General features: G+C 38.8%; 3 long non-coding RNA genes across 3 annotated transcripts; all 3 read right to left on the reverse strand.

Annotated features, from left to right (window-relative positions):
* Nucleotides 1-34,164: 34,164 nt before the first annotated feature.
* Nucleotides 34,165-36,368, reverse strand: LOC145553247 (uncharacterized). Its single transcript, XR_014089545.1, has 3 exons — nt 36,068-36,368; nt 35,285-35,380; nt 34,165-34,620 (listed from the first exon to the last, which is right to left on the reverse strand). It is a non-coding gene; the product is annotated as an uncharacterized LOC145553247 (long non-coding RNA).
* A 2,221-nt stretch (nt 36,369-38,589) lies between these two features.
* On the reverse strand, nt 38,590-40,752 carry LOC145553020 (uncharacterized). Its single transcript, XR_014089193.1, has 3 exons — nt 40,660-40,752; nt 39,880-39,975; nt 38,590-39,193 (listed from the first exon to the last, which is right to left on the reverse strand). It is a non-coding gene; the product is annotated as an uncharacterized LOC145553020 (long non-coding RNA).
* A 531-nt stretch (nt 40,753-41,283) lies between these two features.
* Nucleotides 41,284-43,282, reverse strand: LOC145553258 (uncharacterized). Its single transcript, XR_014089556.1, has 3 exons — nt 43,009-43,282; nt 42,226-42,321; nt 41,284-41,538 (listed from the first exon to the last, which is right to left on the reverse strand). It is a non-coding gene; the product is annotated as an uncharacterized LOC145553258 (long non-coding RNA).
* Nucleotides 43,283-72,089: the final 28,807 nt, after the last annotated feature.

Genomic DNA, 72,089 nt, shown 5'->3' on the forward strand with positions numbered 1-72,089 from the left:
AACCTGACAGTCATGTTTTTGGATTGTGGGAGGAAACCGGAGTACCCGGAAAAAACCCACGCATGCACAGGGAGAACATGCAAACATGCAAACTCCATGCAGAAAGACCGGGGCCAGGAATTGAACCCAGAACCTTCTTGCTGCAAGGCAACAGCTTTACCAACTGCGCCACTGTGCAGCCCTTGCAAAATTCCAAAAGCTTTTTTTTTGTTAGTTTAAAGTTTGAACATAAACTTTAATAAGAGTTAATAAACATAAGAGTTGACCCTTGTTACTTCTTTGCATAAAACAAAATGTTGCTTGGTGTCTTCTGCAAACATATTTTTTTAATTAAAGCAATTGCAAGTTAGCTCTGCAATTTTTGCAGTGTGCATAAAAATGCGGCACGTCTCCCTATTAAGACCACATCAACATCGTGTTTGCATCCTGCTGAGAACTGTATTACATGAGCTTATCTGTCTCTGTGTGTTCTGTTATTATGTCTAATTTATGAGCCAGCAGGTCACTGTGATGTTTCATAATTAGAAGATTCTTAGTAGAGTGATTCTCCTCGTCATCATCGTGTTTGATTTAATGTGTTTTTAATTTTTTTTTCTCGCCGAGTACGGGAACAAAATGTCGCCTCCCTCCAGGCTTGATGCTGTGAATGTGCTGACTTTCAGCAGGTGCACTGTGGGCTCGATTCAACAGAGAGGCAGGTTGTTATCGTTGTTGTGCAGTCTAAAAAACATCAAACCAGCAGAGTTACAACAGCCTAAGGGCGTCACACCCGATGGAAAAGTGTGGATAGAAAAGTTTTCTGTTTTGTTTTTAGCCTGGGAGGAGTGGCAATGCAGTGATTGATTTTCAGAAAAAAATCAGATTTTTTTTTTTCCTGCAAACACTGAAAGAAAACTGCACTCCAGTTACAAGTAAAATATGTATTTGGGTTCAGGATTTGTCAGAATGTCGACCGCAGGCAGGGCAGTTTTTTTTTTCTGACTGCATGCAGGTGGTAGTCATCAATTTCTAAAATCTGTAATTGATCATGCGACAGGAGGTTTACTTTCTTCACCCGAGGCTTGTGTGTTCAGAAATCACAGCTGAATCCATCACTACATAAAGCAAAAAGGGAAAAAAAACATATTTACTCTAGATCATACATATTCTTGACGTGCAAATCCATGTCACAGTCATTTTCTTACTTTTGCCTCGTTTTGTTTTTCAGCTAGAATTATCATTTTATCTTTTCTCCGTCTTGTTTTGTTGGTTTCTCTGGTTTAATTCTGATTTTTTTAAAATACGCTTTATGAATACATTTGATTTTAAGATAGTCCTTCCTCTCAAGACTAAATGGAAGTCTGTAAAAAAAGGCCCCCTGTATGTGGGACACCTGTTAAGGTTCTTGTTAATAGAAAAGTGAATGTGTCAATCACATGTGGTAACTCAATGCAGTAAGGAGACCAAGAAGAATTGCTTTGGTTCCAATCCAGTGTGAGAATGTGGGGAAGCAGGAGGTTGTTTTAACATGGGCAAAGATCCCAGAGGGGATTTTTAGACACCTTGTTGTGTGTTGGACATGAAGAGCTCAGGTTGTTCTGAAATCTAGCCCAATCCAGTACCATCAGGGTGCGCTAAAGTCCTTACAGTTTATCAATTACATCAGTAGTAAATTTTCTGTCAGCTTTTAAGACTTGAACTGATTGGCAGCACCTTTCCGGCATCTCAAGATGACATTATGGGTGTAGATGACTCTTCATCGTGTCATTGAGCATCTGAACAGTGCAAAAGCATTTGAAGACAGAGGAAATGGTCCAAATTTGTACACTAGAAAGTTAGAAAGTATGCTTCAACCACTGTGGTCCATGGAACAGTTGACCAGATATTTAAAGGGAGGATTTGAATTTACAGTCCAGTGTATTTTAGGAATCTATAAAAGGCTTCCAGTCATGTCTCCCCCACGTCATCGCATGAGTGTTTACTTTGCTTCACCTGCTAATTTTATGTCCCTGTCCCTGTACCTGAAGAACATTAACAGAAATATCATTTATTTATAAGCCTTTGAAATTGAAAATAGCTTTAGCACAGATTTATACACCACGCTTAATTTTCTTGTTAATGCTGGTAACATTTCCTTCCGAGCAACCTCTACTTTTACACACAATGATGAGCAGCATGGAGCCATCGCCTGAACAGACTTCAACTGATCTCCAGTTGCTGTTTGAAATAGAGATTTTCTGCTAATGCTACACCTAAAAATTACCCGAGCCGCTATCACCATTACCGCAGATGGAAGTGCTGCTCCCAGCAGCGTGACTCCTGTGATTGTTAGTTCTGCTCCCGAAGCGGCCGACGCGCTGGCTCAGTGAAACCTGAACTCCGCTCAGCCTGAGATTTGGACTCTTACTTGTCATTTCATCATTGAATGGTAAATTATAGCAGATGAGGGAAGTCGAGCGTCCTGGGAGAGCGGGCCAGCGTTTTGCCCATCTGTTGCTGTGGTGATGGCAGGGACAGCCTTTGATTCTCCTCCTTCCTCACCCTCTGCCTCCACACTTCTCTCCGGGTGGGCGCTAATACTTGTGGTGGTTACGCACATTACAGCTGACAGTGTAAATGAGGTTTCTTTGTTCTGTTGTCTCTGTGTTTCTTCCTCTTTTCTTGCTGTTGTTGGTGAAGGCCAGTCCCTCCTCCTTTTTCTTCTGCTGCTCCTCCACATCTGATTCTCTGCATTCCCTCCTCCACCTCGCTGATGGTTAGAGCTTAGAGTCTATTCACTGGAGAGATGAAGCAACAGCTTTCCACTGCCTCCCTGCATCCCTGCATCCCTCCCTCCTAAACCCCTCAGACACATTAATCCTTCGCTCAGGCTCGGTTTACAGACACAATAGGTCTCTAAGAATTGGACTTGAGATAATTGTGTTGCTATCCCATTTCATCTGGAATGGAATCAGGTGGCCCTCGCCGCAGAGCTCCAGGGATCCCACATACACACACACACACACACGCACACACGCAGTCTCACACACACACACATAGAGATGAAGTGGGTTTTGGCAAAAGCAGAACTGTAATTATTTTTCCCTTTATTCATAATCATCTCCATAAAAATTCAACACCACCATCTCAAAAATACACGTCTAGCCCCACCGAGTCCATCTGATGTGTAGTCATGACGATATGGCAGCAATATGGAGCTTGACAGGGGCCCCCACATTGTTGAGAGGGAGATCAGGTAATCAACCACTGCGCCAACATGGTCCAACACCTGCTCTGGTAGGCCCCACCGGTCATCTGGGCTGGCGACCCCTTTGACCTCTCGACAAACACCAGGAGGGCGGCGGCTCTTTAAATTACAGAGGATGGCTGAGTTGGAAAAGCGAACAGGTGGAGAATGTTAGGTGAAGCAGGTGTACTGCTGAATCTCTGGCTAAAACACAGGAGACTTTTGGTCTGCTAAAGCCAGACAGAAAAACATTTGCTTTGAAAATTAGGCGTGCAAAGGTTATTGAAGACTTTGTCCAACCAGAAGTGCAGAAAGAAAACTTTTCCACAGAGAGCTTTAGTCAAATTGGGAGATAATGGTTTCTACACTGCATTACATTGGATAGGCACATTGGCAAAACTGTGTGCAAAACTGTTTCATGACAGTAGTGTATAAGTAGCATGATTTACAACTTGAAAACAGAGTGTCTATTATCAGAGAATAGTCACACCAAGCCAGGTCCGGCACCAAAGCAATTTGATAGACAGGCAGCTGAGTCAGCATTGATTGATTGGCTCATGATTTACATCACTGAAAACTCCAAACCACATTACAGTTTAGCTGTGGATCGCGGACATGCCGTCTGCTATCAGAGAGCTGCTCAGTACGGACGATCAACTATAAGTTTAATCAAGTGGCTATTGGTTTACATCTTTTGACAGCACATTTTAAAAAATAAAGTGCTAAAATATAATTATATTTATATGTATAGCAAAAATAATCAGCTGAGCTGAGTCTTTATCATTATCTTTGGACCAGCAATGAACTTCTATATGACAAAATGAAATGTCTGGGTTTGAGTCCATCAGAAGCACAATCTACAGGTCCTCCATTTCTGAATGTCACCACAAACATTAGCAAACAGTTAACTACAGCAGCTGCGTACTCACATCCTGTCCACAAAAGTGAAGAACAGACCAGATGATGGAAAAGCTCACTGGGTTGAACGGAACTGCACATTAACCGGTTAGAGCGCAACTTGCCAGTAGAAAAGCACCTCATCATTCTTAGCTGGTCTGTCACCAGTTAGCAAAAATGGGTTACCTCCAACAAAACAGAAGTTTACTACACCTACAACTATCATTAGAGGAGGAACAGGACAAGCTTAACAATTAAAACACAAAGCAGAACAGCTTTGAATTGGTGATTTAATTGAATGAGAACAGAAAGGGAGATTGAGGCAGACACTGAAGTATAACACCATCGACAGGCTAGCCAAACCTTGATAGTGCTTGAGCTAACACTAAGCTAGTGATCCTGAAGCAAGCCAAGAAAAACAAAGAGTTTGTAAATGGGAAGTGCAGAAGCAGAGCATATTTTTCTAATGTGACTTTATAATGAAATTATGGAAAATAAAGTTGAGAGAACCAGCAAGAGAAAGTATTCTACCAACATTCAAACAGGAGATGATGCTACACACCCGCAACATCCCCCCTTTATCTGATAACATCATCAATACCTGGTACTAATAGCTCCTAAATGTTTTATTTTAATCAAAAAGGGGTTTTATTAATTATCAACTTTGTAAAACAATCGCCAGATTTACCTGTAATTTTAGATTTTGACTCCAAAATGTGATTGTTTTGTACAAAGGAAGGTAAAAAGGCTGCATATCACCCAACCCTGATCCTCTCTTTACATTTCAAACATGTTTTCTGTCAACTGACAAAACCTTTGGAAATCCACTGATTGCTAAATTGAAATATAAAGACTGAGATCGTAGTAGAAATAAGTGTATTCAGGACTTCATGTTTGTATCACCCTGATTAAAATTTAGCAACTAAACCTTTTCTGCACAGGTATGCCTCATCTCATTCAAGCTAAGCACCACTGAAGAAACCTTGAAAAACCACTTTTCACCAAATGTATTGCAAGCATTCCTTTAATTATTTTCCATTTCACTATCGGTCAAAATAATTTCTCTTCACAGCTCTTTATTGTGTATATATTGTATGCAATTATTTTGTTACTAGTTAATTTAAAATTAAATTTGAACATCTTTTGTGTCTTTTGTGGAGGTTGCTATGGGGTGTCTGACATTTTACCTTCAAACAAAACAAAAATATGATACCAATCAAAAAGCATGCTTTCTCTCATTCATAGATGTTACATTTCCTCTCTGTCCTTTTTGCCCACACTGTCTGCGAAGGCTTGGAACGAAGTAAGGTGAAGAACTTGGTGAGTAAGGGCAATAAGACATATTTTTATTCTTTATATCGTTTGATATCTTATAAACATCTGTCTATCTAGCTTTCCATCCATCTATAAACCATACCTACTTATCAGGGTCATGTGGAGGGCTGGTGCTTATCTCCAGCAAACAAATTATATATGTAACTTATTTCTTTCTGTTGAAAAGAAGAAAATCATTAGTGTAGGGTAAAATAAACACACAGCTGTAAATCTCTTTTCTGCCCACGTGCTTCACCCTTTGTCACATTATTCTTTGTTCTGCGTTTGAGCTGTTGATTACATAATTGTTGTTATATAATCAGCTTTTTTTGCAACACAGAAATGGACTGCTTAACTACAGTCTCTTCTCTCAGACCTACCGAAGCAACAGAAGGATTAGCACTATTTTTTCTGCATAATGTTTTTTATTGTTTCAAGAACGTTTTTTTTTCTGCGTCTAACCATTATAAAAACAACTATAGGTAGAAAATCATGCTCATTTGGACACAGTTTAAATTTAAGTATGTTGTATGTCAGATTAAATGGTGTAATACCCATTTCAACGATTAAAGAAACAAACATGCTGAGTTCATAAGTAGAATTACAGAGGTCTCTGTGAAGCCAGTATTGTGAGTAAAGTAGGAATTATGTCAGTTTAGGGCTCTGGAAAATAGACATAATCCTAAGGTGACAAAACATCAGCAATGACCTTAGAAAACCAACTGTTGCTGCAATTTGAAAAGGGTTAGAAGTCCATTTTTACAGAAAGAAATATTATTTTCAAGAGGAAAACATTTAGGAGAACTGACAATCTTCCCTGCAATGGTTGTCCCAGCAAAATAACCCCATGGTCAGACTGTGTAATGCTCAGAGAAATTAGAAAAGGCCCAAGAGCTCCATTTCAGACTCTACAGACCTCAGACGGCATGTTAAATGTTAAAAAATTATGATGGGGCAATTGGAAAAACTGTGGAAAAGGAAGGCTTGTTTGGAAAGGTTGAAGGGTAAAACCTGATTTCTTTGAAAAGAACATGTCAGCAAATTTTTACAAACTTTCCTCTGAATGAACCACAAAACTTCTGGAACAATGTCCTTTGAACAGATTAGTCCAAGGTAGAGGTGTTTATCCTAACATGTTTGGAGAAAATCAAACACAGCATATAAGCAAAGGAAAAAAAATAAAAAGTCATGTCATGCTGTTGTGGGCAGCTCATTATTTAGGCTTGTTTTATCACAGTCTGGGCAGCCTGAAGTCTCTGACAAGGTCATAAAGTTGTTTGTATAACCAAAGTATTCTCAACTCAAATCTCAGCTCACCTTTTAGATGCGCCCAAATCTTACCAGAGACTTTTGTGTGACTCTTGACATGTGCTTAGCAGACAAATCTCAAAGCTGTGGAATATTACAAACTTCCTGTCCACTTGAGTAGAGGGATTTGGTTTTGTCTGAACAGTGATTTTGAGATGTGTTGAAAACCAGACTATCAGCAAACATATCAAGATTGTTCCTAACTGGATGTTTTGTATGTTCACCGTCTCTGCCATGAGATGATATTCAGGCTTGTAACCAATATCTGAAAATATCTAGGAGGGGTTCAAAAACATTGTAAAAGCTATTATTGTTGGTGAAAAAAAAGCAATCTTCCTGATTGGTTTAGGCCACACCTTAATTTTTCTTTCAGTATAACACATTTTGTATCTGTAAGTGAATCCACTTGTGAAAGATGTTAATTTTGGTGGCAGTGTTGATCAGCTTCTTTACAAATATTTATTAAACCTCACTTTATCCTTTGAAAAACATCAAAGTCTAATAATTTGATATGTCATCTGCAACCCAAAACCGATGTTACTGGAAATGAGTATGAGCCTGAACACACATACAACAAATCATTATGTTTATGTTTGCTAAAGTGTATACATTATCTTTAAATCAGTCATAATTACACTTCACCTGCTAAGCACTCAGGATTATTTGCATGGGCTGCATTATTGTAATTTTCCACTGTTCAAACTGCCAATTAGACCTTGATGAACCAATTGAGCTTCAAGAGCCTTCCAATGAGCAACAGTAAACCTGTTCACACAAAGATGCGGTGCTATGAAGCTGCAATAACAAGTCCCGTGTGGCTGAAGACAATAAAATCCTATGTCATAAGTAATATATTGATAAATTACCCTACATTGTCAATTCCAAACCAATCACTTAATGGATATAATCAAAAGTTGTACTGAATGGCCACCAAGCCCAGCAATACAATAGGGAGGTTTTGATAGAAATGTGACCAAGCAATTGAAAACTTTTGAGTTTTTATTTATGTGGATAAAAAAAAAATTTGCAAACCCAAACAAGAGCTAAAGCATAGACTTGGAAGTTCAAAACACCTAAGGTGGTTTGGAAGAACAGATTTGTTTTATGAATTAAGGACTTTATTTTCATTTAGTCATTTTGTTCTGTGTACTAGGCTTTTCATTTGTTAGTTTGTATTCTGTTGTGAGATATAGTTCCCATTTTATTATAGCAATTTTGTATTGCTTTGTGTTTTATTTACTTCCTTTAATAGCAGCTACATATGGGGTTGTGAATCTTGTCACTTTTGTCTAGTGGTGTCAAATTATGGTCAAGTTAGTTATTGTTAACCTGATTTACCTGCTCTCTATTGGTTGTCTAAGGTTGTGCATTTCCCCTCAGTCAGTTCAGGCTCCCCCACAGCTGGTGCACATTCAGTTAAATCATTCTCATTGTCACCATACTTGTTTAAATTCCTTTTGCTTCTTTTCAATCCTTCTAAGATTTTCATACTCTCTCCTGGTTTTCTCCCTGAACAGACTCTTTGTGCTTGATGGGTTTCATGTCTTTTTATTTTGGATTCCCTTGTGGTTGTATAAGCTTTTGGACATTTTATTTTAATAAATTCTCTGATCTAAACTTTTCATGTTTACCACCAATTACTTGCTTTTTGCTGCCTTAGTACTCTCATAAACACACAACATGACACGGTCAGGTTGCACTGGAAAAGTTCCTAATAGATAACAGAAAAAGTTTTTGGAGGTAGGTAGGAGTTTGTCCTGTAATTGGCGGTTTGCCGGTTCGATCCTCACTCCGTCTGCCTCTGTTGTTGTGTCCTTGGGCACCTGTCTTGCCTGCTTGTGGTGGTCAGAGGACCTGGTGGCTCTGGTGCATAGGAGACTCTGTCAGACTGCCTCAGGGCAGCTGAGGCTACTATCTAGTAGCTTGCTACCATCAGCTCGCGAATATGTGTGTGAATGACTGAATGTAGTGTGTTGCTTTGGGGTTCTCTGGACTTGATAAAGTGCTATACAACTACAGATCATTTACCATTTGTTCACAGTTCCCATTCCGCAGGTTGAACTACTTTGACAGAGCTCTGTGCGATGTGTGCAGTATTGTTTTGCAACATGAATACTTTCGTATAATTCTTCACTGATTAACTACAAAGACTATGAAATGGCCAAAAACATATGGATGGAAATTGCAAAGTCGTTGTTTACAGAAGAGGCCATTTGCAGAAAAGTGTGGCACTCTCTCTGTAAAGGTTTCATAAAAGCAAAACAGAGGACGCAGGGAGGTAGTGGGAATTCTGACAGAGAGTCATGAACGTCCCAAAACCACATGACTGCGCATCGACTGTTCCGGTTTGGACGAAGTATGGGAAAGACTTTTGATAAACACAGGCATACTCGGTTTAGCATTTAGGTAGCTTTTTAAAGCCATTTCATTTTTAAAGCAGTAACAGAGCAATCTAAAGGCTTTTCCAGTCTGTTTAAAGTACATGTTTAATTTGTGTCCATGCTACAACATATCTCGTTATAAAAAGACAATCTATGAGTTGATAAACTCTGACTGAAAATAGTTCTCTGTACATCCCTTTTGGTCTTTTTGATTCTGCACACCCAATCTGATTCATCAGTTGGAACTGTGGAGACTCGGCACGAACACACAGGGTGAGATAGTTTAGTCTTCTCAGTATTGTTAATGTGGATTTCTGAAATGATTTACAAGTTCGGCTCCCACATTTTAGGAAGGTATTTCCATTTATCGTTTGTACATGTGTCTGATTGTCAGTTTCTGTTGAAACATTCTGACTTTCTGCTTTTTCAAACATCAGGAGATAACATATGAAAAGCATCCAACCTTGAACAGGAAAACAGTCATCACATTCAGTTAGAAGTTCTTACAAATAAAAACATAAAACCGGTGGCAATCATTAAATACCGAGAGCACCAGAACAATGACTCACTTTGAATCAATGTTGTCTGAACACTCGTTGCTATTTGTTAACTGAATGTATACATTTACATCAACATTAAATGATCCTTTTTTAAAATGTTTTCTAACTTATTGAGCAAAATGATAAAAACAACAAAAAGAATCCTGTAATATGACTCCAGATCTCTCCTTTTCTGCCTGACTTTTCTCTCCACCTTCCTTTCTCCCCCTCACTCCAACAGTTCTCACCTGTAGGGGTCACTGTTGCTCTTTTTCAGCTCCCAGGGCCCCTCAGTGTTATAGCAGCCCCTGTAGTGAAACGCCTTCCAGGCATCATTTTCTTGGTCTGAGTGTAAAATGTTTTTCTTTTCTTTTCTTTTTTTTTATTTTCTTGCATAATGGAGGCTGGAGAATATTAACGGAGCAAATATCTGATTTCATGCAAAAGAAAATATCTGATGTACGGCGAGGAATATTAAACATGTCTCCTGGTATTGTAGTTTTTAGGGTAACTCGATGCTGAACAAAATGAACCTCTCGCTCTGCAGCGAGAGAGGAGTGAAACTATGTTGGTCTCTGGTCTTAGAGGATCACATATGCTGAATAATAACAATAAAAAAAAAAAACAGGTCATCCTTCTTTGCACAAACTAATTTTACACATTGGCATGCATCTTCTCACTGTATTTAAGTCAAGTGCAGAATAATTGCTGTTGTACTTTTTTCTCGTCTTAATGCTGGCAAAACGAAAACACCATAGCCATTTTCAAAAGAACAAACATTGCTGTATTCTTATTTATCCTTGAGAATTTTCAGACTTGCCTGTACAATTATTCAGTGCAGACAACTGAAATCGATTGTAAAACATTTGCTCAGTATTTTTCAAAATCTTCAACTGTGATGGTGAGGACTGCAGTCAGCGAAATCCAGTAGTTGTACCCTCATCTTCCTCAGCCATACCTTTGGAGTCTGTGCTTGTTTTTGTGAAAAATGCAGACGCCTCTGGTAACTTGTTCTTGAAGGCAGTATAGGTGACTCTAAAATCTCTGCTGGACTTTTCTGTTCTAATTCTGCAATCACAGAAGTGGAAACAAGCTTTACCAAGGGCACTGAAAGAGCACTGTACCATCATAAAATATAGTTTTAGGTCTTGTTGCCACTTCTCCTTTACCTCTATATCTTCCAACAACAATCTGGCCACAAACTCTGAAACCACTTCCTGTTACTCTTAAAAGTATAAGAGCTCTGGAGTATGTCTCTGTGTCAAATTTACTTCGCTCACCTTCACATCTAAAGTTAATAAAAAAAAATCTCGGGACTGAAACAGCAACTTCATACGACTCCTCAAGAAAGAAAATATATTAGTGCTATCATAAGAACTTCTGCTACACAATTTTATTGCATCCCATAAAAAATCATTCAAAATTGTAGAGGGAGAAAAATCTAAATCTCTTTAAGTCCAACAATAATTATTTATTTTATTTGATAATATATGAAACACAACAGGCAACATCATTATACTCCACGCGAATTTGTAGTGATCGAACCCGGATTGGAGCATCAGAAGAAAACTTCTCAAACTGCAATAATATGATTTGAAGGCATAGTAGTCACAAACTAAAGGCAGCAGAAAGAAATAAATTAATTGAGACAGCTATACCAGAATAGGAGCAAGAAAGATTTTTTGGAATTTATGACTAAAAAGCTGGGAGTTTTTTTTCAAAGCAACTGCTTTGGTTTTAATCTTTGAGCCGCATGAGACTGGAATTCAATCAGGAAAAGTTGATGAATGTGTTAACGTTTATACCTAACCATAACTAGGAGTTTTATACAATTTATAACAATATTTTGTGATATTACTACAGCTGAACAAGTGACAATTGTTCAGCTGACTGTGTGTTCTGTTTTTGTATTTTTATGATGTAAATCACTTTGAAATGCCTTGTTGCTGGAAGGTGCTATACAAATAAAATTAAATTTTGATTCGAAGAACTGTTTATTACTTTTTTGGGGGTATGCATCTGTGACTGCTTGAAAGAGTGACCATTGCCCCACAAACACAAATACTTCTTTTGAAAAACTTATATTTCTTTAGGACAGTGGTTCTTAACCTGGGTTCGATCGAACCCCAGGGGTTCGGTGAGTCGGTCTCAGGGGTTCGGCGGAGCCTCTGCCGCGGAGCATGCTCTCATAGAATGGCAGCCAGTGCAGTTAGCGAGAGGTTGCGCAATCGCAGGTGAGGCTCAGCTCGCTGCTTGCTGCCTCACTGGCTTCGCTTCTGAGCATTTGAATGGGAAAATGCGAAAATTCAGCAATTTTTAAGAAAAAACTAATCAGAATTGGTTAAGCTAAGTAAAAAATAGATACTTTATAGTATAAACCACAGGGTGAAAATAGCAATATAAATGATTTTATTATGTATAATTTTTCCATGATGACAGGTGAGGCAGAGCCTCACCTGTCTGGTTAATACAGTACGTACTGGTTAAAGGGTATCAAATGAAAGGGGTTTTATGGGATTTTCCAGGGTGTCCATACATTCACCCTCACCAAATTACAAGAAGAGAGGAAAAAAGAAAAAAAAAAACTTCTTTAAAAATGTGGCAGAACTGAGCTGACAAGCACCGAGTGGGAGGACGAGTGAGCAAAGGTGGTACAAAGAAATCTGCTTCCACCAGAAGAAATTACCACTTCAGCATGAAAACATGCAGCTCTGAAACCCTGCACTGATAAAAATAAAGAGAAATAAACAAGAAGCAGTACTCCGCCACCTCCATTTCTGTTCATTTATTCTCACCAGGCACAGAGTTTATCATTATAAGTGCACAGCCACATCAGTCATGTTAAAGCCTGCGCGTATTTTACCACTATGGTGAAGAAAACACTTCATCTGATGTGCTTTCACCGCCTGAGGCTACCCCACTTGATGAGAAAACTGAAGAGTTTCTTCCCCCCTTCACACAAAGAACGCTGTGCTTTTGTGTAATTGAACAAGTGCCAGTTTTTTAGTTTTTTTCTTTTTTTTGCTCACACACATCGTTTTGTGTCGTCATCTTCCGACAACACAGTCAGGAAACATCCAATAAAGGTCTAAGCTTTCCCAACGCAGCCTGAACAATCCTCTCCTCATAAATCCATGGTCAGATCTCTGAGCCAATCAGGTGCTTTTATCAGCCTGTCGATCGAGTGCAGCCACACAGCGAGCTATCGACCGACAGTCCTTTTAACGTCCGAGCTCTTTGCTGAAAGACAGCCCACCGCGGGGATCAAACCCATGGCCTGCTGCGTTCAGAGCGCTCCTTCTTTCTGATCCTCGCCGTCAAAGAACATCACAGCAACAAAAAATAAATAAATAAAAAAATAAAAACGACCAGAAGTGAATGGTAGAGAAAGCTGTTTGAGCAGGAAACAAATCAGTCCGTAGACAAGCAGGCAGGAAACAAGTCGTGTCTGGTTTTTAATCAGTCACCGAGGCAGAGGATCAATGCAGCGGTCACTCAGTTACTGACTGGTTACTGACTGGACGTTGTGAAGCTCAGCAGGTCGATCTCTGCAATCGATGCTGAAAACAAGCAGAGATACAACCTGCTGTGTGTGGTTGCAGGTGTGTGTGTACGTGTGCGTTAACTCTTTTCTGTGTTCTGTTCAGCTGAAAAGCTTTTTTGTCTCTAAGCAGCAAACAAACCAAACTGTTCTCAAGAAAAAAAAAAAAAAAAACATTGAATGGAAAGTATTTAATTATGTCTCATCTCATAACGTTCTGCAGTTCTGTAAAATCTGAGGCCTAAACAAATGCCTCTTCAACCAAAACATATGATCACTTTTGAAAACAAACCCCTTTCATTGCTTGACAAGATGAATATGCAGATTTATCTTTAAAATTAACTCTGGAGGACAGAAACGTGCTGGCCATCTCCTCAACCAATGCATCCTGTATAAAGCTCTGGGATGTCAAGTCATGTCTTTTATTGATTTATTTTTTAATTATGCAGTTTTCGTTGGTGCCTTCAACTCAGGAGGTTGAGCATAAACTGCAGCAAATGTCAGCAGCATGAAGCAGCAGGGATAAGAGCCTGCTTCTTTAAGTCCAAGTCCATAATTCATATCCAGAAAAATTTTAATGTTCCCATCAGGTTGTGGTAAGTCTAAAACATAGAAGTTTGGGTATTAACACCGTCTCTGAGGATGATGGTTTTGCTTTAATCTGTTGTGATAAAAGAAGCTCAACCAATGGCAAAAATCTAGGTTTACCCCATCCGTCTGCAGTCTAACCTTCACCAAGGGTCTGTGGATAAGAATCATAAATATATGAATGAGATCCAAGACAAGTGGCTGACATTAACATCCTCTCATACTCTCTTATAATCCCTGTAGGGATCAAGGATACAGGACTAGACTGGTTTGAATCAGACTTGTTGAGTTTCATAATGAATATCCTCCCTGCTCCAGGTTTACTGGTTTAATGCCAGTAAAGTCTGGAGGACAGGAAAGTGCTATATATGTACAGTATATATATATATATATATATAAACTGTGGGTGTTTTATTTTGCATGGCGCATTGCTGGCGTCTGTTGGACTTTTAGGGAGCTGCTTTACTTTTATGTTATTTAATCAGTGCGGTTGTTTGCTAGCGGTAGAGCAGATGAACACACGTGTCTGTTATGAACGCCGCATTCCAGGTCGAGTTCTCCGAAGCAATGCCTGTAAGTAGCAGCTTATACTTCAAAACGAGTCTTTATGCTAACATAAGATAAAAGAAGTAACTTGTTTATTGAATTTACGTTTAATTAATTTTGGAAATACCTGCGGGCGATTTGATTATGTGCTACGTCATTGCTAACTAGCAGGCTGCTAAGAAATTGTTAAGATTTCGTAGCATTTCATAGCATTGCTATGAGCCGCAATGCTACATGCTACAGGGTTATGTAGCATGTAGCATTGCAGCTCATAGCATTCTGAGGTAGCTGTTGTGTCAGTTGTACTTCTAATGTATGTATCTGAATGTAAAACACTTCTGTGAGCTGCTCTGAGCTCATCCTGAGTTGTTTGTGTTTTGACAGTTTCACTCCATTCTACATGGAAATAAAGGAATAATGTGTGAGAGATACACGTGTACATCTGTCATGCATATGCATACAAATGCATGACAGATACACATGTATACATGAGAGATATTTTGAATGTCATGCTGATGATTCTCACACATTTATCCTAATATCTGGATGAATTCAAGAAGTAAAGACCATTGCTGACATCTTTGACCAAGATGTAATTTAAATACCACAATAAACAGATTTGTGGGATTCCAAACTAATCCATGCATTTGGTACCTCAAGCTTGGACTTTTATACAATCAGGAAGTCCAGAAATCTGCAATGATTCTTTGTCTTAAGCAGTGAGATTATATTCCTTCTGTTTTTGCTTCTCTTCATTGGTTCTCTGTTAAATACAGAATCAAATTTAAAATTCTTCTTCCCACATATTTAGCCCTTAGTCAAGTTCAATTATACATCCGAGATCTGATTGTTCCATATCTTCCTAACAGAGCTCTTTGTCCTAAGAGTTCAGGTTTACTGGTGATTACCAGAATTTCTAAATGTTGAAAGGGATGCAGACTAAACAAAACTGTTGGTGTTATTGTCCACTTCTTGCTGCCAAATACAGAAAACTGCAGTTGTCTTGGACAAAACCACCCACGTCTCATACATTTTTGATAATTCTATAACAAGAATGTGAACATAAAATTAGTGCACTCGCATTATAATTTTGGTTAACCGACCACGGTGTTGCAGTGACTCCTTCTATTTAAAATACATCAAAAGTAAGTTCTATGTGCAGAAAAAAAGTGTAAATCTTTAGTTCAGATGTCAAGCTCAAGTTTTTAAAAATGAAAGCTTAACTAATGCATGTACATTACTGCCGACAGGGGTGGTTTTCACTGTGGTTTCTACTGCTGTAGCACATCTGATTCAAGGCTTCTTGTGCTGTTTGTTCAGAGATAGCATTCTGCATACCTTGGTTGCAGTGGTTATTTTTTCATCTCAAGCTACTCATTCTTCTCTGACCTCTGGCATCAACAAGACATTTTTGTCTAAGTGATGGCTTTGTGTGCAAAAAAACCCAACTAGAGCAGCGGTTTCTGAAATACTCCGTTCTGCACCAACAATCATGCCAAGTTCAAAGTTTCTAACATCTTCATTTTTCCCTATCCTGATACTTTAACTTCAGCAAGCCATCTTCACCATATATTGCCGTCATGCGATAGTCTAATTGACCTAAATGACTCCGTATCACCTAGCATTCATCGTTTACCCATGATGCATTGCAACACAATTAACGTGGAAACATCTGTGTGACAATATTTTAGTTGAATTTTTAAAAGCAAAACAATCTACAGAGTATTTTTTTCTGTATTGTATTTATATCTGAAATAAATGTTTCTTAGATAAAGCCTTTTGCTACAAATAATCATGGATCCATTCAAAGTTGGCTGATAAGACAAAAATGCCTAAGCATGTCTCAGGTAACGCTCTGAACAGAGCGGTCTTACTGTGAGCATTATGTCAATTGAGCATGTGTGTCTTGAAAAGATACACATGGTACATGTACGTACATGTGTATCATGTGCCAGAAATTAATTGTCATCACAAGAAGTTGAATAGCGAGAGATGATTGGGTTTTCTTGTTGGACCAGCTCCAATCGTGGATAAGTGTATTGCTAAAAATGGATGGCTGGATGTATCTCTATTAATGCAGCAGGAATGGGTTTTTTTTATCCAACACTAAATAAATTAAAGACTGATGTAAACACATGAGCTCATCCTTCTTAGTTCTTTTAAACCACTTTTGTAACAGATATTCAATAAACCTAGCAAGTACAGGCAAAATGAGTCCAAGACTTTCTGTGAAGAGCTACAAAAATTATGTCAGACAAAAGGAACCCTTAGATGAAGTGAATGTTTGTGTGAGGTAGCACCAGTATGAAGCTGTGCTCTCAAGTCTGACAAACGGGAGCAGAAGGTTTCTGAAGCTTGTCAGCACTTCAGCTTGCCAAACAGCGAAGCGTCGTCTCTTTTCTGTCTCTCCAGCCGACATCATCCTCTCCCCACTCGACGTCACACCTTGCTGTGAGGAGACTCATTGCTTTCGTCCCCTGCTGCCTGCGAAAATTGGCCCAGAGGACTTAAGAAGGAGGTGGGCAAGAGAGGGGGGAGGAAGCAGCTTCTGAGAAAAAAAAAAAAAAAACACACGCAGAAAAAATAAAAAAACCTTCCAACTTGTTCAGCACCATCCTTCCCTGGGAGCAGCCGCTGTTTCACCGTCTGTTGGGATCATAATGAACTCAGTAAAAGACCTCCTGGAGGTTTCCCAACTGACTCCTCAAAACCAGCAGAAGTTCTGCAACAAGGTAATGGCCCTTCTTGAAAGCTAAAGTTGGCAAAGGATTTTAGAATAAGCGCAAAAATGATATATTGGGTTTTGAACATGTTGCCCACAATGAGGAATGTAATAACAGCAGGGAGCCCAGGAGAACTTCACAAGTTCAAAGGTTGGGTGCGCCACATTAAACTGAGCATTTGGTACTTCCTGCGTCTCTGTGGGAGCCGAGACAACAGCAGAGCTCATCATGTACAGAGTTCTGCATCTTGCATGTTAACTTATATGAAAGTCTGTGGTGCATCCTGGGTCTATATAATAACACCTACAGATACCTTTTAAGGTTTATTTATACATGTTTCTTTCCTATGGAGATAAATCATGTTTCTGAGTATGCAATTTCAGAAGTATTTTGGAGGCAGTGTGATTCTCTCCTTTTGTCAAATAGTCTGTGACATACACTAACAGCAAATGTTTTGTTTTTGAAAGGAAGTGGCTTACACTGAAGAATAAAAGCCACACTGAGCGGTGGAAGGCGGAATAAACTCCACAAATTTAAAATTCAGGTATTGTGTGGAAACAATTACAATAATGATGAAATGGATAATAGAGGTAGTAGTATAATCACATTGATGGTTCCATTATGATGTCGCAGCCCCTGGGCTCCAGATATGAACAGCATTTTAGTGCATAACTTAGTCTATATTCTCATTAGGCATATCAACCCCAAGCAGCGCTAACTGATCCTACAGTCTGCTCTGGGTTAAAGCTGACACCAGACCTGCCTCTGTTGCTGATTAAAGTTCAAACTTTATTAAAAAAAATACAGTAAGGCGCCATCTCTGCTTGAACCTTGAATTCAGACCCTAAAGGAGGACTACCACTGTGTGTCCTCGGATATTTTAATCAAATTTGTTCAAACCTGGAAAAATGCAAAAAAAACAAAAACTTTTTGTCTTTTTACCATGTATTTCATAAAAGAGATTTGGAATTAAAAATACTGATATTATTTAATCTGTTCATATGGATTATTGAAAACTGAACAAAGATTTTTTTCAATGTAGAAAAGTCCAGCAGAGGCATGAGAAGCCTAAATGCGCACAGCTTTGAATAAGAGACAAGTGCTTTCCAAACTCCTTACAAAAATGCAAGTAGCCATTCATTTCAGAGCTGAATCATAAACTGTGAATAAAACCTCCAGGCTACAGTGTTGACTACACATTGATTGGACGCGCTAAAGTCACTTTGTTAATGACTGAGCACCTTTTTCTTTTCTTGCCATGTCGCACTCTTTGTGGATGGCTGGATGGCCAGCTGGATGATAAAAGTATTTCTAAGTGATCTATTATGGAAAACCAAATAATGTATTTTTAATCACAGCGTTATTGTCCATTTAAAACATAATGTTGGGTGGCATTCTTATTTAAATGCATTTCAGATGTAATCATTAGTTTTTAATGTATTAACATGCTGTGAGTGGAGTTACAGGTTTAGTTTTTTTATTTTTTCAAAGATTTTCATTAATCTCAAATTCAATTAATCTTCTGGCAAGAACATATCGCATTTTATTTGATTTGTTGTTGAAAAGCAAGAAAGTTTTGAAAAGTTTGCAGAGGATGATTCTACATTCACATGAAGAACCCTTCAACACAAGGCACAAAGCAACAGACGCACTACAGATGTGTGTGGGAGTGAAGCCGCTTGGCCTCTGACAGCGACTGAACAGCAGTCACTAGATTGTGGCCATTTGGTGCTTCTCCAATTTTTCACCATACTTTCTAAGTTTAACTATACTTTTGGTCAATCTGAGGCTTTTTTAGAGAACTGAGTGGTAGTAAAATTCACAAGACGGCACAGAAACTTACAAGAATGTACTAAAGCTTATTTTACATTAGGCAGGTGAAGATTATGTTCCTTCTACACTCTGTGGGATGATCATTTTGGAGCACAACTATTTTTCTTTAATATTTATTTGTTTGACAACTTGAGTGCTAAGTGTGTAGATAAATCAATTAAATAAAAGTGTGAGGGTATTGTTTTAGCAAGTCTTTAGCTCCCCAAGACTGGCTCAAGCACTGAAGCATGCAAATGATGATAATTTCTACTACTGATGTGAAGGAAGGATTTAGGCTTTGTTAAAGTAGTTAAAGCAAATTTCAACATGTAATACATCTCCTAACCTAATATTTTCCTTTGCACACTTTTATCATTTTTGCCTTAGCATTTTAGCATTTTAACAATCGTATGACAAAATACAGGTTTACATTTCCACAAGGAGGACACAGTCAAAGTTACATCCTATTTTATGTCAATCACATTTGCCAACTCCTCAGTAAGAAGAGTAGCCATGAGTTGTTCCAAAAGTCACTAAATGATCTATTTCGTCCCCTAAATTGCATAATTGACATTGTGTACAACGGTAATACTGCAGGAGAAAAGTAACATTGTGACAGAAACACAATGTTACTTGTGTTTCTGTCACAATGACAGAAACACAAGTTTCCTCCCAAAATATGGGAGGAAGAGAGACTGGAAACATCAAGAATTTATTCCCCACATATTTTGAAAAATAAATAAATAAATTCTTGATGTTTCCAGTCTTTCTCTTCCTCCCATATTTTGGATTAAAAGAGACACTGCAGTTTTGTTTTTAGGGACCAGGGTGGTGATGTTGGTAGGAGTTTGTCTCACAATCAATAGGTTGCTGGTTTGATTCCTGCTCTGTCTGCCCCTCTTGTGTTCTTGGGCATTTTGTAAAGCGCTTTGGGGTCCTCTGGACTTGATAAAGCAGTACAAACCCTTTACTTTTTGTTCCTTTCTCACTTATTGCTTTTTTCCTCAAAATGTGGTTCTTGTTTTACTTTCTTGTCCCTCAATAAAAGCCCATCACACTTAACACAATCAATTCATTAAAAAGGGACAATGGAAATGCAGCGATTCATGTTATTGCTGGACTTTAATTTAGACTAGGAAAATGTTGTATTTATAACCTGCTCTGACCGCACATGCACAATTCATTTTCAGTCCTGGAAGTGGAGATGGTCTGACTACATTCAGTCAGAGCATCACCTGCCTGAGGATTAATTGTAGCTTGAAGAGTAAAATTTCCTCGTTCCCCCTTTTATAAAATGTTTAATCATGAAATGTCTTGGTATGTTACCTTAGTTATTTCTATGCTTGTTAAAATACGAACTTACATATGTACCAGTACATCCCAAACTAAATATATACGAATTTCAGTTTCCGATTTTTATCTTTCAAACAAGTTGATTTGATGCAAAATGAATTAATGCTTTAAAGGCACGGGGTCTTCTTTGTACAAGGATGCCTGGCGATGTGATGGAGAAAAAATTAATGTTGTTCTGGGGAAATTATTCAGATACCTTTCACTGTTTTATCTAGAAAGCATAACAAAATAATATTGTTGTGGTACTGAGAGACATCAACAACCAATAGAATTGATCCAAAGACATGAGGCGGTAGCCTCCCTAGAAACATTGACCGTCTCCACAGTCAGGCATCCAGAAAACACAACCTCCAAAAACAAATAATGAAAACAAAACGGTGAGGTGTCCAGCAGGCCAGACGCCTGGCTGGTCGATTGATGAATGACTTGGAGGTAATTGGAATAAAGTCGCACTAATGGACTGATCTCCACTGGATCAAAGTTCCCTTTTAGTTGGTGGTCAGGAACCTTGCTGTGGCGTCTCAGCATGAAGCCATACTCTCACACATTCCCGTCTAACACCATGGTATAAATAACATCCTCTGTGAGTGTGGAGGCTGTGAGGACAGCAAGGTTCTTGGCAAAAAAAGATTAAGGTGAAAGAACAAGAACATTTTAATTGTTGGCTTGTGGGTTCTTGTTTTATAGGATGAGAAGGTGATGATGGTGGTGTTTATATATTCCTTTGGGGCATTTTTTCAATAATGATTCATGCTAATGCAAATCTTAGGTTTGAAGATGCTTTGTGATGATGGATGTCTTTTCCTTTGGTTCTTTCTCTTGGGGTCCTTGTTGTGTTAGTTTGTCAGTTGCTATAAATGAATATTTGTTTGACATACCCAGCTCGACAATCAACAATTAAATAAAGTAAATTGTTATGTGGCTAACGTAATGATTCAAAGACCATGGGTCACTGTTTTTTTTTTTTTTTTATTTTACCAAAGATTACCATTTATCTGAGGAAGAGGAATCGCTTTTCTTTCAGCTATCAGAAGGACAATTTCAAAATGTCAAGAAGATAAGAAAGGTTGCCCAGTTATGGGATTGGTTTTTAATATTCACAGTTTCTCTGAATAAAAGACTCTGTTCTATGACCTTTGAATCACCTAGAGCAATGGTCTCACGCTCCCCTCCTCAAGGGCCGGTGTCCTGCAACTTCTAGATGTGTCTCTGCTTCAGCACACCTGACTCTTAATTTTAGCTCATTTGCAGGTCTCTTTAGAGCCACTTAATTCCAGCATGAAGGACTAGATACTACCTAAAAGTTGCAGGACATTGGCACTCGAGATTTGGAGTTTGAGACCACTGACCGACCTTCCGTTCATCCAGCCATCCATCCTCTTATCCAAGGTGGACATTTTGAAATGTTGGAATATGGAGAGAAGATGGGGGAAAAGGGAAGCATCGTAATCGAGCAATTTCTTTCAATCCAGCAGAGCATCATAAGTCAAAATTTTAAGTTGTTTTTGATATATGTAGCATTTTCATAGCAACTGAAGGTGACATATCTAGTATATGTCACCTTCAGTTGTACTTGGTTGTACTATAAAATGGCACTATGAGCTTAGAAAATTCATAATACTGCCCTTCGAATATAAAGTCCAAAAGGTTTTGATTAATTTGCACGGATGGTTTGGGCTGTTACCAATGTTTGGAATGCATTCCATGTCAATATCCTCATTAGAAACATATTGGGATGATTTACATTAACGATTTGAATTATTATTACAGCTGCCTTTTGCAACTTATCCTTAGTAATGCACTAGCAGCGTTACTCAGTAAAATCTAACTGGAAAAGTATTGCAAGGTTCTAAGAACATGCAGGTTGGAGGGTTGAAACCCAGATTCCAGCCTTGAGTCTGGAATCTCAAGTTAACAAATTATTTATTTCTTTGAAGTATAGAGGAGACAGGAACATATTTGAAATTGAAGCAAAGAAAACATGTTGTACTGTACATGAGGATCCAAAGAAAGTGTACAACATTTTCCAAGTGAGTAAGAAGTGAAATGATGCTTGTAAAATCAGTCTAATATGCTGTGGTTCACAGATCTTCAGTCTTTATCCATCTGGTCTATCTGATCTCAAACACATACTCACACGCACACACACACACACACACACACACACACACACGCCCACACGCACACACACACACACACGTACACACACACACACACTCTAGACATAAGGTTCATTAAGATATTTTGTCATGCGAGTGTTGACCGATCAGCATATTAAGACCAGGATCCTGCCACACTTCCTGACACACTGTTATTTTGTAATAACTAACAAGTTGAAGAGATGTCACTCACACAGCAAATGATAATGCATCATCAGTTTTCAGGGAAACAAACTGCATTCAAACCATTATCAGCATTAAATAGAAGACACATTCGAGGTCTCAAAAAATTTTATTCTATCTGATTCTCTTAAGTCTCCAAAGCACTAAAAAAAGACATTGTATCTCTCTGCTGCAGTTGAATTGATAAAAAGGTTTATCAAGGAATTATTTATAAACCTAGATATATTATTATCTATTATGTCACATGCCGAGGTCTGTAATGGAAAAAGATTTCAGGAGGCTGGTATTGTGACTCCACAATGCACTGAATTACCCTGCTTTCAGCCTTAACAGGAAGAGGAGGAGGTCCAGACAGAAAATCTGTGATCATGGGGGGCTAATACCCAGGACTAAGACAACACTTGCTCTTTATTGACCTGCCGTCCGGGAGGGTGACATCTGGACAAACACTCTACCCGAAACCCCCCTTCCTCCTGTCAGCAGAGGGAAGGCCACTCCTCCTCTAAGAGCTTTGGGTCCAAAATGCAGCTGACTATATTGTACTTTTGGCTGAAGGAATGAACTTTGCTCTTGGTTTTATTCAGAATTCTACAGAAGAACCTTGTAATTACAGGTTCCCCAAGTTTGATGTTGACAACACGCAACTGACTGTTTGTCCCGCCAGTTTGGAGAGCAAGTGGCCAATTCAGCTCCACTCCAGAGCTGAGAAGCTTCACTGAATCTTGATGACTGTTTGAGAGCTGACAATCACAACTTTACTATTGCTGGACACCCATGCCAGCCTGGTGCGGAGCTGAAAACGCCAATATTGTGAGTCTGCTTGCCATAGATACAAAGCTGTTCGCCAAGTAAACAGAAACTAACTGCTTACTGAAGTTATAATTATATTATTTCCTGGTTATTACATTACCGAGTCAGTAATGCTATGTTTACTGTTTGAATATTTGCCATTTACAATATTATAAAAAAGCATATCTTAAATTGTATTTTAATTATGAAGTTCTATTCACAGCACATACCATATGGATTGCTTAGCTGATATGTGCATTTAAGTCTTTGAACCCTGCACATCCATCATTAATTTGATTCATTTCACCCAGGTTAAGAACCACTGTCCTAAAGTATCATACCATCGTAAACATTCAAGCTGTAATAATTACTGAGGACACCAAATTGGAAATACCAAATGTATTAACCTAGATAAACAGTACTGTAAAAGATAAAGCTTGACTGTATAATTTCTGAAAGATTTATGTTTTATTTTCATGTGATAAACGAGCCTAATCAGAACAGTTATCCTAATTTACTGAATATAACCGTACCTGCCAGTGGGCTAATGAGGGAGGGGTAAGGTACACTCTGGACAGTCCCCAGTGTTTAAATTTCAGTGATAAAAATTGGTTTTACATAATCGTGGATATTTACAATGAGAGGATTTTGCAGTGGATAATCAATTCTACCAAAGTTGTTGACAGATAAACCAGCATTCCTCTTGGGATCAAGGCATAGTTTGACCACATCTCTTGGACCTTGATTTTGAAATCAAGTACAAAATTTATTTACAGCTGTAAGAGAGCTTTGGACCACTATGCAGCCGTCCATTAATTGTTCTTTGCTGAAGTAAAATACTGCTGACTTTGTTTTTGGCTTTGAAGTGGATCGACTTGAAGTCGATAACTTGCACATGCTGTGACACTCTCTGTGTGAGAGGCTGTATATGTAACGTTATGATGCTTGCCTACAGCATTCAAAGAATAGCAATCTTTAGGAATGAATTATTGTGGCTCATCCTCAAATTGGGTTTCTGTGGCTGTAGACTACAGGGCTGTCAAGTCAGAGGTCTTCCCTATAACTCTGAAATCCATAACGTCACATTTCTTCATAAAAAATACTTCTCTAAGAAAATGTCTTATTTAAGTCTTTTTACTGAAATATGTAACTACTGTGATATTTTACTTTATTGAGGTCCATGTGAATATCCATTGTTTGACCTCTCTACATCTTCTCTAATAACAAGGGTCCAGACTCGCTTCCTCAAACCCTGGTAGCTGCTGCTGTTGCATAGAACGTTCCTTCTTATTTGAAATGATCTGGACCTGTAAGAGAAGCGGTCCTGTAATCCCTTCCAACTTCCACTGCACACACACACACGCATTACCAGGGCAGCATTGCTAAGCCTGGGCGTGAAATGGGATTCTCAGGGATGAGAGCTGCTCTTTGTGATCGCAGAGGGGGATCCACCACAGATTCACAAAAACACTCCGACTATCACTACGTGTGTGTCTGTGCGTTCTTTATGTTGAGACACTTCTGAAATATGAGACAAACACATCTTCCCTCCGAAGGCTCACTGGATGTTGTGGGACTCAACTGTTTCCATAGAAACTGCAGCCCATTTGTGTGTGAGTAAATATGCTGTGTTTTTGTCAGCACACACATACGGCATTGTGTGAATAGTTGTATGTACACTGTTTGTTTGTGTGTTATGTGACATGACAACCCACTCCGAATGATTGAAGTTGTCGCGTTGCCGACGGCAGATCGGAAACAACCAAAGCCAACATGGCGACATCTGTCGTCCCTCTCCCGACTCTCCCTCTGGAGCGAACAGATGCAAACAAATGCTACTCTGAAAATAATAACACACACCCAACGTTAATGAGTCACGAGACAGAATTAGATATGTTTGGCCAGCTATTTAGATGGGAGCCTTGCCATGCTGTTGCAGGAAAAGGTAATAATGAAAGGAGAGAAAAAGGGAGAGACTGAAAACCTGCATGGCACAGATAGTTTCAATTGGCTCGTTTCAGGTCAACACCACAAACAAAAGGCAGTGCGATTTTGACAGAAAAGACACTGAAATATGTGAAAAATATATATTTTTTCTTTTGCACAATCACTGGCTTTCAGTGGGGACCAACGCTCCAAAAGCTGTGATTTGGACGATTCTTTGAATGAGAGAAGATGAGAAAAATCTCGACACCAAAACTTAAAAATTGTGTTTTCAAAAAAAAGATAAAATTTTTTAAGAATTCATGTTGTTGTTTTGTGTATTCAGTGATATATATATATATATATATATATATATATATATATATATATATATATATATATATATTTTAAAACAATGTTTTATAATAATCCATTTTCGACTAGTATGTTTTTGTCTAGTTCTCTTGATTCTGCCTTTATTTGTCACATTGTGTCAAAGAGTAACATTTCAGTACCACATAAAAAAAAATCTGGCATTATTACATTTTTATTGAATCAAAGGGAGCTAAGTTTAAAGTTTTATGTAAATACAAAGTTCCACTAAAAATGGACCTGGAGGTTTTACCACTCCATCAAAATAAAATTAGATGTCCCTCCAAATTTGCCCCTCGATCATCAGGAAGATGATGATGGAAGTCTGAGGATTCAGGCCTGTTTGGCATCTACAGGACTTGGTTTTCTTGCAGGTATTGAGTTTAACATCAAAGGTATTCCAGGGACAGGTTTGAGCTCTTCTGTCAGCTCAAAGATCACATCACCTACAGAATGGCTGAAAAGCATAAAGGTGCTGAAATGGAGCAAAGTCCAACACTTTACATTTCAGTGAAAGGCTGTGTTGGGATCTAAACACATTTATGCATTAAGCTTTCATAATAAAAGTGGACTAAAATTCATCCACAAGGAAGAAAATTGATTACAACTAAAAGTAATTCTATACGTTGTTGAATTGTGGGGTGTAATTAGTATTTTTCCACACGAGTTTTCCTTTTGTTGTCGTGGTGCAGTTAAAGTACGATTTACACAACATTACAACTTTACAACCTCGTGAACACCTAGTTTACGAGGTTTGTTCGTTTTAGTTACCAGGACATGATAACGATAACAAAAACTTTCAGTTGACGCAAACATGAATTTATCAGAGGTATGTAGATGTATAAGCTGGGCTAGCAAAACTCTTATAAATAAAAGCATCATGTTTTGTGTTAGGGTCAACTTTAACAAACACAAAATTTGCACTGATAGCATTGTATTTTTCTGTAAAATCTATTTACAACCATTCCACTTACCAATATATTAATTTACCTAGAACTTCCCTGAACATTACCAGCACCTGCAGACCTGTTGCAGTCCAACGCCCGGCATTCACTCCCTTGGTTGACAGAAAACAGGACCCTATCAGTGTCTGGTTAATCTCATTAGCTGAAAGCTTACATGGACCTGTTTTCACAGGATGCAGGCTGGTTTCCTTTGCTGGCTTTGATCACAAGCTGCCGTGTGACACAGATGAACATCTTTATTGAACACAAATGAAAGCAGAGGGTGCTTTCTTTCTTTTTTTATCTGTTCCTGTCTTTCTTTTCTGCTAGTGGCTTTTGTGGCTGAGAAGGTCAACAGATGATAAACTCTTCTAAAACACTGAAACACTGGAGTCCCTCCACCTCCAACATCTTTAAAGTGGATTGCCTTCAAATTAGAGGATTGGAGGAAATGTCACTGTGCACTCTCTCTACACACACGCACACACACACACACACACACGCATGCACACTGTCTCTTAGGCAGCCCTTGTGTGGTTTATAGTGCGCTACTTGAAAGGTTATTCTCTGACCTTATTCAGACTCATATCTAAGGAAATAAAATAGAGGGTAACTCCAAGCTCCCTCCTGAATGCTCTCTTTGCAGAGACATGGCGTGTTTGTTGGTTTCTGCTACCATCTATTTCTGCACAAACTAAAGAAAAAAGGCTAAGGATTTAAAAACTCAAAACTGGATGTGTTATTGTAAAAAAAGGAAGTCTGCCCGAGATTGATCTAGAGATAGTTTCTGTGTCTCTGTAGCTTCATGCAATTAAACCGGAGACAGCAGGTCTGTGTATCCGCTTATTGTGTTAGGTTATGTATGCCCGAAAGGTCAAGGTATAATGAACTTTGCTGAGACTTAAAAAGCTCACATTTATCAGAGATGAAAAGATATATGGAAAAGTACATTGATACATAAAATCTGCCAGATAGTTCTAAATAAGCTGCAATGCGAAGGCTTTGAAGGTATTAATGCCTCCTTTACAACAAAGATGGATACAAATAATACATAGGTGGTCAGGTTCGATTCAGAAATATACTTTTATGCTTATTATAATTACAGTTGCAAAACACGTGTCCGAGATGCTTATTGGTCATAATCAATCCTCCAAACCATCACCATCAGGCGTTTGTGTGCTCTTATGAACTTGGAGATTATGTTGCTCAAGGCCTTTTCGGATCTTATGAATTTGTCTCAGAGGAAGGGTCAGACTAAGGATGCATCTCCTGCAAATTAGAGACACCTTTGTGCTTAATCCTAGGGTGTATTCAGGGAAGTCCATTGGTCTACTTGCTTGATCTGGACCAAAAGCAGACAGATTTTTTTGTTTTCTTTCAATTTTTTTTCAAATTGTTTTTTTTTTTGTTTGTTTTGCAAGCGGACTAGAAGTTGCAAACAAAGCTATGCGGATAACAATCATTGCTACTGTTCAAAACTGTGGGTTCTCTGGAGAGAGAGCGGGATGTTTGGGTTTGACAATATGAATGCTGTAAATCTTTTCTTTCATATGAGTATTTTTTTTATTATCATTTTTATCAGAAGCATTGCTGCATTGAATGTATTACATTACATGTTATACTAAAAACTGCCATTAACTCAGAGAAAAGCAGTCCACGACTGAAAACCTCTCTGCCATGCCATCAGTTCTTTGAGCAGTAGGTAGAAATAAGACCTGTAACTTTGCAAAGATCTCCACCTGCTGCTTAAAGGCTCTGTATTGCAGCGGGTGGTGAGTACGAGTCAAACACAGAGTCAAATATGCATCGGTTTGATTCCTTCTATTGGGATAAATACCTGAAGTGTAGGAGTTCACATTGGCACACTGTGATTGGTAATAACAGCTAAGAGTGACAGGCTGAGAAGCTGAAAAGACTTATCTTTCTTCTGTCTTTGCATCACTCTCCTGATCTGCCCATCCTGAGCTATTTGTCCAAGCCTTCAGTCTGTAATCAGCGTCAACGTTCGTCAGCGCCCGGTTTGACATTTCAGAACAAAGCCTGGCACCAGCGGGGGGTTAGTGACAGAAAAATACAGCGAGGCGAGTGATCAGAGCAGAGGCAAAAAGGTGCTAATGAGCATGTTGGAAGCTCGCAGGTGGTTTCCAGTGATGACAAAGTGGCTTTCACCTGTCTGCTCTGCTGCCATCTCACGTAGCATCACACATCACAGCACAGCTCCATTAGATAGAAGCACAAAATATGAGAGCTGAAGAAAAAAATGACAAATGAATCAGAAACTCAAAGTAGACAAGAGCAGCATGTATCAGCAGTCCTTCAAACTACAGAAATAAGATGCACATGTTTAAGTCACATACTCACATTTTTGTAAATGTAGAAGATGTCAACATGATTACAATGTTGCTTTCTGTGCCATTTCGAACCGCTGCTCTGTCGGTCTGCCGGGTGATAATGGTCAGAGGGTCCGACGGTGCGGAGCATAGCAACCTCGCATCCAAACTGCCTACAGTGTAGCTGTTTGCTACCATCAGTGTGTAAATGGGTGAATAACTGAAAGTATTATAAACAACTTTCTCTACCTCTGAACAAGCTTTACAGGTACTGGACATTTTACCATTTACAATTTTAGTATGTCAATAGGGGGGCATTCCAGACACCTTTTTTAGTTTACAGTATGCCATAATGAGTAAATTATTAATGGTTCCAACAAAGTACAAGAAAGGTGCAAACAAAAAGCTGACCAAACAGTGTATATCACAAATCTTAATCCCTTACAGAGAACCCGTTGTATTTTCACTGCAAAAGAACTGGAAGCTGAAATTCTTTTTTTTTTTTAGTTAAATATCCACGACACTCTGGAAGAATATGAACAACTGGGATTAAAAAAAAAATCTAAGATACCTGAAAGGTTTTATTTGACGTGTGCACACTGTATAATTTTAAAAAAGTGAAATCTGAGTACATCATTAAACCAAAAAAGTAGATGTCAAAGACATTTATTTACTGCTTTTAACACCAGTCATTTAAGTTTATTCTACATTTTAGTTAATCTTAATGTCTACAGTATTTGAAGAACAAAAGGGTGATTTTATCATTTATTTTCTAGATATAAATTATATAAAATAGAACCAGAAAACTTCAAAAAACATTTTTCTGATGTCACTCCAAACTAGGAACTAGCTTGAGAACTGTAAACAGTGACTGTGCTTAGTCTGTGGTTGACAATGTGATTCTCACCTTTTCTGGGGAGCAACAGTGACTGAGAGCCTCCCTCACCAATCTCACAAACAAGGTAACAATAGATCATATAGAAAAAGTAAGTGGCTGTGCCTTGTGGGAAAATAACATGTCATTTTGTATTTTTCTTATAAAGGACACATATAAACATGTATAAGAGAGACGACAGGTTAAGGAGATCCCTCTTTAAAGAAAAAATTAGAGCTGAAACAATGGGATTGTATACGAGCATGGGTGTTTGCACTCTGCACTGTGGAGAAAAATTGACGGTTGTCACAAACGGTGTGATGGTGGGAAGAGTGATGGTTGGAGGAACAAAATGCAGACAAAGAGAGGCAGAAGTGGAATACAATAAAGATGTTTAAAAATACAAAAGTAAACTCAAGAACTGCACAAGGAAAAGGACACGAGAATAAACTATAAAACTAAAACACGAAGGAATGAACTAATATTGCAGTAATAATGATTTATGATTTTAGTAGATTCCTCTGATCCCACAGCTATCGCAAGCAAACCGTTTTATCAATATTTATGAAACGACTCTGAATGAAAACACGATCTGTGTGCAGCAGATGTAAGACCAGGTCTTAACTCCAGTGTGCAGAGTAACATGGCTTCCTCACTCTGCCAGCTGTTTTGCGTTTGCTACGTTTCCATTTTGCTGATCCTGTCTCGGCTTTTTGGTGAGAAGAAAGGAAACACAGGAAGTGAAAATTAACTGATCCTGAAGTGTAAACTCCTTATTATCCGCGCATCGTTTCTCTATTAGTGCACAACAAACACACGCAGGAGTGCACACAGACGGCTGAGATCCTGGCAGGTTTTTGTCACTAATAACGGTTTAGTGGTGAGAGGTCTCGGGGAGGAGGTGAAGACTGACACTCGAACCTTCCTAGCTTCTATTTCTCGCTGGCAGCTCATATCTGCCATGTTGGAGGGAGCACTGCCATCACTTGGCACCCTATTTATTTTAATTATTTTGATTTCCGCTCTCCGTCTCCAGCATCCCTGGCTCGAGCAATTGCTGATGGCTGACACTCATTTGTCAATCTCGCTGTGGCTGCCTGCCAATTATAAAATGAGAAGTTTTGGCGAGGCCATTAGAACAGCTCAGGCTGTTTCTGCGAGTGTTAACAGGCGAGAGCGCCTTGTCGGTGCCTCCGCCTGCCCTCTCGTTTCTCCACAGCAGAATTCGGGCTCGAAGCCACGTGCCAACAATCAGGTGAACGTTTGCGTTCTGCGTTTTATGTCCTGCCTTTGTTGCTGTACAGCTATGGGTGCCCCCACCCTCTGCTGCCTTATTTAGAAGCTTCAGCGTTCCACTTTGACACTCAGATGGCATCAGCACCTTGCCATCTTCAGGGAACACTAGAAAGATTTTTTCTTAGATAATAAATCAAGAAGGGCCAGCTGTACAGATGGGGCCCGTATTAAATCCCCTATAAGAGGCACTACAGCCATACGTTTTACTTTGCATTAGCATCAGCAGGTCTGGATCAACGTGCCAGCAGGCTCTGAAGCAGAAATGAGCAATCGGACTCCCGTTAACCCCTCTCTCCTTCTGTTCATAAAGTTACGCTGACGGTACGAGAGCTACACGACTCTGAACTGACCTTAGAAATGGTGACATTGCTATGCAAGGGCAAGCACACCAAATTTCACTAGACAAAAAAATGTGTTATTATTGCTAACTTGTTTTATTGTTTGAATTTTCTCCATCAAACCAGTAAGGAACCAAGAGGAGGAGGTGAGGAGAAATCCAGAACAGCCATTCAGTCCAGGGATTTTGGCCTGCCTGGTTTATTCAGCAAAAGGTTGTACCGAGTGACTCTAGTTGGCGACAGCAGGGGGCACCGCTCCTTTAAGAGTGGCTGAGAATCCATGGGTGTGTCGGAGAGTGCAAGCCTGCTGTGTGCACTTTGACACAGGTGGGAGCAGAGCAGCATGAGTTAAAGTGAGGTTAAAGATAAAACCTGATCTCTGACTGAGAATGGGCTGATTAGGAGTTTATCCCAAAGCAAGTAACATCTTTGACCCATAGAGACAAAATCCCTGTTGACCAGTGAGGAACATTAAATACAAGTAAACAAGCTATAGTCAAAGTAGCGGAGAGCAGCAAATATAAGGAAGGTCACTTGTGAAATCCCATTTTAAATCAAAAATAGAAACAAAATGTTTCTTCTTTTGTGCAAGTCCTAAAGAAATTAATGCAATTACATTAGAAATTTATACTAATTAATTTGAGGAACCGAGCATCTGGAGCTAATGAACTACTTTTTGCCCATTACTAAAGCCAAGAAAATAGAAATCCTTTTATCTTTGCAGACTTTTCTTGCATGTTTGGGCCTCCAAATAAGTTAGTAATAAGGATGCATATCACAATTTCAACAAGCCTAATAAGTTGGTTGGCTAAAACACTCCTTTGCTTTTGCATTCATGTGCCAGAAGCAGCTTCACAAGCCTCCTGACTTTGATGGATGCAGCTTTTCCTCCAATCTGCCAAAAACACACAGAGGCTGTAGGAGATGAGCAGAAATACATTTTGTTAGGAAAACACTATTCATTTTCTGTTGTGCCGCTCAAGTCGATTTCGTTAATTAGAGGGAAGCTTGTCTTCAGGATTAACGACAAGCTCTGCTGTTCATTTCAGAGCGCTGCGCATCACACACCTGCACTGATGGATTATGGGTAAGCACTTTTGTTTGGTTGCATTTTGTGATGAGACGTTTGATCCAACGAAAAGTGTCAAGTCAGGCAGAAAAGCAGCCTAACAAGAAGGCCGGTTTCCTCTGGGTATAAAAACATGGGTTTACTCTTGTTTTCCTGCAAAAGCTCGGCCTCCTTTCATCAGCATATTTTAACAGTCAAACAGTGAAGAACAAAAAGAAGACAAATTGGGGTTTGAGAAGGATGGGAGACATCAGAATTTCTCTTGAATTAGCAGCAGGCGAAGTAAAGCTCGGAGCTTAACAGCTCTGTTCCTGCAGCAGAAAGGCGTCCAACAAAGCAGCGGCTGCTCCCCGTTTCCTCACAGAATAATTGGGCGGAAAACGAAACGCTGCCTTTGAGCTGAACTTTCTTTTGTTTTAAACTGTAAACATGCGCACACACACACACACACACACACACACACACACACGCACACGCACACACACGCGCACACACACACACACACACACACACACACACACGCACACACACACACACACGCGCACGCACGCACACACACACACACACACACGCACACACACACACACACACACACACACACACACACACCTAGCCTTGTTTATATGCCCTACTGGGGACTAAAGACAAGACCATGCTTTCTGGGAACCTCCCTTTCTGAAAGTAGCACAGCTCTGCAAAAAATCAAGTAGCATGCTAGAGGGGCAGTGAACAAACATATCACTTTAAATTTGCAATAAGACTAACTAGAGTTCCAAACATGATAAGAAGGTGACTCTTGGGGACTTGTCAGGTTTTAGTAATGGGTGGGGACATAAATACACACTAAATAGTTTTTATTACATTCTTAGTACCTGTAGCACAGTTTCCGGTTCAAAGTGCTTTGACAGCCACTATGACTCAATGCACAATGAAATCTACACTTTGGTACAAAAGAAAATTGAGTAGCCACTCAAGATATGTCAAATTCTAGTATTGAGCAGCATATTACGCTTTGTTAAATGTATTCTTTTAAAGACATTACATAAAGGGATTAAAATGATGCATACATTTCTGGAAAAAAAACCTTTTCCTAGCAAATTATATCATAATTTTGTGTTCTTCTGATTGACTGTAAATCTCTCATCCAGGAACAACCTGTAATTACGAGAAGATGGGCCACAGGCAGTAATCTTGATTGATTAATTTACTCTACAAGTCTGTTGTTGAGAGTGTCATCTCTTCTGTCATCATCTGTTTAAATAGCATCTGAGCCAGGGACCTGAAAAGGCTTAACAGCCTGATAAAGAAGGCTGGTTCTGTTCCGGGGACTACTGTTGAAATCCTCTGGAGATGGTTGTTCAAAAAAGGATTCTTTGAAGGTTTTTGTTCTGTCTGCTCACTTTCACTCATGTAATGAGTTTTGTCGAATAAACCTATTGACTGATTGATTGTAATACAAACATTACAGACAACCCCGATCATCCTCTTTCATATGTTTGAACACTGAGGCATCTTCAGATCCATTAGAATACCGAATAATATAGACAATCCTCCCTGCCCACAGCCATAAGCATCTACAACAACTCGGATATGATGTACTTTTCACGCATCTGAAAATAGATGAAAGGTATTTTTTTATCTTCCTTCTATGTACTAAATGATTGAGTAAGGCGTAAAAAGTATGCTGAAGAATAAACATTTATTGCTTAACCAAGCTCTTTACAGGATGCTTTGTTTTCCCGTAAATATTTAAACCAACAAATGAACTTAAAAAGTACAAACTGAAATTACTGTCAGTAAAAAAGGTACTGCAACAAAGCCAAAACTAAAAGATATACTACTTTCTGTATTTAAAAAAAAACAGCAAACTGAAATGTCTATGACATGACTAACTAAAAGCACTTAAAAGCAGCATGAAATTAAATGTTTTTAAACTTTGTTTTTAAGAGCCGTTTTTAACGTAAAACTTAACAGCCAGCCAATTTCTGTTTCTGAGTGCAACAGGCTCCCGTTTTAAACACTTATCACAGTCTGCTTTTCCTGGAACTCTACAGGTGGTGATGAATGCCATCAAGTGCTTTTTGACTGCAAGGACCTCTCCCTCATTCCAAGTCCTCCTCTTGCATGGTTGGCAACCTTTAAAACCAAAGTTAATAACAAGTTTAAAACAATGAAATGAAGTTACCAAAGCAATATCATAATTGAAGGGTTTTCTGAAATTGTAAAATACACTCATGCCTGATTAGACCCTTCCTGCAAAATACAGTTAAATACAGGACCTAAACCAATTAATAACTGTACCTTTCTCACCATGAAAAGCTATTTTTCTCAATTATACCAAAAATATATATTTGTAAACATCTAAGGTAATTGTTACTAACCCTAACCCTACCCACAAGACAATGAAGTCCTGATGTTACTATAAATTAGGGCTGACTTTTAATTCTGAAGTCAGTGACGTAATATTTGAAAATGGTAATGTACTTTAAAATAAACCTGAATATTGTAGGCAAGAGGCTTGCCAACATTGGGACAAATAGAAAAAAAACATCTAAATAACATAAAAAACATTGACTAGTCAAAAGGAATGTTGTATCACAGCTGTGTGATTCTACTACAAAGCTGTTTCTGCTTCAGATATACAGTAATCCTTCATCAAGTAAGCAAGTTAAGATCACAGTTTAAAGATCATTTTAAGGAAATATTAAATTTCTTAGAAAGGTAGCCATACTAACAAAATCTCAGACATCTCCAGTTAGGCTAGAAGCTTACCAATAAAAAGAAGTTCAGAAATTAATACCTTTGTCTTGGAGGACTTTGACATTGGTGGAGCTTCATCTGCTGAGCCAGCAGGCTCAACCTCAACACCTTCAATCACAGTTGGTTCTTTGTCAACCTTAGGAAAAGAAAAGAATAGTCTTTTAATACCGCAACAAGACTGGCCATCTTTTGTTCAAATCCACTGACCACCTCAACAACAATATAGAACAAACCAAAAACAATTCAGCTGCAGATCAGCATAGTACATTGTCAATGAATCACAGCAGTAATGTTCGATTAAAAACCTATTTCTGGTTTGGTTTAGCAGTCAATCTTCATCATAAAGTCTCAAACTTCAGTATCACTTAAACTGTTTCAAACATTAATCTAAGAAGACGTCACTGGATAGGACTGTTAACATGTTTCCGTCATATTCCCTGATTTGAAACATACATCATGTCTTAAGCCAGCTGTCAACCATGCTACTGAGGGCAGACAAGATCTATAGTTACACAAAAAAGGGATTACATTTTGACCAAAATAAACCTCAAATGGGGTCCTCACTTTTACTGTAAACCAGAAATGTGTGTATGGCCCCAAACAACCATTCACTAAAGACTTCAGCTGCTATAGTTCCCACAATGACATCAGACCAGACTAGTGTGTGTTGCAAGAACTGCTAAAAAAAGCCTGTTAAGTTCATAGTTTATGGAGCATTTGAAGGAAATATTACATTTCTTTGAAAGGTAACTGTACTGACAAATCTCCCAGACATCTCCAGTGGGGCTAGAAGCCCAGTGAAAAGAAGTTCAGAAATTATTACCTTTCTCTTAGAGGACTTTGACTTTGTTGGAGCTTGATCTGCTGAGCCAGCATGCTCAAACTCAACACACTCAGTCACAATTGGTTCTTTGTCAACCTTAGGAAAAGAAAAAAATAGTGTTTTAATACTGCAACAAGACTGGCCACCTTTTGTTCAAATCCACTGACCACCTCAACAACAATATAGAACAAACCAAACGAAATTCAGCTGAAGATCAGCATGGTACATTGTAAAGGAATAACAGCAGTAATGTTAGAATAAAAACCTATTTCTGGTTCGGTTTAGCAGTCATCCTTCATCGTAAAGTCTCAAATTTCCGTATCTCTAAAACCGTTTCAAACGTTAATCTAAGAAGACGTCACTGTATTGGACTGTAAACATGATTCCGTCGTATTCCCTGATTTGAAACATAAATCGTGTCTTAAGCCAGCTGTCAACCATGCTACTGAGGGCAGACTAGATCTATAGTTACACAAAAAAGGGACTAAATTTTGACCAAAAGAAACCTCAAACGGGGTCCTCACTTGTACTGTAAACCGGAAATATGTGTATGGCCCCAAACAACCATTCACTAAACACTTCAGCTGCTGTAGACCCCACAATGACATCAGACCAGACTAGTGTGTGTCACCAGAACTGCTGAAAAAAGCCTGTTAAGTTCATAGTTTATGGAGCATTTGAAGGAAATATTGCATTTCTTCCAATGCAACCGTACCAACAGAATCTCCCAAACATCTCCAGTTGGGCTAGAAGCCCAGTGAAAAGAAGTTCAGAAATTATTACCTTTGTCTTGGAGGATTTTGACTTTGGTGGAGCTTGATTTGCTGAGCCAGCAGGCTCAACCTCAACACCTTCAGTCACAGTTGGTTCTTTGTCAACCTTAGGAAAAGAATAGTCTTTTAATACTGCAACAAGACTGGCCATCTTTTGTTCCAATCCACTGACCACCTCAACAACAATATAGAACAAACCAAAAGAAATTCAGCTGCAGATCAGCATAGTACATTGTCAATGAATCACAGCAGTAATGTTCGCCTAAAAACCTATTTCTGGTTTGGTTTCTGGTTTGGTTTAGCAGTCATCCTTCATCATGAAGTCTCAAACTTCAGTATCACTTAAACTGTTTCAAACGTTAATCGAAGTAGACATAACTGGATTGGACTGTAAACATGTTTCCGTCATATTAACTGATTTGAAACATACATCGTGTCTTAATCCAGCTGTCAACCATGCTACTGAGGGCAGACAAGATCAATAGTTACACAAAAAAGGGACTAAATTTTGACCAAAATAAACCTCAAACGGGGTCCTCACTTGTACTGTAAACCAGAAATGTGTGTATGGCCCCAAACAACCATTCACTAAACACTTCAGCTGCTATGGACCCCACAATGACATCAGACCAGACTAGTGTGTGTTGCCGGGACTGCTGAAAAAAGCCTGTTAAGTTCACAGTTTATGGAGCATTTGAAGGAAATATTAAATTTCTTTGAAAGGTAACTGTACTGACAAATCTCCAAGACATCTCCTGTTGGGCTAGAAGCTTACCAATAAAAAGAAGTTCAGAAATTATTACCTTTGTCTTGGAGGACTTTGACATTGGTGGAGCTTCATCTGCTGAGCCAGCATGCTCAAACTCAACACCTTCAGTCACAGTTGGTTCTTTGTCAACCTTAGGAAAAGAAAAGAATAGTCTTTTAATACTGCAACAAGACTGGCCATCTTTTGTTCCAATCCACTGACCACCTCAACAGCAATATAGAACAAACCAAAAGAAATTCAGCTGCAGATCAGCATAGTACATTGTCAATGAATCACAGCAGTAATGTTCGCCTAAAAACCTATTTCTGGTTTGGTTTAGCAGTCATCCTTCATCATGAAGTCTCAAACTTCAGTATCACTTAAACTGTTTCAAACGTTAATCGAAGTAGACATAACTGGATTGGACTGTAAACATGTTTCCGTCATATTAACTGATTTGAAACATACATCGTGTCTTAATCCAGCTGTCAACCATGCTACTGAGGGCAGACAAGATCAATAGTTACACAAAAAAGGGATTAAATTTTGACCAAAATAAACCTCCAACGGGGTCCTCACTTTTACTGTAAACCAGAAATGTGTGTATGGCCCCAAACAACCATTCACTAAAGACTCCAGCTGCTATGGACCCCACAATGACATCAGACCAGACTAGTGTGTGTTGCCGGGACTGCTGAAAAAAGCCTGTGAAGTTCATAGTTTATGGAGCATTTGAAGGAAATATTACGTTTCTTTGAAAGGAAATTGTACTGACAAATCTCCCAGACATCTCCAGTTAGGCTAGAAGCTTACCAATAAAAAGAAGTTCAGAAATTAATACCTTTGTCTTGGACTGCAACAAGACTGGCCATCTTTTGTTCAAATCCACTGACCACCTCAACAACAATATAGAGCAAATCAAAAGAAATTCAGCTGCAGATCAGCATGGTACATTGTCAATGAATCACAGTAGTGATGTCCGACTAAAAACCTATTTCTGGTTTGGTTTAGCAGTCATCCTTCATCATAAAGTCTCAAACTTCAGTATCACTTAAACTATTTCAAACGTTAATCGAAGTAGACGTCACTGGATTGGACTGTAAACATGTTTCCGTCGTATTCCCTGATTTGAAACATACATCGTGTCTTAATCCAGCTGTCAACCATGCTACTGAGGGCAGACAAGATCTATAGTTACACAAAAAAGGGACTAAATTTTGACCAAAAGAAACCTCAAACGGGGTCCTCACTTGTACTGTAAACCGGAAATATGTGTATGGCCCCAAACAACCATTCACTAAACACTTCAGCTGGTAGAGACCCCACAATGACATCAGACCAGACTAGTGTGTGTTGCCGGGACTGCTGAAAAAAGCCTGTTAAGTTCACAGTTTATGGAGCATTTGAAGGAAATATTACATTTTTTCCAATGCAACCGTACCAACAGAATCTCCCAGACATCTCCAGTTGGGCTAGAAGCCCAGTGAAAAGAAGTTCAGAAATTATTACCTTTGTCTTGGAGGACTTTGACTTTGGTGGAGCTTCATCTGCTGAGCCAGCATGCTCAAACTCAACACCCTCAGTCACACTTGGTTCTTTGTCAACCTTAGGAAAAGAAAAGAATAGTCTTTTAATACTGCAACAAGATTGGCCATCTTTTGTTCAAATCCACTGACCACCTCAACATCAAAATAGAGCAAACCAAAAGAAATTCAGCTGCAGATCAGCATAGTACATAGTCAATGAGTCACAGCAGTAATGGTTGACTAAAAACTATTTTGGTTCGGTTTAGCAGTCATCCTTCATAATGAGGTCTCAAACTTCAATATCACTTAAACTGTTTCAAACATTAATCTAAGAAGACGTCACTGGATTGGACTGTAAACATGTTTCCGTCGTATTCCCTGATTTGAAACATAATCGTGTCTTAAGCCAGCTGTCAACCATGCTACTGAGGGCAGACAAGATCTATAGTAACACAAAAAAGGGATTAAATTTTGACCAAAATTAACCTCCAACGGGGTCCTCACTTTTACTGTAAACCAGAAATGTGTGTATGGCCCCAAACAACCATTCACTAAAGACTCCAGCTGCTATGGACCCCACAATGACATCAGACCAGACTAGTGTGTGTTGCCGGGACTGCTGAAAAAAGCCTGTGAAGTTCATAGTTTATGGAGCATTTGAAGGAAATATTACGTTTCTTTGAAAGGAAATTGTACTGACAAATCTCCCAGACATCTCCAGTTGGGCTAGAAGCTTACCAATAAAAGAAGTTCAGAAATTAATACCTTTGTCTTGGAGGACTTTGACATTGGTGGAGCTTCATCTGCTGAGCCAGCAGGCTCAACCTCAACACCTTCAATCACAGTTGGCTCTTTGTCAACCTTAGGAAAAGAAAAGAATAGTCTTTTAATACTGCAACAAGACTGGCCATCTTTTGTTCAAATCCACTGACCACCTCAACAACAATATAGAGCAAATCAAAAGAAATTCAGCTGCAGATCAGCATGGTACATTGTCAATGAATCACAGTAGTGATGTCCGACTAAAAACCTATTTCTGGTTTGGTTTAGCAGTCATCCTTCATCATAAAGTCTCAAATTCAGTATCACTTAAACCGTTTCAAACATTAATCTAAGAAGACGTCACTGGATTGGACTGTAAACATGATTCCGTCGTATTCCCTGATTTGAAACATAAATGTGTCTTAAGCCAGCTGTCAACCTGCTACTGAGGGCAGACAAGATCTATAGTTACACAAAAAAGGGACTAAATTTTGACCAAAAGAAACCTCAAACGGGGTCCTCACTTGTACTGTAAACCAGAAATATGTGTATGGCCCCAAACAACCATTCACTAAACACTTCAGCTGGTAGAGACCCCACAATGACATCACACCAGACTAGTGTGTGTTACCAGAACTGCTGAAAAAAGCCTGTTAAGTTCATAGTTTATGGAGCATTTGAAGGAAATATTACATTTCTTCCAATGCAACCGTACCAACAGAATCTCCCAGACATCTCCAGTTGGGCTAGAAGCCCAGTGAAAAGAAGTTCAGAAATTATTACCTTTGTCTTGGAGGACTTTGACTTTGGTGGAGCTTGATTTGCTGAGCCAGCAGGCTCAACCTCAACACCCTCAGTCACAGTTGGTTCTTTGTCAACCTTAGGAAAAGAAAAGAATAGTATTTTAATACTGCAACAAGACTGGCCATCTTTTGTTCCAATCCACTGACCACCTCAACAGCAATATAGAACAAACCAAAAGAAATTCAGCTGCAGATCAGCATAGTACATTGTCAATGAATCACAGCAGTAATGTTCGGCTAAAAATCTATTTCTGGTTTGGTTTAGCAGTCATCCTTCATCATGAAGTCTCAAACTTCAGTATCACTTAAACTGTTTCAAACATTAATCGAAGTAGACGTCACTGGATTGGACTGTAAACATGTTTCCGTCGTATTCCCTGATTTGAAACATACATCGTGTCTTAATCCAGCTGTCAACCATGCTACTGAGGGCAGACAAGATCTATAGTTACACAAAAAAGGGACTAAATTTTGACCAAAAGAAACCTCAAACGGGGTCCTCACTTGTACTGTAAACCAGAAATATGTGTATGGCCCCAAACAACCATTCACTAAACACCTCAGCTGGTAGAGACCCCACAATGACATCACACCAGACTAGTGTGTGTTACCGGGACTGCTGAAAAAAGCCTGTTAAGTTCACAGTTTATGGAGCATTTGAAGGAAATATTACATTTCTTCCAATGCAACCGTACCAACAGAATCTCCCAGACATCTCCAGTTGGGCTAGAAGCCCAGTGAAAAGAAGTTCAGAAATTATTACCTTTGTCTTGGAGGACTTTGACTTTGGTGGAGCTTCATCTGCTGAGCCAGCATGCTCAAACTCAACACCCTCAGTCACACTTGGTTCTTTGTCAACCTTAGGAAAAGAAAAGAATAGTCTTTTAATACTGCAACAAGATTGGCCATCTTTTGTTCAAATCCACTGACCACCTCAACAACAATATAGAGCAAACCAAAAGAAATTCAGCTGCAGATCAGCATAGTACATTGTCAATGAATCACAGCAGTAATGTCCGACTAAAAACCTATTTCTGGTTCGGTTTAGCAGTCATCCTTCATAATGAGTCTCAAACTTCATATCACTTAAACTCTTTCAAACATTAATCTAAGAAGACGTCACTGGATTGGACTGTAAACATGTTTCCGTCGTATTCCCTGATTTGAAACATACATCGTGTCTTAAGCCAGCTGTCAACCATGCTACTGAGGGCAGACAAGATCTATAGTAACACAAAAAAGGGATTAAATTTTGACCAAAATTAACCTCCAACGGGGTCCTCACTTTTACTGTAAACCAGAAATGTGTGTATGGCCCCAAACAACCATTCACTAAAGACTCCAGCTGCTATGGACCCCACAATGACATCAGACCAGACTAGTGTGTGTTGCCGGGACTGCTGAAAAAAGCCTGTGAAGTTCATAGTTTATGGAGCATTTGAAGGAAATATTACGTTTCTTTGAAAGGAAATTGTACTGACAAATCTCCCAGACATCTCCAGTTGGGCTAGAAGCTTACCAATAAAAAGAAGTTCGAAATTAATACCTTTGTCTTGGAGGACTTTGACATTGGTGGAGCTTCATCTGCTGAGCCAGCAGGCTCAACCTCAACACCTTCAATCACAGTTGGTTCTTTGTCAACCTTAGGAAAAGAAAAGAATAGTCTTTTAATACTGCAACAAGACTGGCCATCTTTTGTTCAAATCCACTGACCACCTCAACAACAATATAGAGCAAATCAAAAGAAATTCAGCTGCAGATCAGCATGGTACATTGTCAATGAATCACAGTAGTGATGTCCGACTAAAAACCTATTTCTGGTTCGGTTTAGCAGTCATCCTTCATCATAAAGTCTCAAACTTCAGTATCACTTAAACCGTTTCAAACATTAATCTAAGAAGACGTCACTGGATTGGACTGTAAACATGATTCCGTCGTATTCCCTGATTTGAAACATAAATCGTGTCTTAAGCCAGCTGTCAACCCTGCTACTGAGGGCAGACTAGATCTATAGTTACACAAAAAAGGTACTAAATATTGACCAAAAGAAACCTCAAACGGGGTCCTCACTTGTACTGTAAACCAGAAATATGTGTATGGCCCCAAACAACCATTCACTAAACACTTCAGCTGGTAGAGACCCCACAATGACATCAGACCAGACTAGTGTGTGTTACCAGAACTGCTGAAAAAAGCCTGTTAAGTTCATAGTTTATGGAGCATTTGAAGGAAATATTACATTTCTTCCAATGCAACCGTACCAACAGAATCTCCCAGACATCTCCAGTTGGGCTAGAAGCCCAGTGAAAAGAAGTTCAGAAATTATTACCTTTGTCTTGGAGGACTTTGACTTTGGTGGAGCTTGATTTGCTGAGCCAGCAGGCTCAACCTCAACACCCTCAGTCACAGTTGGTTCTTTGTCAACCTTAGGAAAAGAAAAGAATAGTCTTTTAATACTGCAACAAGACTGGCCATCTTTTGTTCCAATCCACTGACCACCTCAACAGCAATATAGAACAAACCAAAAGAAATTCAGCTGCAGATCAGCATAGTACATTGTCAATGAATCACAGCAGTAATGTTCGGCTAAAAACCTATTTCTGGTTTGGTTTCTGGTTTGGTTTAGCAGTCATCCTTCATCATAAGTCTTAAACTTCAGTATCACTTAAACTGTTTCAAACGTTAATCAAGTAGACGTCACTGGATTGGACTGTAAACATGTTTCCGTCGTATTCCCTGATTTGAAACATACATCGTGTCTTAAGCCAGCTGTCAACCATGCTACTGAGGGCAGACAAGATCTATAGTAACACAAAAAAGGGATTAAATTTTGACCAAAATTAACCTCCAACGGGGTCCTCACTTTTACTGTAAACCAGAAATGTGTGTATGGCCCCAAACAACCATTCACTAAAGACTCCAGCTGCTATGGACCCCACAATGACATCAGACCAGACTAGTGTGTGTTGCTGGGACTGCTGAAAAAAGCCTGTGAAGTTCATAGTTTATGGAGCATTTGAAGGAAATATTACGTTTCTTTGAAAGGAAATTGTACTGACAAATCTCCCAGACATCTCCAGTTGGGCTAGAAGCTTATCAATAAAAAGAAGTTCAGAAATTAATACCTTTGTCTTGGAGGATTTTGACTTTGGTGGAGCTTGATTTGCTGAGCCAGCAGGCTCAACCTCAACACCCTCAGTCACAGTTGGTTCTTTGTCAACCTTAGGAAAAGAAAAGAATAGTCTTTAATACCGCAACAAGACTGGCCATCTTTTGTTCAAATCCACTGACCACCTCAACAACAATATAGAGCAAATCAAAAGAAATTCAGCTGCAGATCAGCATGGTACATTGTCAATGAATCACAGTAGTGATGTCCGACTAAAAACCTATTTCTGGTTCGGTTTAGCAGTCATCCTTCATCATAAAGTCTCAAAATTCAGTATCACTTAAACCGTTTCAAACATTAATCGAAGTAGACGTCACTGGATTGGACTGTAAACATGTTTCCGTCGTATTCCCTGATTTGAAACATACATCGTGTCTTAATCCAGCTGTCAACCATGCTACTGAGGGCAGACAAGATCTATAGTTACACAAAAAAGGGACTAAATTTTGACCAAAAGAAACCTCAAACGGGGTCCTCACTTGTACTGTAAACCAGAAATATGTGTATGGCCCCAAACAACCATTCACTAAACACCTCAGCTGGTAGAGACCCCACAATGACATCACACCAGACTAGTGTGTGTTACAGAACTGCTGAAAAAAGCCTGTTAAGTTCATAGTTTATGGAGCATTTGAAGGAAATATTACATTTCTTCCAATGCAACCGTACCAACAGAATCTCCCAGACATCTCCAGTTGGGCTAGAAGCCCAGTGAAAAGAAGTTCAGAAATTATTACCTTTGTCTTGGAGGACTTTGACTTTGGTGGAGCTTGATTTGCTGAGCCAGCAGGCTCAACCTCAACACCCTCAGTCACAGTTGGTTCTTTGTCAACCTTAGGAAAAGAAAAGAATAGTCTTTTAATACTGCAACAAGATTGGCCATCTTTTGTTCCAATCCACTGACCACCTCAACAACAATATAGAACAAAACAAAAGAAATTCAGCTGCAGATCGACTAAAAACCTATTTCTGGTTCGGTTTAGCCGTCATCCTTCATCATAAAGTCTCAAACTTCTGCATCACTTTTACCGGTTCAAATGATTACCTAAGAAGTCGTCACGAGACGTGTTTTTCTTTTCATACTTTTAATTAAATTTAACTACCTTAAGACTATATGTATAAAATCTAAAATATATACATATTCTTAACATATTTTCCTCAAAGTTTTTCAAGGTACATACATTGAAATTGTATCAATCGACTTCCATCTTAAACTTTAAGATTGTATTCGCTCCCAAATCAATTCCACAAAATGCAATATTCCAGTCTTCAGGATTTTAACCTCTTCAATAGACACACAGACTAAACATAGGTTTAACCTTGAGAAGTCCCTCCATGGCCAGTCAGTTCCTCCATAGTGGTAAGTTATTTCCTCTCCAGGGTTTATATCTTTGATGGCAAATAAGCACAGGTGTGGCTTTCCATCTACCAATATCTTTTTTATTGTACAATTTGGATTTTTGTTGTCATCATTGACTAATCTTCCAAGACTGTTATCCTCTTGGGATGCATCAATACTTTACAAATAAGGTGTGGGGGGTGGGGTAAAAGAGACAATTGTTAGTCTGTTTAATATTTTTTTGTTATCTTGGTAAAAATATAACAATACATAACAGCCCTCCTGAATCCAGTCCCATTGGCTTTGAAGAGCTCCAGAATTTTGCAGACTTACATTAATTTATCATAAACTCTGGACTTACCACCACCATCTTTCATGCCACAAGAAGTCATTCACTATGATACAGTGTTCTCCTTCTTTGTGATTCTTCAGAGTTTGTCAAAGCCACCACAAAATCTCCTTTTTTAAAAGGAGCCGTGGCGAACACACCTCGTCCTAAACACACAAAAACCGTGAATGGCAGATCAGAAGTCTATCGAGTATGACCTTCATTGCTTCAAAATTATTTTGTTAATACTTTAAAATGTTATTTATGGAAATATCTGAATTGTAATGCTCATACACACAGACCCACCTTGGTATTCTTCTTTTTACTGATGTCATTATCCTGTTAGAGCACAGGTAATCATTTTTAAAACCATCTTTTTCAAATAAAGTTTTAAAACTTTCATTTCAAAGTCAAAATGGCGTTAGTAGTTCAAGTCAATCAGGAACCTTCCACCTTAATTGGAAGACAAAAGTTTTCAGGATATAGTGAAATATTTTGGCTTGCATATGTTAACATATAGTAATTTTTTGGAAATACTTAAACCTAGAACAGTATGTCGGGACACAAGGAAAACAGCTTACATGACAGGTAGCTAATGTAAACGCAATCTTGTCCATATTAACTTAAGTAAATCTTCAATTTACTTCTGTGGTATGCTTTTGTGTGGCTTTATAGAGTTTTAAAAAGAAGCTCGGCTAGCATCACAGTTCATTAAATCTTTTAATTAAACCAGTATAATAAAATACATTTAAAATAAGAGAAATTACTTACTTTTCCACGTGCTGAGCTGCTTTGCCCAGGGCTCTTAATTAGTTCCTTTAAAGGTGCGCTTCATTTGTTAGTCAGCGTGGCCCCGGGTGGAGACAAGTGACACACAAACTACGAGCTTCCACCCGTCCGGTATATCCATGTTTGTAAATCCAAATGACTCAAGTATCTTCCTGAAGTAATTTAAAGGGACTGCGTGTTTGATTTGATGGCATGGACACTAATTAACTATCTATGTTTTTAAAAGTAGTTGTTTTAAAAAGCAGTTGGAATGCAAAGAATTGTAAATTTGTAATTGGTAAGTCAGGATTTTTCCTCCTCTCTTGTGTCGGCTAAGTTTCTGTTTTGTGTTTACATGTAATAGGTACAATCTGTTTAAAAGTTGTTGGTTTTCACATAGTATCCCACATAGCACATATTTTTTCAAATTTCTTTGTTTGATTTTAAATAAATTATATAAATTGGTACATTGCTGCAAATGACTACATCTGAAGAAGTGTGGTGGATTAAACTCTGCTAACTTAAATTCTTGTACCGCTGTTCTCAATATTGATGAACCATGTTGTACCAAATGTTATGCATAGCATACATTTACATGGTATATTAAATTGAATTTTATTCAGTTTGAAAATTTTTAATTAAATATAAATGAATTAACTACTTTTTAAACACATTTAAGATTTTTATATGCCGCTTGCACCTATGTATGAATCATTGAAACATTGTCCATTATTAATTTACTAACTACTGAATGACATCAAACTAGGAATTATAGATCCCGCTCATTCTGACCAAATGTCCACATTGTTGGTTACTATCTTTGTTGCTGAAAGATTTAATTTCTTTTCTCCCAAACCAATAGTCTCATTCAGATCAAGAGGAAGGGTTGATCTTTCCAACTGCTATTTTCTCTTTCTGGTATGCTTGTGGCTTTCTCTAGAGTTGGTTTTGTGTTCATCCTTTGGTATCAATTCTGCCTTCGGGTGTAAATGTCTAGTAACCTGATTCTTTAGATATTTTGTATTTCTTAACTATTTCATCAGTCCATCAATCAAGTTTATTTGTATAGCACATTTCAGCAACAAGGTAGTTCAAAGTGGTTTATGTAATTAAAACACAAAAATACAAATTCATAGAACACACAGTCTACAATGAAAACTTTGTAACTATTTTTAAGATTCTGAGAATTCAGGTCAGAGTCCATCACTACTTCCAGATTTAGGACTTGATCTCTAGTTTCTACCTGTAATAACTGAAACTGTGTGCTGACTCTAGTCAGGGGTGTCAAACTCCAGTCCTCGAGGGCCGGTGTCCTGCAACTTTTAGAAGTGCCTCTGCTGCACCACACCTGAATAGAATAATTAGGTCATTAGCAAGGTTCTGGAGAACTGAGGAGGTAATTAAGCCATTTGATTCAGGTGTTTTGCACCTGTGGCACATCTAAAAACTGCAGGACAGTGGCCCTTCAGGACTGGAGTTTGACACCCCTGCTCTAGATCCTTCCTCTTGAGGTCCAAGGATAACTTCAGTTTTGTTTCTGTTCAGCTGGATAAAGTTTTGACATATCCAGTCATTTTTTCTAAGCATCTTTTCAGTGCTTGGATGGGTTTTACGTCACCTAATGACATTGTAATGTAGAGCTGTCTATCATCTGGCGTAGGTTTATAATCTCTTCTAAACTTTTGTAGTTTAGTGTATCCATCCTAGTAATGCCAGCATCTTGCCAAGATCTAAGATCAGGACACCCACCTTCTACTGTCAGATCCACCAATGTTGTCTGAGATGAAAAAATTTTATTCTGACCAAACATGTTCCACAGAACAAAAGTGAAAGTTATCTTTGACAATGAGTGGGAATTATTGGTTTTGTTTTAACATATTTATGGGGTGACAGGGTTTACAAACACTTTCCTCGATCTCAAGCCATGGATTACAGTGTTTTTGGGTAGCCCACACTGAAATAATTCTTACACGTAAAGACGGTACATAGTTTTCAACCCTGGGCAGGCCCTATCCACTCAAGGTTCAGGGAAGTTGTAAGACTTTAGTTTTAATTTGAGGTTTTCAATTGCTTTATTGATTCCACCTAAATCTTTAGAGTCAATAAACAAAAACAACATAGACACTGGATAAATTAACTTAGGGGAATTATCATCTTAATAAGGCTAACTCTCCCCAGAAAGGATAAGGGGAGCTTCTTCCATCTCACCAATTTATCCTTAATATGAATAATTGTAGGATTGATGTTTTCAGAGTACAGCTGACTAATTCTAGATGCAATGTGTTTTCCTAGATACTTTAATCTTGTAGAAGCCCATCAAAATGGCTTGATGAATACTGATTCTCCCTGGTCACAGGCATTTAAAGGCATTATTTTCTGATTACTATAATTTACCTTATACCCATATATTTTACCAAATTTTGTTGACGCAATCAATTAGAGCTGAGGTAGATTTCACAGGGTCTGTCAAAGTTTAAAGTATATCATCAGCGTATAATAATATTTTATACAATTTTGTTCCTATTAATATACCTTTAATATCATTGCTTTGTCTAATTGCAATTGCAAGTGGCACTACAGCCAAAGAGAAAAGTAGCAGAGAAAGACAGCTTCCTGCGCCATTCCTAGCCCACAGGGTGTTGACAAGAGGCTATTTGTCAAGATGGTACTGTGGGCTTTTTATAATTAAATTTTATCAAGTTTATAAAATTTTCTCCAAGTCCAAATCTTCTGAGCACTTCAAACATGTACTCCAGTTCAACACAGTCAAAGGCCTTTTCAGCATCCATTGAGACAATGATGCCTGGTATTTCTGTCTGATTTTTGGTCACTATAGCTGGGTTTTCTTTTAAATGATGAGGTCATAGCTCCATTTCCTTCTCTACCCTGAATGAGCCTTACTCTCACAAATAAACATGCTGCCATTCTGCAGTCTTGTCAAATCTGAAATGGAAAACCCGCCCAACTCCAAAAATTCTCCAACCCTGATAAAACCAATGTTAATAGCATCTGTTAATTGCAACCATTATAAATACAAAGTAGCAATTTAAATAGAACAGTGGAAAACACTTTCAATATGAATAAAAACACATTTTAGTGTTAAGCATATTAAAAGAAATCTTATGAAAATCCTCAGTTTCCTCTGAGCTCTGGAAGAAGTTGTTTTATTTAATTTTCCATATCGATGGTCCATAACAAATTTATTATTTTAAAGTCATCTGCCATTATACTGTTGATAGTTGCTCTTAGTGATTTTTCTGAATAATATCTAAAATTAGCCCAATGTATTTGTAGTCAGGCAAAAACAATAAGTGCATAGTTTGCTTGAAAATGTACATTTGTATAGTTATTCAAGTTTTATTTCCTTTGACTTGGTTTTTAGACACTACTACAAAGGAAAGTGTTGTGGCAATAAAATACTGACTTCATTTAAACAACATGGGCAGAAATATTCAACTAAAATTACACAAAATTACAAAATAAAACAAAACATTTTAATGACGACATGAATGAAAAAATGGGAGAGCTGTACATTTTCCATTCCCTTAGAACTGAATGAGTTCCTGATGTTACTACAACTCAGAAGCAATCATTTAAAGAATAATTTAATATAATTTAAGACAAAGTTTTTTGTATCAATAATTAATGATGGTCTGAAGAGACAATGTTTTTTGACAAGACTTTTATCCTACAGGTTCTGCATGTATAAACCTATAAACAAAATTATGCTGGTATATGAAGATTATGGCGGTTCCAGTAATAAGCTACCATGTCATAAAATACTTTTTTTTTTTTTTTACAGATTTTAAGAATATTTACTACATTAATTACATAAATGTCAATGTAGTACTAAAGAAGTTAACAACCAATCTGCAATCACGCTAATGATTCCAAATGTGAAGGTTATAAATCAACAAATAGTAAATAAAATTATTTCAAGTCATTTAAAATAATCCGCTGAAGTAGATTTTTATGAGTCCCTTCAATGTCACTAAAGTAAGATTAGTGTGTATTGTGTGTGTGTGTGTGTGTTCCTGCAGTACCACAACCCACCAATAGAGGCCGATACTGAGTGACTACCTTATACACACTTATACACAAACTGTTGGTTTTTGTGAATTATGAGGACTAGTCTGAAAATTTGACAGAGCATCCTCCTGACCTTCCTTTCATTGAATTCAATGCAAACGGTGTGGGGACTAGGTTTTTGGTCCCCACAAAAAATTTGGTACCCACACCGTGAGTGTGCTGTCTTGCTTTGGTCCCCTCTATGTAGCAAAGACAAACACACACACACACACACACACACACACACACACACACACAAAAGAGTACATGCAGTGTATTAATGTCCCAGCCGTAGCTATCCAGAAACAGTTAGTGCCGCGCAGCAGCCGCGTCCCTCCTGTCGGAGGTCATTAAGCGAAGCCCGTGTGTGTTTCTGGTCCGATCAATACCAGTGTGAGGGTTGGCTTTAGGAGCCACGCTGGCTAATTAAGGCCTCTCAGGCCCACTCATGTGTAGGAGGAACACTTTTTTTCTTTGTTTCCCAAAATTTGCAGGTGTATTTCCTGTGCTCACGTTTGTCACACATCATAACTCTTTGCATATTAACCCAAGTTTTGAATTTCACTGTTAAATGATGCTGGAGATGTTTTGAGTCACAAAACAAAAATTAAAGATGTAAAATGGCTGTAAGTGGCTGAACCTCTTTGAAACTGAACACCAGTTTGTTTGAAAGACAGAATTGGAGATGTCGTCTATTTCAAAGTGTGCAAAAATAATTACCAATATTTGCACACTTTGTCACCCCGTTCACACTGTAATTAACCTCAGTTTATCTTTCTGTAAAGGTGCATCTAAAAAAGAAAATTGCCATAAAGTAGATGTATTTCAATAATGTTTTTTTTTTACTGTGTCCTTTCTGGCTCTGTAGCAATCAGAACTATTGGCTAAGTTCCAGAAACAAGCCTAACAGTTTCACTTTCAGAAGTGGAGAATTGTTGGTAACACTTCACTACATGTATATATTTAGGAAAAAAAATGGTTTTACCTTACAATCTCTGATGGGTCTAAATCAGTGGTTCTTAACCTTTTTTGAGGTACCGAACCCCCCCAGTTGCATATGCTCATTCACCGAACCCTTCTTATTCCACCCCTCCCCCCACCCACCCACCCCAACACACAAAATACTTTGTGGTATTCTGATTTAGTAATATAATTATATTAGCTGTGTTACCACCCCCACATCACTAGAGGCAGTACCAATCCTGAAAAGATGTGACTAAGGAGCAGATTTAGACTGTAGAATTTGGTAAAAACTGTGAACTTTGCTGAAGTAATTAAAGACACAAGTTCAAATCCATGCTGAGAGTGGAGCTCCTTCAATCAGTGCTCCTCCGCAGCTCTGATTGGCTAAGCAATGTAACGTGATCCTCTGCAGCAAGTGATGGCAAAGCGGGGCGCGTCATCACGACTTTACACAAGTGTGTCTTTACCTCCGCGGTAGAGGCTCCACTGAACCCCTGAGACCGACTCACCGAACCCCTGGGGTTCGATCAAACCCAGGTTAAGAACCACTGGTCTAAATATTGTCTTTAGTTCTGAGTAGAGCTTTGCATGTTTTATTCTTTATTTAGTTGGACTTTACTTGACATTAAAACTCTTATTGATCAAATTATTTTTGAGTTATGCCATAACCAAATTATGTTCCCATTTTGCATGCTATTATACAGCATGATAGCTGGAAACAATCTACTATCTCATCTGAAAGGAACACTTTTCTTTCTCAAAGCAAATAAAGGATTTTCTTCCCTCTACTTCTGGTTCTGGCAGAGACAACTTCACTGTTGGAGAATGACAAGGGCGCAATTTCTTTGTCATGTTTTACCTGTTTACCTTTGTAGTTTGACAGCAGCCAATCGACTTTGCAACAACTTGTCAGATAAACTGATGAGTTGTTAGCAGAGTCCAAACTGCAGCAGACGAATCATTGTATTGGATCCAGTCACACTAAGGATTAAAAAAATACAGTAGCATCCCAGAGCTCTAGCACTTTAAATAAAATATCTTCATAGCTCTTCTCCTTTGAACACCTTAAGTCTAAGCTTGCAGTTCACATGGAAGCCCAAATCAATAACCTATTTGTGCTCATGATGTCTTAAAACACAGCAGAGGGTCCAGAAAAGGTTTCCTATTAGCTTTGTGCTGATTGTGAAACATCCAAACTGGTTTATTATCAGGCAAATTATTGGTTGGACAGGAAAACGGTTGAATGAGCACCTGAAAGGTAACACATTGTTCAGGTAAACATAAAATAAATCAACACATTTTGATAATTAGACTGTAATAGCATAATGGCTTGGTGCGAACACACTCAGGGCACAGAGAGGATGGATTCTAATTTAGTCAGACAATCTCTCACCCAAAGGACACAAACAGGCTCTGCCTTCATTAAGAACCCAGTAACTGAAATTATCCCTCAGTACAGGTTGGTGGTGCACTAACTAAATTAGAGGTTAAAAGATGTTGCATCTGGTAGACGTAAAATAAATTTGACATGATTTCCCCACTCGGATATTTTTGGTGAGATAACAGGCATTTCTAATTTGATTCATAACTAAGTTATTTCTTTTTCACTTTAAATTAACAGTACTATTCCATCTGTCACTCTATGGCTTACACACAAAGATCTGCTTTGATCTTTGTCTGCTTGTTTTTCTGCAAGAATTTTGAAATTTCAAATTTTTTATAAGGCATATATAATTTTTCTTAGACATCTAACAGAAAGAGTTAGGCTTCCTCATTTTCACTGTATTCAATATTTGCTCAGTTGGATTTTGAGGATGGGCTGGTGAAAAACTCCAACTTTGCTTTTTAGAATTCATACTTCACAAAAAATAATTTTTTGCAACTTTTATTCTGTCAACCTTAACTTCTGTTCATAAATGGAATGTTCACAAATGGAATGTGGGTTAGTTGCACATGGAATGTGCAACTAACCCATATATATATATATATATATATATATATATATATATATATATATATATATATATATATATATATATATATATCTTTGGGACTTTCCCTCAGGAAAATTGTAGAATATGCAGTGCAATTGGATAATATATTTATTCTGTTTTGTTTTAATGGTTATAAAATGGTTATTTGTTGACTTTTAATGAAATAATTTACAACTTTGTGAACATCTCCACTCAGTTTTGAGCTAACTACATATTCCTATTATCTCCACTTATTAAAAATATCCATCCATCCATCCATCCATCCTATTTGTCCTAACATTGCACGCTGACAGAGGTGTTTTTCATTGGGTAAAAGGTAGGATACATTATGGACAGAGGACATGGAAACTTCATACAGAAGACTCCAGGTTGGGATGTGAATCTGAACCTTCCTGCTACATGGCCACAGTGTATGGTAAAAAAGTCCAAGACAACCAGTTGAGAGTTAAAAACACACACACACACACACACGCACGCACACACACACACACACACACACACACACACACAAACAAAACTATGCATATTACTCCTTTAACTAATGGGTTTGTTGAAAATAAAAATGATTCAATGTCCTGATCAGTAATATCAAGAGAAATATTCTAGGTTTCCACTGTTTTAAATTTTAGAGTAAAAATCTTTAGTTCTCTTTCTTCCCTACATTATTTTTCTATCATCTGCTACATGTAAGCCACAGTGGCAACAGTGGAAAAGTTAAAATAAGAGTAAATGTCTAGAGGTGGAACCAGAGTCACCTCCCTTTCCACGACAGTCTTAATTTCTGTCAAATTACCAGGAATTCGCTGACTGTGATGCACACTGCATGTGTGTGATATGACAGACTGAAAGCACAGACTGTCCCTCCACTGCCACTGTAATCCCACTAAATGTATGAAAATAGAAGCTCAGCTATTGTTGGAGTCAGCGTGCTGCCTCAGCATATACATCCTCTGACACCATTTGCAAGAGGTGCACCCTGGGATACTTTCTCACTGGGACAAAATCCATTTCGATCCATCTCCCCCTCTGGCACAGCGAGAGGAAGTTTGATTGATTTATCAGGGCTGCATCTCCCCAGCCTCCCTTTAATGAGACAGTAATAGCCCACGGTCGGCCGGCACTCCGGAGACGAATGTGAAGGAGAGGCGAGTAGCAGAGAGCAGAAATGTGGGCAGAATATGTAACCCGTGGTACAGTCAATCCAGCAGATGGGGAGTGAGGGGAAGAAAATGAGCGAGGTGGCCAAAAAAGAAGATGGAGTTTGTATGTGAATGTTTCAGAGACACAACACTGACAGAGCCGGCAAGAACAGACATGACAGAAAAAGGACACAGCTGGGGAGAAATGGAGGTGCCGGCTGGAGTTATTACTGATAAATAAAACTGAAAATTCATCACAACCAGCCAAGACACCCAACACTCTCATCCGCAGCGAGTTACGCTGCAAAGCCATAAGAACGAGGAAGCCCAGAGATGACTTGGAGAGGAAAAGTTGCGTGGAAACCCGGCATGCAGATTTGCAGATACTCTTTTGATTCTGGGTGTTCAGGCTGTGTTAAAAACAATTCAAAACCCTGTCAGCAGTTTGAGTGAGTGTTGCACAAAATATTCTTTCAGCATCATTGCTTTTCTGGAGACAGCTTTGTAATCTGAACACCAATCTGCTTATTTATTTCTTATCCCAGTGGTTTTCAAACTTTCACTATCTTAGTAAGTCCTAAGGTTCCTAAAACAACCATGCCAGCTAATATTTAACAAAGGCAGTGCAAAATGATTCCATTTTTTTTTCTGTTTTACGTTTGCAAATCAGATTTAACTGTGAGCAATCCGTTTATTTAGACAATCTTACTAACAACCACTGACAACCATCCCCAAACGGGATGGTTGTTAGTGCCAGATGGACTGGTCTTAAAGGTTCTGTATGGTCTGTGCATAAATGTACATCTGAAAACCACATGACTGTGTCAACAGTTTGACTTTGGTTTGTGCTGGGCTCTCTAGTCCTTTTGAAACTGCTGATCAACTGAGATTTTCCTGCATAACCATCGTCCGAGTTTACAGGGAAATGGTCTACAAAGTGGTTTGCAGTTTGTGGGGATGAAAAGGTCTTCTTAATTTCAGAAGTCCAAGGAGAACGGGGACACCGATTTGAGATGAACAGCAGCTCAAACTATAACATTTCTGAAGAAATTCTGATGGGTGCCTCACTGCTACTACCCGCTCTCACACTTGTTTCTTTTTGACAAACTAACATTGAAAGCACATGGAGAACCAATAAAAGAGTTTTACATGGCAGATTTGAGCTTGTTGTTTTGAAATCTAGCAGCTTTGGGCACATAGAGGAGAGACAGCACAAACAAACCCTGTGGAAGTCGAATACAACACAAAAAACTGCTTGGTGTTGCGGATTTATGTGCTTTTGTGTTACCTGGTGAAAGACATCTGGTGGCGCCGGTGGATACCGTCTTTGGCTTGAGGGACCAATAATAATTCGTGAAGATGTGAAAACTTTAGACAGATGGGCTATAGTGGAAGAAGACCACACTAGTGGTCGCTCTTGTCAAAGAATGAACGGGACACTGAGGGTACAATCCATGAAGGCTGACCAAGACGGGACAATAACAGACTGAAAATACATTGTTCCTATATAGTATTAGAGTTTGGAATAAGCAATGTAACACTTCTGCCCTGTATCAACACCTTGAGCTGGTGGAGGTGTAATGATTTGAAGGATATATTGACACACTTTGGTTCTCATTGTACTAACCATGCATTGTTTAAATGACACAGCTTACTGAGTATTGCTGCCGAACACTCCATTCTTTTATGACCGCGGCGTACCCATCTTATTTAAATTTAAGCAGAGTTACAAAACACCACATTTCCGGTACATTACTATTTATTTTCTCTAAAACTGCATTTTCCGTTCAGAGCTTAAACCTTGTTGCCAGAGGACAGAACAACTTAGATTTCACAAAGGAAGCCATGATAATAGGAGTTAAATGGGAAAAGCCAAAACCGTGCCGGTAGTTTCTGGGTGCCGTTGTAAATAAAAATAGCACTTTGTAGACTTTTGGCAGCATGGATGTCTCCAGGATGTCTATTAGATCTCGGTATTGTCTGCATAAAATGGTGAGGGCCAAAATAAGCTGAGGATATCCACCACACTGTTGAGATATCTTCTAATCTTAAACAAACCAACTGACAAAGTGAACTTGGCAGCTTTAGCTGCTGCTAACTGCTGGCAGGAGCCTGAAATAGCTTCGGTAAAAGCAGTGGATGCTGAGCTGAGGCAGTGGACAGAAAAGAAGAGCAGATCAGAAGTGGAGAGATGCCTGAGGGAGAGGAGAGATGGGGAAGCAGTAAGACAGACAGAGCAGCAGGTAGAGCAGGCGGCTGCTGATTACCAGCAGCAGTCGGTCACTACAGCCTTTAATTAAAGTCACTCTCCTGGGCTCTTAAGCAACAGCTTGCAATTTCCACAGACAACAGCAGCATGGCAGCGAGCATGGATGACCTGTAATTGTCTGTGGGTGAGGGGGTGGGGAAGGCAGCCGTGGCAGCCTCCCTGCCAACCTGTGATTTTCATGGGAATTAATGACAGCAGTGTCAACATGTTTTTTTTTTTTTTTTTTTTTTTTTTTTGACACGGTTTGCCGTGGGGCCGGAGGTGAGGCGCTGACCTTCGTGTTCGTGCAGACCCTCCCTCGCCACTGTCTATCTCCATTTGGAAAATCAGAAATGCTGAGGATCAGGGGACAAAACAGACAGCTCCAGGAGCTGAAATCCAGAGAGTAAGCAGGCAAAGTCATCATTTTGTGTCACAGGCTGACATTTATGTGGCTTGAAATCCCTGTTGAAGGAGGCTTTTTTTTGGAAAGGGCTGACATTAGGAGATGAGCTGATCAGAAAGAGCTGCTGTAGGTTTGTCCTTAAGGTCGTCCTTCCACTCATCCGTCTGGAGGCAACCGTTTACAGGTTTTCTTGATTTCATTAACATGAAACATTTTTTTTTTAGAAAATGACAAAAAAAAGTCACCAGTTTTCAGCCATCATGGATGCACAACCAAATTGCTGTAACTGTTTGAAGCCATCTTGTCAATATGGACCAAAGTCGATGGGAAATGTTCCTGTATTTTGTAAATTTATACCATGAAGAATTAAGGCAGTTCTGAAAGTAAAAGTGGATCCAGACAGGCAGGGGTACACACCAAGTGGGCAATGAGTACATCGCATCATATCTACCAATGCATTGTGTTGCCACATTTCTATTTTATATTTTCTTCCTACCTGCTTTAGCTTTCATGAAACAGATTTTTCTATGGAACTCACCAGTCAACTATATTACATTTAAATTATTTTGTTAAGATTACTCAGATCTTTTATATTATGTAGGTCTTCTGCTTCATACCTTCATATTCATGGAGAAATATAAATATTAAAATGTCTGAAGTGTTCTGCTAAATGTATTATATGGATTATTAGAGAATTTTAGTTTAAGCTTTGCAGTCTTGCATTTTGTCTTCCTCTTTTCCTTCACTTCATGACAGAACGGTGTTATAAAACATTTATGCATCCTCAAATGTTGTGTTGGTAGAGCCAGGTAGAGCCTGTTGTGTTGGGTTTAAAACTATTCTTTGTTCTTGCCTCTATCTTTTAGCTATGAGCTACTGCTTATGAGCTTAATTGGAAAACAAACATGAACAAGAAAAGGTGGAAATTAAATTATAACCAATATCTAATTGTTTCACATAGCTTTAAGTAAAGGCATCTCAGTCTGTCTGTAAAATACAATTTCGTGCAGCAAAGCTGCAGAACTGGACAGTTGCGTCATGTTGAAGAGGATCTTACAGCACATTACAGGAGGGACAGGACTGAGTCAGCGAGCTGAGTGCCATCCTGCTGGCTGCTAGCATCCAGGGACCTCATTAGTCCGACTGGACTGCTCCGTGGTCACTGTTGGCTCTTTTGAGGGCATGCAGACAACCACAGGGACCCGTTTCGTACCTGCAGAGGGTTTGGCTCTGAAAGGGCAAAACCCTGAGACTCAAGATTGGCTGGCTGCTTCGCCGAGGGACATCAGGGCGAGAGAGGGACACTTGTTTGGAGTTCAGAAGGTAACAGTGGGTAGACGTTAGCTAGCAGCTGCGTCTCTGATTTCAGAGTTTACTCAGGTCAGGGTTTGTTTACAGAGAAAAGTTTCCACGGAGAAAATCCTCCATCTTCAGGTTTGAGTTGTTAAGCAAATTCCTGGTAACCATCAGTGGAATCAGATACTAGAGACCCTCACCTTGGAGCATTTAATGACTTTATTTGCCACGCATTAATTCTCCTCACATATTTGCATGACTATATGCTCATTAAAGCTAATATAAATGACAACCTCTGTCAATAACAAAGCTACAGCAGTATTTTAAGTCGTTAAATAATGTTCTAATCTAAGACTGTTGGCAAACATCATTGCTGCCAATTCATTTTCAGCAAACTGAGCTAAAAGATATCTTGACGTTCAATAAATACACTTTAATTCTTGTGCTGTTTGTTAACCTTGAAAATAATGAGATTACTTTCCAAAGAACGAGTTGATGTTCAAGATAAGAGATGGAGATGAGCTATTAATCTTCTGAATCATCCTCAGAAAAAGAACATTTTACATTCTGAGATTATAACTGCTAAATCCCAGTCACAAGATGAAAGCTTTGATATTCAAGGATGCCGAGCAAATTAGCTGGTGCTAATGAGACTAAATGAGTTGATGAGAGCTTTAGATCCAATTAATGACCACTGATTTAAAATACACTTGCTTTACATTTTATACGGACTTGAGTCAACTTTTACTTGGGATGATACTAGTGCCACAGTCACAACTAGAGAGGACCTTTTGCAATCCTGGCTTCTTCAATTGTTAGTTATCAGTTCAAATATATAAATAATAGAAAAAGTCACTAGATGACATCATTGTCTGATTTGCATATTTGGTCATGTGCAATGATCAAAGTAGAAAAAAAGAAATATAAATGTTGGCAAGACAAAAAGTGATTAATAGCACTTAAAATATGATTAGAACTACAGATCAAGTTTATGAAACAATTTCATATTCGACAGTATCAAAAAACTGTAAAAGATGCTAAAGAAAAGCACCTTTCTGACAGTAGACTGTAAAAGCCGCCATGTAGTATTTAAGACTCTTGAATCTGTTCTTAACATGCCACAGTCTGGCTGCATTGAACCTTCCCTTTCTGTCTTTGATGGCTTGCTGTATTTTTTTTTTATTTGGAGGTTCTCCTCAGCCAGAACTCAAATCTCTCGTTTTGCTAATGACCCCTCAGCCTCTGTTCCCTACTCTGCTGTCTTTGACAGGGTTGAGCCTGTGACCACAAGTGACTGCTGGTCATTTGAAACCTACACTGTTTCCAAATGATGCCGTCTCTTGTCAACTGCTCAAAGAGGTTTTACCCACAATTGGGCCTCTGGTTCTTGAACTGCTAAATTGCAGTTTGTTGACAGGTGTGGTCCCCAGGGATTTCAAACATGCAGTGACACAACATTTATTAAAAAAAAACAATCCGTAATCCTACAGTTCTTACTAACAACAGGACTTTTCCCCCAAACGGCCTTTTCCTGAAAATATAGCTACACCAACATGCCACACAGCCAACAAGCTCTGGAAAAATAAGCTGTGAACTCCAGAAAAGTAACCTGTAAGTTACAATAAGTTTCATTGAGACCAAGAAGAATAACAGATTTCTTGAGTACTTGAAATTGCTTTTTGTGCCATAAGACTGTTTTGATTTTTGAATTAGTCATCTTTGTGGGTTTATTACAGCTTTATTTTTCTTAATATATACCTGGTTCTATATTCTGTGTTCTGATCTGTAAATAGTCTTACTTAATTGAGGCAGACCTATTTTCACCTGCTGATGTAAATGTGGACGGTGCCTATAGTCCACATCGCTTGGCTCCGTTTCCTGAACTAGTTCCATGGTGATATTCCAGCTATTTTTGACTGTTTAAATTAATCAGTGTGCAGCATTTGAGAGTAGAGGTAAACATCCGGTATCCTTGTAAGGTACACAGAACATGACTAAGCATAAATAATTCAGCACTGTCACCGCATTTATCAACTTTATTTATTCAGAAAGCGAGGAAAAAAACACAGACTTATATTCTGATTTCTGTGACGGATTGGAGGACAAACGCTCAGAAAAATACATTCAGTTCTTCAAGGGAGATCTGCAGGCTATTAAAAACACAAAGGCTTCCTTGTGGGTATTTGTGTCACGCTTAACATGTTTAATCACTAGTTTTCATAATAACTGCTGAGGGTCTGATGATTGATTTTGTCGGTAAATCAGCTCTAACAGAGCAGCTTTAATCAGTCTGCACAACAATAAATCCAGATCCCCTCCCACTGACCCACCAATGGTCGCCCACTGGCAACACTTAACATTGCTAATGTTGGATGATAACGTGCAATGTAATTAAGAGAATTCACTCAAGTGCAGTTCTTAATGTGTGCGTGGTGAGCTGCATTTTCTACTTTGTTCAAGCATTTTCAATGTTTACACACTCAGTATATTCACATTCTATTTCTGACAGCAGTTTTTTTTTCTGTTTTTAAAAATATAATTCTTGCAGTTAGTGTATTGCTATTTTGTTTTCCTGAAAAGAAAAGAACCTTAATCAATTGACATATTGTGACAGTATTTTGCACCAAGTGCTTAAGTACAAAGTTTTATTTTATTCTATGTTCACAGAAAAAGAAAAACTTAATTAAAAACTTGTGAAACCCTTTATTTCCAGGATATGCAGTTAATGGGAAAATAAGCTAAAAAATGTAGGAAAGTAAAATCAAAGTTGCAGAAACTCAAATGAAAGTGACAGACAGTGATAACTTTCTCCTTCTGCAATGTTGAGGCGATGTACCCATTGTTCCAATGCTATACTGTCCAACAGTATCATCATATTACAGTTACTGTGCAGAGATTCTGGGAGACATATATAAATGCATTACAGCAGATTTGCACATTACAAAAAAGTGCAGTCGGGATAATTCCAAACATTAGAGCACACAGATTCATTATTTTTAAAATTAAGGCTGAACGAATCTTGTCAGATTTTAAAATTGGTCAAATAATGCACAGAGCAAGAAAGAATCACTTATCATAAAGTAATAACAATAAAAAAAGAAGCTGTGAAAGGAAGCGGGGTTACGAGTTAATAGAAAACCTGAATTTTAGAAAACAAAGAATATACAGCAATGAGCAGAGTGTGTATAGCAGTCTGGGGCATGGATTTGTGGAACAGTATGGATGAGGACTTGAAACACTGTATGAATATAAATCAGTTTTGAAAAATTCTATAGAAAAATCCCTATTGCAAAAGTACATGGATGTCACAGAGTTTTAGGCACACAGTGGGGATCTGGTGCTGTTGGGGGAAGTGGTAACAGTACTGTACACTGAACATGATTGTGTGCGTGGGATGTGTTGTGTGTATATTAAATTGATTATATAGAACAGAAAAAGTGTTTTCTTTTGGTTGTGTTAAGGATGAACATATGGACAGGAGACCGTTTGTATAGTGCACCTGGTGCAGACTGCTTAAAAAAATATTGTAGATGCATTTTTTTTAAAAAGTGTAGAAATTGTGACATGGAAGACAGATTAGATGTGCATATGTCTATAACATGGGCCATATTTGGATTCTGCATTCTTGATTGGTTGTTCAGCATGTATATTGTCAAGTCAAATGGGATTTAATAAGCATTAACTTCTTCCTATTCTTTTAAGTTATGAAAATATTTTTGTTTTATTTTTTATTTTATTGTATTCTCATTATTTCTGACATCTGCTTCTTTTCATATTCAAAATAAATAAACATTTAATTTGATTTCAACTTTAAATTTGCAAACTATATTTCCATGTACCTCGAGAAACATTCATGTCATCTGTATTATGTTTGTATCGTCTTTTTGTTTGTGTAACAAAATTATCTCTACTCTTTTTGATTTACTCATGTTTCTAATATGCTATGAAATGTTAGCATCAGCAGTTCAACTGCTTAACACAACTAACAGAGATCGACTGTATCTAATGTGTCTGAGGCGACACCCAAATTACAAATTCGTGGTCTTTGAAAAATAATTTCCTTTTTGGAGGTGAATAAATTTAACATTGCTGCAGTATTTTATTTTTATTTTTATTTTGTCAATGAATTTGGATAAAGTCGTTGTAATATTAGTTTTATTTAACTATTTATTCTGAATAAATTCATGGGCATTCCTGTGACATTCCTTTACTTGAAAAACATATTAGACACACTTTACTAAAAACCTAGCTGTGCCAATGTCAAGTATAGCAAATAAATGAGGCGTTATACCTTTATCCAAATAGTCCTAATAATGTGCAAATGTAGACTTTGTTTTGCGTGCGGTTTTTCTGCGCCCTCTCAAATGTTTTTTTTATCAGCTCTGCTGCAGGTTAAAAATGTCAGAAATGTTTTCTTTCTTGTTCGTTTTTCCTGAGTCTGTTCCTCATTTTCAACCTGTGGGTGTTTGTGTTGCATCTACATTCCAATCTGAGCGCGTGACCTCGGTGTCGTTCCGTCCCTGACGAAGCAATCAGGTAAAAATGGGACTGAAATGGCAGATTACTTCAGATGGAGCAGCGAGACGGTAACGCAGGCGGACTCCAGGCAAATTGCCTCTTTCGGCACTTAAATAAAGGCGGGAGGTCAAAAAAGGCTGAACGAGAGGCATTACACAGACAGAGCACCCCGTCCGCAAGCGTCTCCCTGTCTGCTCCCTCATTCTGCTTCTCAGTCCAATTCAATTAATCTTTATTGACAAGATGTTTTGCTCAAAAACTGAGCTAGGTGCTCCAGTTCACAACTTTAACTGGGTCACAGGGGTCTTGCAATATAAAGCGTAAAACAAATACAGAAGCTACGACTCAGTCACATGTTACATTTAAAAAAAAAAAAACCTAATGTCATTTTATTTTAGCTATAAGACAATATGTTTAACAGTGAGGAAAACAGTCTGTTTATTGTGAGAGGTGATTAGGGATTGGATGAGGTGGGTGTGAGTCAGATTAAAAACCGAGACAGGTGTGCAGGTGGGTGGGAAAAATGTTCGAAGAGATCAGGTAGGAGGTAAGAAGTGAATAATAAACACTTTTAGAGTATTACCATGAAAATATTCCATGAACGTTGTAACCTGGTAACATGCACTCAGTTTATTTTTTTGTTTATGTTTTCTAACAATGGGTTGGACCACTTCTTTTTGGCATGTATTCAGCTATTTGTCAGAAATAGTCTTCAAGAGATTTTGGGCAATATTTACCTGACAGAATCAGATTTGTTGCAGACGGTCGTCCGTGTGTGAACCTCCTGTTCCAGCACATCTCAAAAGTTATTTTATGGACTGAAATCATTGGAGTAGTCCATTTCCCTTTCCTAGCTGTTTAGGAACCACAATAGGTGTGGTTTTCTGCTGCTGTAGCTAATCTTCTTCATCATTTGAGCAGTGCATTCTAAGACTTTATTAATCATAACGAGGTTTTATACAAGTGGCTTTTGAGATACTGTTAAGTCTCTTCAATCACAAACCAATGTGACTATTCCACTCTGTCCTCGGCGCCAAACAAGGCATTTCATTTCCCACAACCAGTGAATTATTTGTATTCAACCAAGAACAATTACATGAATCAAACCCAATGTCAAAATATGATAGTGAAAACTTTCAGCATGTTTTCACTGACATTTTGATGACTTATTTTTTTTGTGTTGAGCTCCGACTGTTTGAGGTTGGAAACCCTCATTGGGATCAACTTAATCTTTGGCTCCCTTCACAGATTCTCTACAGGATTCCAGTTGGGACGCTGACTTTGCAACTCCAAAACAATATTGTAACTTCCATTCAGAAGAAACATGTTGGTAAGATTAAAATGTAACTTTTAATCAAAGTTAAAAGTTACAGCTAAGGTTTATCCCAAAGTTTTATGCATATTTTTTATAATGTATTTTGGGTTGATTTGGTTTGTTTTCACTGATTCTTCAGAGTTTTCACTTTACATCTAGTGCCTTGCTCAGATTGTACTAAAATACGGTGCAATAAACCCACTGAATGAAAGCTTGAAGCAACTCCAGTGTGGGGAGTACATGTATTGCTTTTTGAAAGACTGCATTTGTGGAGTAGCCTTAGGGGTCATTAGTAACTCTGGCCATCCTTTAGCTTTCCTTGTTTCCTTGCACAACAAGATTATATTAGAGTATTTGTAAATAAAGTCATTTCTCTCCTGTGTCTTTCTCTGCACTGTTTAGAGCCTTTGATATTTTTCAGCCCGACTTCAGAGGTATTAACTGGAGGGTTTCTCCTTGAGATGAATCTGCAAACACACCGTACATGTCATCGCCCCCTCCTGCACCACGGGGTTGATGTGCCACCCCACCCTCCACCCCTTCAGCTACACCATCAGCATATCAACCATCAGCAGAGACCCCGGTAGGCAGGGCCCCGCACCATCGGTGTACATGTCGTTTGTCCCCCGGCTGCTCGGCAGTGCTCACAGTCTAAGTCGTCTTCTGACATCTATTACAGTTAAGGATCATCTTGGCATGTGTTCTTTCTGCTCCAGCCCCCCCTCCCCCTACAGCCCGGCTGCCCCCTGTCCCCCATCCCCGCTCACACACACACTTTAACACCTCTCATGGGCCAGAGGAGCTAATGACTGAGATGGCTGGGCTTTAGAAAAGGAAAAGGGAAGGTGACAGGAGATGATTCATTGGTGCTGCTCACGGCCAGTAATGACGGACGGCTGATTTATGATTCAGCACCGAGCTGCGAGAGCTTAGAATCATTTCCCCCCATTTCTTATTTTAATTCCTTTCCGCAGGTGACGGCGGGAGGGATGGGAGCCAATTATCTTAAGTGTCTTTCTGCTCTCTGTCAGATGCTGACAGTCGGGGCTGAAACTCTACAGTCGGCCTGCGAACAGGTGACTGCCGCCTACTACATCCTCCATTACAATCAACACTGTGGGTTTTTTTTTTTTTTTTTTCATTTCGTACAGAAGCCACACACGCTCACATTAGAAATATCTTAATGGGAATCCACCCGCTCCAGTTTGACCCAGACATATGCTGTTATCTTTGCTTCTTTGCATAAAAGGAATTCATCTTCCTAAGTTAGAGCTACATCCATCCCAACAGTTGCACAGAGTGAGTCAGAGCGAACATTCAAAGCCGTAAGAAATGCAAACATACCACTGTGATTTCCTGTAATGAAGAGCTTAGAAGTTCCGCTACATAATATAGCTTTTGTTTTTTTTTACTTGCACACATGCAGATTTTAAACATAAAACCATCCATCTGTTGTCTCAGAACAGAATGTGTAACAAGTACTTTGGCTCAGATTTTACCTTTTTTTTTTTTTTTTTTTTTTACAGCAAACAAATAAAAACTCTCACTATAAAAAGTCTAATAACACTTCTAGCTTTTGGTTTCCTACAATATGATTACCTTGACTGAAGAAAAAAGTAATAGAACAAGATGAGCATGAACAACTAAAACCCAGAAAGTTATAGGAAATTATAGGTAATGATTAGAGTTTTTTGGTACCATGAAGATATTCACAAATTCAGCTGTGATCAAGAAAAAAAAATCCTTATAAATATTCAACCGAACAACTCAGACATTTTATAAATGAATTATTTCTCCCTGTGACAAAAATATCTCTGCCTAGACAGGAAACCAAACATTTCCCGCAAATGTTGAAATAATCGGGCGGATCTGTCACGGTCGTTGGTATGCAGAGATGTGGGCGACCGGAAAGCAGGAATAGATGACAGGAAATAATGAGGAACCAAAGAACCGTTACTTGGAAAACCTAAAGGATCTGCAGAGGCCGCCAGAAATGAAGCCAGACTCTTGAGTTTCCAAACTCTGGAGTTATGTGCAGCCAAGGTAATGAAAAGCATCTGACACAGGACACAGCAACACAAAACTGTTTTAGAAATGAGCGTCCATTGTACAGAAGTATGAAATAGACACAATTCCATCCATCCATCCATCCATCCATCCATCCATCCATCCATCCATCCATCCATCCATCCATCCATCCATCCATCCATCCATCCATCCATCCATCCATCCATCCATCCATCCATCCATCCATCCATCCATACATACATACATACACACATACATAGAACTTGTCTTTGCAGTGTTATGAGGGGGCTGGTGCCTATTTCCAGTGGTCATTGGTCGAGAGGTAGGGGTATTCCCTGGACAGGTCACCAGTACATCACAATGTAACACAGAGACACAAAAGGACAAACAGCCATGCACACACACACACACACTCTTAACAACAATTTTGATCTTTTGAAGCCTGAATAGCTGGAGAGAACAGGGGTAACATGCAAACTCCATACAGAAAGACCCCAGGGCGGGATTTGTACCCAGGACCTTCTGCAAGGTGACAGTGTTACCAACTATGCAGCCAAAATACACCCAATTGTATTTTAAAATACTGTAATGTGATTTTTTTTGTGAACTTACAAAGCAGATACGACTCCTTGCAAAATGTAAATGGCGCCTTCGCTTTTCTATGCTGTACAACTGCAAACCTCACTGTATGTTATTGAAACTTAACCAACACAAATTGCACAAATATGAAAGGGGAGAAAATGGACAGATTGCTTTCTTTTCATAGAAATCAGAAAAATTACCTCAAAAGGATGGATTTTAATGAGGTGCTCTAAGTCGTCCACATGGGCCCAAATTGTCTCCCAAACATTGTTGTCTTCGTTATTGTCAATCTAAAATATAGTAGTTTTAACGATTTGATTAGTTTTATTAAATGGAAGGAATTACATCCAGTGGAACCTCCAACCTGCAGCGATGGCCAGCCTGTCACTGGCTCCACCATCCAATATACTCCAATCAATTCAGCTTCCTCTGCAATCCAAAGTGACAGTAAGACAAATCGGACTTCACATGTGAAATAATTGAAACAGACTCCTATTTGAGTTTGTGATGGACGCTCAGAGATCAGCGGCTTCTGCATCAGGCTAATGCAGCGGTTCTGTCCATGTCAGAGATGGATAGTGGTGCCAGACTTATAGATAAGTTTCTGTTTCGAGAGGACTGAGCACTGTTGTCACGTCACAGAGGCCCAACACTCACAGGGGCAGAGAGGGAACAAGGCGCTCATATTCTGTCAAGTGAATTGTAATTGCTGTTCGCCAGGGGACGCATAATTGAAAAATTGGAAGAGAGCAAAAAGTCAGCAATGTCTGTGTTGTAAACAAAGATTGGACCGAATCCTCTGTGGTCGTAGGCGTCCGTGAAAAAAAAAAAAAACACAAAAAAGGCTTAGCTCTTCTTTCTGCTGAAATCCACTCGCTGGAAAAAAAATAAATAAATAAAAGGTCTTTGGGTAGCAGGGGATTAGAGCCGCCGCGTTCAGTGCCAAGCAGAGCTACATTCCAGAGCAGAAGTGGTGCTTGAAAAGAAAAAGGTTTGTGGGGGAAATAAAGGAGGTGAATTTGGATTGATGTGAATCACACACAGGCCTGGAGCTCTTTCAGCTGGGTATAAATCGCCTACCTGTGTCAGAGGGAAGAGTGAGAGGAACATCCAGCAACAACAACAACAACCAGCTGCACCACCGCCGCCGCCACTGCCTGCCGCCCACGTCCGCCTGGCCGGCAGGCATGTTGCAGTGAGGATTAGATGGTATAATCAAAGGCATTCCACCTTCAGACTGGCAGGACCTAAGGGTCTCCCTCTTCCTTGCTGCATACTGCTGCTGCTCTGCAAACCTTCACGGGAAGCCAAACTGTGAGTCAAGCTGGACGCTGGGGGTTAAAAAAAAAAACCCATACAAACGGACGGTTTACTGCAGCAGAGCTAAAACCCACACACAGCTCAGGGAGCTCTAAGCACAGGTCAGAGGTCAAGGAAACTCAGCGGCACCTTTCTGCATGCACAATAATCCCACTGAGGGTGGAGAGTTTTGGGCAGTGGGCGTCTTAACGCGCAGCCCGAGAGGTTAAAGCGTGTTTCCACCCTTCTGCTGCATCTCCGGCATCAGGGGCATCAAAATGTTACGACTGAGTTAAAGGCCATGAAACATGCCGCAGCTTCACGCATGAAGAAGAACGGATGGACGTGGTTGTACAAATGGAAAGGCAGCCTTCTTTTGCTAATTCTCGTCAGAAATCCTCATAATGACAATTTGCTGCATCTTTCAGTATGGAAATTTCAGTCATGGTCTTCTGGATGCTCCTACAGACTGAGTCTTAGTTGGCATTGAAAAAGCCTCGGAACATTAACTTGGTTTCCGACATCACAACATGTAATTTCTCCTTAGATGGACAAACAGCTTTCATAAAAACCTTTTCCAAAGATTTTTTTCTTCCATTGTTGTGAACTGAAAATATATTTTAGAGTTGCACAACTCCTAAATACACAATGTATGAACTGATATATTTAATTATTTTAAAAAACACATAATTTTTAATGTACATTTTGACATGTACAAATTTTTAGCCACTGCATCTCTCCTAAAAACAGGAAGTAAGTACCATATTTGAGTGATAGTGTCTTTAGGATGGCAATTGTCTAAGGAAAATATGTTTTTAAGAGAAACATGTCAAGTGGATATGTGATAAAGAAAAAAAAAGATGAGGTATGCAATTTTGCTTTTGCAATCCTATTCCTTATTGATTCTTTTGTCATTGCTTCTTTCCTGATTTCTTCCATTATCATTGATTCAGTTCAGTCCTATGACCACATGCTGAGAGTGCATCTGTTTCCCTGGCAACACTCTTCCTGTCTGTTTTTCTCACCCCAGGGGGGCAGTTTATTCCAATTTTTATTGCCGTTTAATATGTACTTCCTACTTTAATATGTACTTATGTTATTCTCCAAATATTACCTCATCCCCTGCAACAACTTGCAGTTGTTTTTGCTCACAATTTTCTTGCACAGTTTTGTTTTTAAACATATTTCTCAATATTGGACATATGAACGAGCAATATGCCTAACCAACATTTGTCATATATGACGGGCTTGGGAAAGAGTCACAGTACAGACAGGAATTCTGTAGGGTTGTCAAACCCATATTTAGTGAAATAAAAAAGAACACTTCCAGATAACAAATAGATGACATGGAGGATAATCTAAGAAGGCAACAGAAGGAACCAGTAAAAAAGAATGAGGATGGGGACCTATATGCATTAAGGCAAAGCTTGAAATGACCATTCAACCTGAAGGTCTAATCACAGAAGAGCAAGGTGATTGAGAACAGTCATGCTGAGACGCAAGCTGAGGGAAAAAACCCCCCAAAAAAACCAGAGTATATGGATCTTACGAGAAGAAACCTGAAACTTAAAAGGAAGATTAAACTAAGAAACCTCAATCCTAATGTACAACTAACAAGGACAAAACTAAAATGGCAAGCTCAAAGGTGCAACAATAATGGAATGATCCAAAACAGAAAGCAAAAAAAAAACTAACACCTAAAGTCTATGACAAAATTGTCAAAGAAATAAAATAAAATAGATTATATTTATCAATCTCCTTTTCAAAAGTGAAAAGTAGGGCCACTACATGGTGTAACGATAGAACAATCCTCAATGCAGCTGTCCTGAGTTTTTATTCCTGATCCTGAGATCTTTGCTGCATGTCTTCCGTCCTTCTCCATCTTCCCATTTCCTGTCTGGTGAAGGCCTCTAGTGCCAAAAATAATAACCTAGGCAGTACATTTGGACATGTGTAATTTTTTGCAACACTTGTACAAAACACAAAATTGGCAATGTGTTACATTTAACATCACAAAATGTTCATAGCACCTTATAAAAGAATTTTAAAAAAGAATATCTAAAACATTGTGCTTTCATCTCCAAAGTACTCCTACAAAACCACCTAAAAAGTTGAACTATAATTTTCATGTTTTTCTATGTCTGGGGATTCCAGGGTTAAAGATGCATTGTCAAGTGAGTGATAAAACCCACAGAGATAACAAAAAATAAACAACATTGCGTAACACAAACAGATGACAAAAGGCATCTATTTTCACCCACACATCAATAGCTTAATGCAGGGGTGTCCAGAGTCAGTCCTTATGGGCTGGTATTCTGCATGTTTTAATTTACAACACACCTAGATAAAAAGATGACTCGTTAGCCAGCCTCTGCAGAACATCGACATGCTGAGGAAGTAGCAACTAGCGCCAGAGAGAGAACTGAAACAAGCTGGACACCGACCTTTGAGGACTGACTCTGGACACTCCACCTTCATAGAAAAACAAGAAGAAACTAACAGAAATGCTGTTCAACAACATGTGTTGTGTTTCGCATGTTTTCTTCAGCGACAAGCTTGCATTTTGCAGACATTTTAAAGCTGCATAGCTTTGCAGTCACACATGCAAACAAACTACAGTAACTGACTTTGTTAGAAGGTCTCCCTCGCAACACATTCAAAGAAAGAGAATAAATCAATAAAAATTGGTTTTCATTAATTAGAATATGAATAACAACAATTTATTTGGTAATTCCTAAAGTTTTACACATGTTAAGCTGGATATTCTAAGTTGAAAATGAAATTTTAAAGCAGACCAGAGGAATTATTGCTGCGCTTAATTTGAGCTGGTCATTTTGTCTTAAAACTTTGTTAATCGATCAACAGAGGTAGGTTCCACCGGGAGCTAGTATGAATTCACAGCTGTGATTTGCTGTAGCTGAAGAACAGAATAATCATTTAAATGCAGCCTCGCAGCTCAGGGTTCAGATTTTATTTAGATTACAGTCATATCTAATGGTAATTAATGCTAATGTATAATTTACTGGAACAAACAGCTCTGACAGAAGCTGTAATTAAACACTGCAGGCTTCTCATTTTGTGCGAGTCTAGCAGGTGAATATACTTGGTTCAATAAAATCTATTTTTGTTGCTTTGTTCTTTCTGCAGCATCAGGACCGACTCTCTGATGCTCAGAGGTGAGGCACCACCAACAGCAGCAGTAATGAGGTCACAGTTCAGAGGTCCCAGCTGACATGAAAAGGAACAAACACTTCTCTGCCCGAGGACTTCAGGATGAAAGCTGAAACTGAGCCAAACAATCTGTTCAGGTCAGAGAACGCTGATCAGAAGTTTGTTGGCTGAAAGGCCTGTCGGTCACATAAGTGTGAGTGTGGGAGCAGGAGAAGAACACTTTTGGGCCAGTGATGGACATTTTTCTCTCTATCCAAATGGTACCTGCAGGAGGCCTCAGGGAAGATCACATTTTGACAGAAGGAAGTTGTCTTTGTTTTCATAAACTGCATTTTGTCAAGATTTGACAGAAATAAAAAGAAAAGGACAGGGGATAATAATCAGGAGGGATAAGTGTGGGGGTGACCTAATCTGATGTGCTTCAGTAGATTTTTTTTCTGTCCAAACCTCATTGTGGAAAAAGTTTAGCATTTCGAAACATAATGACACAATGTTTTCTTTTTTCCTCTTCAAGTTATTAAACAGATCATAGTAGCAAAACGTACACTAAAGATATACTGGACCTTTTATTAGCAATATATCAGATTACAGTTCAAACTGTAGGAAATGAATGAAAATGTTTAGTTTACACTTCAGCTGTAACCATAACAGCAGCAGCTGAAATTTGTTGCATGTATGACAGTCTTATCTATAACGTTTAAAGTACAGAGTAAAATATACAAATGTTAAAAAGCTATTAAATGGATGCAGATCTGCAGCATGCGAGTACGTTGTCCTAC

The sequence above is a fragment of the Poecilia reticulata genome, chromosome 10 (assembly GCF_904066995.2).
Source record: "Poecilia reticulata chromosome 10, P_reticulata-male-v2, whole genome shotgun sequence".
Taxonomy (NCBI): Eukaryota; Metazoa; Chordata; class Actinopteri; order Cyprinodontiformes; family Poeciliidae; genus Poecilia; species Poecilia reticulata.